This window comes from Schistocerca piceifrons, chromosome 2, assembly GCF_021461385.2.
Source record: "Schistocerca piceifrons isolate TAMUIC-IGC-003096 chromosome 2, iqSchPice1.1, whole genome shotgun sequence".
NCBI classification, from domain to species: domain Eukaryota; kingdom Metazoa; phylum Arthropoda; class Insecta; order Orthoptera; family Acrididae; genus Schistocerca; species Schistocerca piceifrons.
The window spans coordinates 695,470,331-695,542,419 of NC_060139.1; positions in this window are offsets into that span (position 1 = coordinate 695,470,331).

Below are 72,089 nucleotides of genomic sequence, written 5' to 3' on the forward strand. Positions count from 1 at the left end.
GAAGTATGACATTGAGAAGATGGATAAGCCTTTATTTTGGGTGAAATATCTCACGGTGTATGCCAGCACAGCAGAACAAGCACTGAAACTGTATTTACCATTTTCAAGCACTTGTTTGTGCGAAAGAGCATTTTCGAGGTAGTAGCGATAAAAAATAAGCTTAGAAGCAAACTCAGTATTGCTAATGATTTACGTTGCGCAGTTTCTACTATTCAGCCAAGAATTCAAAATCTTGTAAAAAATATGCAAACTCATGCTTCACGTGGATTTATTTGTTTGTTTCTTGCCATATGTGTGTGAAAATAATGTTTTTATAATAAATACGTCACATTATAAGAGAACTTGTTATTTTCCTCCTAACTATCCTTACATGTAGATAATACTGTAAAATTATAAAAAAAAATTTCGAAGAAACAATATAAAATAAACATAGTGAATCTGATTTAAATATAAATACTGCGTGTGATCCTTATGGATTCTGATGTTACGTGTGGTATGTTATTTCAACTAATAATAGTATTTCTTCTGGATGAAGACACAGCGAAAGTTTTTCCTAGATATGGCAAGCGAAGAGTAGTCCTAAACTCGTATACTGGTGAAGAAATGGTGTACAGCAAGGGAATGTAATCAAGGTAAGGAAATTGTTTTATTCATATTTTTTTAAGTTCTGTGTAGTCTGCAAAATTATTTCGTAAAACTTATTTTTATTTTTTGTCTGGTTCTGATATCTGGGCGTTTGTCGCCGTTCGGTAACTGTCGTCGTTGACATAAAAGTCAACCTATGCGCAATGACAATGGGGAGCGCTATAGGCGTACAAATCAGTGATGCTCGTTAACACCGTGACTGAGTGACTATTTTTGATAATGAGTGAAAGTAATAAGTTACACTCAAAATAATGGCCCACATTCACTAATCTGCCAAGGTCGCAAATATTTTTCCTTGTTTACCAAGGACTTTCTTTACTTTAGGAGTGGCTTATAATCACTAGACTAGACTGATGACGTAATAACTGCGAGTCGACACATTAACAGCCCACCACGTTACATGACGTCACCATCACAAATTTTTCAATAGTTTCTTGATAATTAATAAAAATCTCTATATTTTTTAGGGGGAAGTGGGGCACAGAAGTTTTCTTTTCGGCAGAAGGGGGCCGCGACAAACAAACGTTTGGGAACCTCTGATCTACAACGTTAGTGTAGTTATTAAAACAAGGTAGCAACAACACAGGACAGAACTTTCTGCGCTACTCGTCACTACTTTTATCATACACTGGTTTGCTCTTATCCACGGTCTGTGCTCAGCATACTTCATTCCACTGAACCGGTCCAAAAGCATCGATGTCAACAGGCAATATGATTATTGATATTATTTCACCTTGAATTTTTATCCCAAACCTGAACCATTCTCTTATTATGTAATTGCTACTTCCATGAAAAGATTGCACATTGGAGGAGAAGGAAAGCGTCGTTTATCTAACTCCATTTTCAGTCCAAGCACCTGTCTGTTGGTCTTGCATTCTTGTAGTTCACTCATAGTTTTTGTCTTCGCGTAGAACATACGTTGCCGGCCGAAGTGGCCGTGCGGTTAAAGGCGCTGCAGTCTAGAACCGCAAGACCGCTACGGTCGCAGGTTCGAATCCTGCCTCGGGCATGGATGTTTGTGATGTCCTTAGGTTAATTAGGTTTAACTAGTTCTAAGTTCTAGGGGACTAATGACCTCAGCAGTTGAGTCCCATAGTGCTCAGAGCCATTTGAACCAACCAGAACATACATTTACGAGGCCTGTTCAGAAAGTAAGCTCCGATTGATTGCCAAATTGAAACCACAGTGAACATCAGAAATGTTTTACTTGCAACAATTAGCTACACCTTTCAGCTACTTCTCTACGTAGTCGCCGTTCTGACTTAGACTTTTGTCATAGCGTTGTACCAACTTTTCAATAGCCTCATCATAGAAGGCAGCCGCCAGTGCTTTCCGCCAATTCTCCACGCTGGCCTACACCTCGTTGTCTGTGTCAAAATGTTGTCTTCAAAGACAGCGGTTCATGTGACCAGAGATGAAACTCAGGGGGAGACAATTGCGGACTGTATTGTGGGTAATCTAACATTTCCATTTGAAAACGATGCAGGAGCATCTTCATTGCCCCTGCAGAATGCGGCTGAGAATTGTCGTGAAGACGAAACAGCACGACAGTTATGTAATGTTAGCTGCATAGCTTCAGGCGAAATTTCTCACCAGGCCCTCGTACTTGGCGGCAGACACTATTTTCTAGACATCTTTACGCACTCACTGCGAGCTCAGAAATGAGAAGAGCGACGTGATGCTAACTGGGGTTATACTAGAGACACTACCCAACACATCTGTGCAAAGCTTTATCGGATTTTCATAGTTGTTTCCATTTCGCGACCGATCGGAGCTTACTTTCTGAACGCCCCTCGTATTTTTCTACTTAATGTCCTTGGGCGCTTATTTAAGCTCGACAAATTCTATAAAAGTTTTGTTTATGTAGTGTTGCGGTAGAGCTGCACCTCTTGCATCTTTACCTTTCCAAAAGCACACACTGAACGCTGCAGGAGTGTCATCAGCAGTATCGTGCTTCGCTCGATGGAGCTACAGGCGTGTCTTCCAGACACAGCATACGGTAAAATTAGTCATCAGCCAGAACTAAGCTACTCAAGGTCTTTTTTCATATAATATTTTGTGTGTTGCACCAATTACACATTTTTAACCGCCTGGACATTAAGGTCCACACACAAAATATCTTCTACAACTAGTCCTCGTAGTACACCCTTGTCTTCCTCTGACCAGATATGTGTAGGAGAAAAGGCTTCAAACTAAATACATAAGAAGTAGTGTCAGAAGTAAGAACAGCTGTAAGAGAGAAAAAGTTATGACTGAGCAGCAGTAACACATCGAAGGCTTTATCCCCATTGTGTTTAAAGTTTTTAAAACCTTACATGCCATTTGCTGTCTCCCGTGACCCTCATTCTCGACATTAGAAATAAATTTATCCCAGTGTTTTTGGTCCGAGACCCTCTGGGGTACCAGGAGCCGTGTGTGTTTTTCGAGAGTTGATAACCAGTTGCTGTGGCTGCACATTTCGGACATCGTAGCGCCTACTGGATAGGCATCCCATTTTACGTCCAACCATCACGGGATGTGGTCTATGTTGTCAAAACAAAGAGATACCGGCGACCACAACACAACACATCACGTGGTCTCCACCAACAGCCGCCAGGGACCGCTACCCGTTCGCGGAGCCTGCAAAACAGCTTCACCAGAGGTTGCAGCCAGCCTGGGAATTACTTTGCGACGCCAGGCACGTATTCGCAAATAGCTCCGGCACATACATCCGCCAATGGGCTTTATAAGGCGGCGCACTGACAGCAAAAATCAGTTCGACGCACCGCTCGTAAAGATACAGATTTCCTTTCGCGGTTATCTCCTTAGGCGATATGTTCCGATTATTTCAAGGCGCTGGAAAACTCTCCTTTCATGCTCTCCCGTTGGCTGCGTTATGTACACCCACTGTACGCCATGCAGGGGTCACGCTACTCATGCCTTCTTGGATGAGAGAAAGAAAACCATATTGAGGAAGAACATTGGGTAAATCATTACAAAGGATTATGGTATGATGATACAGCACAACACTCTAAAATCGAAATAATAGACGAGAAAGATCTGATGAAATACAGTCTGGCGAAATAGCATTTGGCTGAATATCACTTAACATAAAAGCGACAGGAAGAGATGGTATTATTACTGAATTGCTAAAACATGCCGGAATGACTTTATACTTACGACTGCTAAATCTCTTAAACGAATGCTGGGAAAAGAACGGTATTCCCAAAGACTGGAAGATTGCTAGAGTGATACCGCTTTCTTTAAAGAAAGTATTTAATAACCTAAGCAATAAATACAGAGGAATGAATTTGCCCGGCCAGGCATACAACGTATACGCTGGGATTTTAAACACACGAGTTACAAACGTAATGAAGGTAGTATTGCGTGAGGAACAAATGGGTTTTAGGAAAAAAGAATCCAAAGCTGATGCAGTTTTTATGTTACAGGAAACAATACAACAACACGTAGAGTATAACAGAGAAACGCCCTTTTATTTTCTTGATTTTTTGAAAAGGTATGATAATGTCAGTAGATAATGACGTGTCGTGGATATTCGATGAAGTTAATCAAAACGATAAGAAGTTTATAGGAGAACACCACTATCACCCTAGATCTCAACATAAAATGGCTAATGAGATACGTATTAACAAAGAAGTACGACATGGCAGCTCTCTCTCACCAACTTTGTTCAACATTTACATACACGAAATAACGAATATGCGGAAAACAGAACTTCAAAAAGGTACAGTATACACCTACACAAGAGAACTTATAAATAACTCATGATGTGCTGACTATGCAGTAATCCTAGCAGATAAGGAAACGGACCTTCATAAAGAGATTTATTTACCGAAAGTAATCAGTACGAAATTTGACATGGAGATATCAACAGAAAGAACTAAAACAACTACCTTCATGTGGACGGAACGTGCTAGAACCGAAATAGTGATAGATCATAAGATTTTACAGCAAGCAAACCACTTCAGTTGCCTGGATGTGATGTGACATATGGCTACAGAGAAGATATGGAAACTAGGTTTAGTAAATTCAGTCGTATATGTGGAATAGTTATTAGAATCCTTAAAAGCAAAAGTAGGAAAGGTACTTAAATTCTGGAATACTGTCACAGTCCCCACACAGCTCCATGGATACGAGACCTGGGTGATTGCCAAAAAGCGAGAAAGCCTTATTCACGCACAAGAAATGCTATTCCTGAGAAATGTTAAAGACTGCACAATAGAAGAAACGCTGAGAAATCAAGATATTAGAGAAGAACTAGTATTGGTTTTGATTTATGCGCCGGCCGCGGTGGTCTAGCGGTTCTAGGCGCTCAGTCCGGAAACGCGCGACTCCTACGGTCGTAGGTTCGAATCCTGCCTCGGGCATGGATGTGTGTGATGTCCTTAGGTTAGTTAGGTTTAAATAGTTCTAAGTTCTAGGGGACTGATGACCACATATGTTAAGTCCCATAGCGCTCAGAGCCATTTTTTTTATTTATGTTTTGATGGCAATCAGCCACGTTCACAGAAAACGTTTGTATCTTAGGAATTGCTCCAGTAACCTCACCGGCGGTTGTAAAAACCAGCAACGCAAAGACTGTGGTTACAGTCTGGTGTCTGATAATGCTTTCGTCTGTTTATTAAATTCTTTCTGTTGTTTATCAACACCTCTATTTACAATGTATGTTTATTTACTCAACGAGAGGATTAAGCAAGGTTCTCACATTGCTGGGATCATATGATGCATGTAAAATAAAACATTCCTATGGCTACACCATATGCGAGGCTGTATGTTATCACAGCAAAAGAACTCAGTTGACCTTCCCTAAATTCTCGCCCTGTTTCCCTCGCTAAAATTCACCAAAAGTTATATGACGCTGGTTGGGGGCAAAAAGTAGTAAAACTCCACATAAGCACGGAGCTTCTTCGGTTAAGAATAACTAGCTTACATAGGGTAGTAAAGTGACTATTTGCAAGGCACATTTATTGTCGGATGAACAAGAGCTAGGAAATTTAGGTGCTAGTGAGGTGCAGAGGCTAGTATTAGAAGGCTATTCCGGGTGTCATTCAAAGAAATTTACTTGAATTTTGGGCCACTTCTGTTTCCCCTTATTTCGGTTGACACGAAGAGAAGTCCTACCTGTGAAATAAATAGCAAATTTGCAGTCTGTCAGCGGTCATAACATACAAATGTCCCAATGAATGATTGTTGTCATTCACTTCCTGAAACAAACTAAATATGGAGAAAAAACATAGCATCCTGCGATTTAGAACTTCTCTTATAAGCTTATGATAATGACACATTGTAATAAAGAAATTGGGTTATATTCTTGTAATCACTGGGCGCTATGAATGTACCGTTGCTTGTATGATTACCTGAAATAACAGGTAAGGTACGTCAATTAACTCCAGAATTTATCGACTGCTCATCTACGGTGAGTTTTACGTTACACAAATATTTACTGCTTCCAACTCTCCTGATATTTAGTGTGATAAAGCTAAAAGGCTTTCCTGCAGAGCAGGAAGGGAATGGAGTGACTGCGCCAATGTATTATGTCAGTAATCAGCCCTGTTGACAAGGCCTGTCTTTTTGACGTCCATGTTAGCGGCGTGTTGTTACTCGTAACGATGATGGAAAGCCCGCGACCGGCTGAAAGAGTGGCCCGGATTGAGCCAATATTGACGCGGGGCAGGCAGACGATCATGTAGCGCACATCGCCGCTGTGGGCGGCCGGACTCGTTATTTCTGCCAGCGGAGCTACTCGCGGAATTTGCGACTCTTTCGTTAGTCAAATACTCGTTTATTCCAGTTCATTTTGCCGTACAACAGCCAGATGGCAGTATAATGAGTCACAATCATTATACGTGTCCAGCAAAGAGGAAGTTAATGGACGGGCATTCTACTGTACAAAAAAGTTCGAGTAAACGCAACAACTTTTGTTCTCTCTACAAAGCGGCATGTCACTAAATTAACTCGCTTCGCTCATTTTCTACAGCTTTAGACTACATCAATAAACTGCTCCATTAAAATTGTTTAATGTCTGTACATTCGAACATGGCTAGTAACACATTAGTCAATGGTAACTGCGGACAGTTTGTAGTGGCGTGGCAAGACAGCCAAGCCACTCAGAGGTAGCCGAAAGGCACGCGTTAAGCTCACGCAGATTGGCGTGGGGTCTGGAACATTACAAGGAAATGAGAACGTAGAAAACGGACGCAGTTGCTGTAATACTTAACTTTAATCCACCATTGGTGAACATTGGTCTGACGGTACAGGCATCACAATATATATAGCAAAGGTTTATGGCGCCTTGCTAGGTCGTAGCAAATGACGTAGCTGAAGGCTATGCCAACTATCGTCTCGGCAAATGAGAGCGTAATTGTCAGTAATCCATCTCTGGCAAAGTCGGCTGTAAGTCTCTCTAGACCTGCCGTGTGGCGGCGCTCGGTCTGCAATCACTGACAGTGGCGACACGCGGGTCCGACTTATACTAATGGACCGCGGCCGATTTAAAGGCTACCACTTAGCAAGTGTGGTGTCTGGCGGTGACACCACACAGTTAATGTAAAAAAGGAAGCTCTCGATATAATGTTGGCCTATATGCGCTGACAAGGGAACCTCCCCATCGCACCCCCCCCCCCCCCCCCCCCCTCAAATTTAGCTATAAGTTGGCACAGTGATAGGCCTTGGAAAACTGAACACACATCAATCGAGAAAACAGGAAGAAGTTGTGTGGAATTATGAAAAAAAATAAGCAAAATATACAAACTGAGTAGTCCATGCGCAAGATAGGCAACATCAAGGTTAATGGGAGCTCAGGAGCGCTGTGGTCGCGTGGTTAGCGTGAGCATCTGCGGAACGAGAGGTCCTTGGTTCAAATCTTCCCTCGAGTGGAAAGTTTAATTTTTTATTTTCAGACAGTTATTATCCGTCCGTTCGTCCGTCCGATGCGAGGTAACTGCGCCGTACGTATGGGGACGCTACACCTAAATGGAAAAATTTGAAAACGTTAAAAACATATGTTTTGACAGAGCACAGGGAAAACTGTGCGACTGTGAAACTGTTGCATTCATTTGTTGCAGTTTATGTGACAAACTCTTACGTTTTCATCACATTTTTGGGAGTGGTTATCACATCCACAAGAAAACCTAAATCAGGTAAGGTAGAAGAATCTTTTTACCCATTCGCGAAATGTACAAGTTAGGTGGGTCGACAACATATTCCTGTCATGTGACGCACATGCCGTCACCAGTGTCGTATAGAATATATCAGACGTGTTTTCCTATGGAGGAATCGGTTGACCTATGACCTTGCGATGGAATGTTTTCGGTTCTCATTGGAGAGCCACGTCCTTTCGCCTACTAATAGCACGGTTTTGCAGTGCGGTCGCAAAACACAGATACTAAACTTATTACAGTGAACAGAGACGTCAATGAACAAACGGACAGATCATAACTTTGCTAAAATAAAAGATTAAACTTTTCGCTCGAGGGGAAACTTGAACCAAGGACCTTTCGTTCATAGTTCCACACAACTTCTTCCTGTTTTCTCGATTGATCTGTGTTCAGTTTTTCAAGGCCTATCCACTGTGCCAACTTATAACTAAATCTGAGGGGGGTGCGATGGGGAGGTTCCCTTGTGAGTAGGTGTCGTCATCTATTAGACCTCACGTTTTCCTTATGTTGTGTTATCATTTTCAGCTTGTCACTCGTATCATTAGGAAAGCAAAATGAATTCCCAGGTATTATTTGTGGCACAAATGATGATACACTGAAGTAATGAGCCACCACACTGAATGATTACTTAAATTATCAGCAGCAATGCACAAAATAAACAACGCAGTACATATTTTGTAAATTCTGAAACTCAAATCTTGACTTTTCGTTCAAAGTGAAATGTATTAGCATTCATTGGACGCTTTTACACCTTGGTCAAATGACACTGGGAAATACACGTCACCTCGGTTCCGAGAGTTCCGGAACCTGTACAGAAAACCGGAAGAAAGATCAACATAAACATCATTTCCGCCCTCTTTATTGCCCATGAAAATAACACATTTCATGTTGTACCTCGATACAACGACACCTTCAGATGCGGTGGTCCAGATTGCTGCACACATCGGTACCTCTAATACCCAGCAGCACGTCCTCATGCATTACTGCATGTCTGTATTCGCCGTGGCATACTATCCACAAGTTCATCAAGGCACTGTTGGTCCAGACTTTCTCACTCCTCAACTGCGATTCAGCTTAGGTCCCTCAGAGTGGTTGGTGGGTCACGTCGTCTATAAACAGCCCTTTTCAATCTATCCCAGGCGTGTTCGATACAGTTCATGTCTGGAGAACATGCTAGCCACTCTCGTCGAGCGATGTCGTTATCCTGTAGGAAGCCATTCACAAGATGTGTGCGATGGGGCCGTAAATGGTCATCCACGAAGATGAATGCCTCACCAATATGCTGCCGATATGGTTGCACTAACGGTCGAAGGATGGCATTCACGTATCGTACAGCCGTTATGGCGCCTTCCATGACCACCAGTGGCGTACGCCGGCTACACATAATGCCACCCCTAAACAGCACGGAACCTCCACCTTGCTGCACTCGCTGGACTGTAAGGCGTTCAGCCTGACCGGGTTACCTCCAAACACATCTCCGACGATTGTCTGGTTGGAGACATATGCAACACACATCGGTGAAGTGAACGTGATGCCAATCCTGAGCGGTCCATTCGGCATGATGGGCCCATCTGTACCGCACTGCATGGTGTCGTGGTTGCAACGATAGACCTCGCCATGGACGATGAGTGTGATGTTGCACGTCATGCAGCCTATTGTGCGCAGTTTGAGTAGTAACACGACGTCCCTGTGGCTGCACGAAAAGCATTGTTCAACATCGTGGCGTTGCTGTCAGGGTTCCTCCGAGCATTAATCCGTAGGTAGCGGTCATCCACTGCAGCAGTAGCTCTTGGGCGGCCTGAACGAGGTATGTCATCGACAGTTCCTCTCTCCCTGTATCTCCTCCATGTCCGAACAACATCGCTTTGGTTCACTCAGCGACACCTGGACACTCCCCTCGTTGAGAGGCCGTCCTAGCACAAAGTAACAATGCGTACGCGATCGAACTGTGGTACTAACCGTCTAGGCATGGTTGAACTTCCTGGTGGAATGACTGGAACTGATCGTCTGTCGGACCCCCTGGACCTAGTATGCGCTTCTCATGCAAGCTTTTATACATCTTTGGGCGGCTTTGTGACATTCTGAACGATCAGAGGGACTGTGTCTTTGATACAATATCCACAGTCATCGTGTAACTCAACGTCTATCTTCAGGAGTTCGGGAGCTGTGATGGTTCAAAACTTTTTTTGATGTGTTTAGATGAGCGTCAAAAACATTTCCTCACTGGCCACTTTCTCACTGTCGCTTTTGAGCCTTTCGTATATGTAAGAATGGTTTAAAAGTCGAAACAGGCTTCTTGTGAACGTCAGCAGCATAAATGTTTAATTTCACAAAACGATGTTAGCTCTTGAGGAAATATTATTTAAAATATTCTTAGCACTTGTGGAACCCAACACAGACAAAAGAGAGCATGTACGGTAGTAGGTTTATTGCAACAGGCGCTGTTTGTAGCCATAATTTTTAGCATACAAAACAAAATTTCTGTCATGGAACCCCTTGATATCGAGGTCGCAAAAGGCCAATGATCTTTACAGAAACTGGGCCCCGCAGATTGTCTACCACACAACCGCAATATTGGCTGCTAATGGCAACAGGGGGCGGGACTGGAGGTATATACCGATGAGCAGAGCATGAGGCTATGGAGCGTAATTGAAGTGCTTAGTCGATGACTAACTCACAACAGTGCTAGTAGTGTTGATACAAAGTAGATCAGTGGCAACGACAAACCAAGCAGACATTCCATTATATCTACAACAACAGTTGCAGAAGTCGAAATTTCGCCAGAAAGGAACACAAAGAAGTTTGCCGAGTCAGAAAGAAGTGGCAGATAAAATATTAGCATTTCTAAAGGATGAGTCAGTGGAATGTGTGGTGTCGTATACGCTCGACTGTGCGGACAATACACAAGAGGAGTACAACGACGACAATACGTGGTTAACAAACGAAAGCGACATTGTAACAGGTGTCGAGTCGGTAGTTCATCATCCTTGTGGAACAGGGAGTTAAAAATCCCGCCTCCAGTGACACGTAGTACAGAACAATCTTTGTCCAAGGAGTCGGTGCTAAACATAATTACGTACTGGAAGATCATCCGCAGCAGGATTTCGAATGAGTCCGCAGCAATATGAACATTTAGTGGATCAGAAAAACTACGGATATTCAAGGGAGGGGAAGGCGCACATGTTACATAAACTGGTTTTTACGCATTTCAAGGATACTTCATACAATTTACAAGATAGTGACCCACTACGTTATGCACATCAAATTGCCGCGACGTGGATTACAATGATTTCAAGGGAACCACTGGATTGCTGCAAACTTCAGTCAATGCTGCAGTATTGGAAAACGCAAGATAATGAAATTTTAAACAAAGCGTGGATCTGAAGACGCAGAGCCAACTGCGGAATCGACCAGAAAATTTGTAGAGGACGAACTTATCCCATCACTCTGTAAGGAATTTGTTTTCAGTTACGACCAATAGGGAATTGAAGAGAGAATGCATATGAAAGCACTCCGGGAAATCAGAGGTACCAAGTGAATTGTATGAAGATCAACTAACACCAATGCCTTAACGTATTCGTATATAATTATGCCGACTGTTAACCCGGATGGTAAATTTTCTGGAAAGTTACTTATTGTGCTGCGCACAGTTGGATGTGCTCTGCTCCCTACGATTCTTCCTGAAATGTATGATGAAATAAAAGAAATTATTCAGATAGTGAAGGGAGACGAAAATTTAATAGTCATGGGTGACTGGAATTCGAGTGTAGGAAAAGGGAGAGAAGGAAACGTAGTAGGTGAATATGGATTGGGGCTAAGAAATGAAAGAGGAAGCCGCCTGGTAGAATTTTGCACAGAATACAACTTAATCATAGCTAACACTTGGTTTAAGAATCATGATAGAAGGTTGTATACATGGAAGAACCCTGGAGATACTAAAAGGTATCAGACAGATTATATAATGATAAGACAGAGATTTAGGAACCAGGTTTTAAATTGTAAGACATTTCCAGGGGCAGATGCGGTCTCTGACCACAATCTATTGGTTATGATCTGTAGATTAAAACTGAAGAAACTGCAAAAAGGTGGGAATTTAAGGAGATGGGATCTGGATAAACTGAAAGAACCAGAGGTTGTACAGAGTTTCAGGGAGAGCATAAGGGAACAATTGACAGGAATAAGGGAAAGAAATACAGTAGAAGAAGAATGGGTAGCTTTGAGGGATGAAGTAGTGAAGGCAGCAGAGGATCAAGTAGGTAAAAAGACGAGGGCTAGTAGAAATCCTTGGGTAACAGAAGAAATATTGAATTTAATTGATGAAAGGAGAAAATATAAAAATGCAGTAAATGAAGCAGGCAAAAAGGAATACAAACGTCTCAAAAATGAGATCGACAGGAAGTGCAAAATGGCTAAGCAGGGATGGCTAGAGGACAAATGTAAGGATGTAGAGGCTTATCTCACTAGGGGTAAGATAGATACTGCCTACAGGAAAATTAAAGATGATGTGTCGACAGAAGTATCGACACAGTGTGGTTTGAGGAGACCGAATTACACGCTATAAGCTCACGCAGGATGGCGTGAGGTCTGAAACAGGATACGTAATGAATGCTATAAAGAAAAGTACGTAGCTTCTGGAATACTTAACTTTAATCCATCCTTGGTACATCGCTATTGACGATACAAGTGAGACTCTATAGTTTCAGACAATATACTGCTAATGGCGCCTTGCTAGGTCGTAGCCATTGACTTAGCTGAAGGCTATTCTAACTATCTGCTCTGCAAATGAGCGAGGCTTCGTTAGTGTGCATTGCTAGCTACGTCGTCCATACAACTGGGGCGAGTGCTAGTAAGTCTCTCTAGACCTGCCGTGTGGTGGCGTTCGGTCTGCTATCACTGAAAGTGGCGACACGTGGGTCCGACGTGTACTAATGGACCGCGGCCGATTTAAAGCTACCACCTAGCAAGTGTGGTGTCTGGCGGTGACACCACAAAAGAGACCTTTGGAGATAAGAGAACCACTTGTATGAACATCAAGACCTCAGACGGAAACCCAGTTCTAAGCAAAGAAGGGAAAGCAGAAAGGTGGAAGGAGTATATAGAGGGTCTATACAAGGGCGATGTACTTGAGGACAATATTATGGAAATGGAAGAGGATGTAGATGAAGATGAAATGGGAGATACGATACTGCGTGAAGAGTTTGACAGAGCACTGAAAGACCTGAGTCGAAACAAGGCCCCCGGAGTTGACAACATTCCATTGGAACTACTGACGGCCTTGGGAGAGCCAGTCCTGACAAAACTCTATCATCTGGTGAGCAAGATGTATGAAACAGGCGAAATACCCTCGGACTTCAAGAAGAATATAATAATTCCAATCCCAAAGAAAGCAGGTGTTGACAGATGTGAGAATTACCGAACAATAAGTTTAATAAGCCACAGCTGCAAAATACTAACACGAATTCTTTACAGACGAATGGAAAAACTAGTAGAAGCCGACCTCGGGGAAGATCAGTTTGGATTCCGTAGAAATACTGGAACACGTGAGGCAATACTGACCTTACGACCTATCTTAGAAGAAAGATTAAGGAAAGGCAAACCTACGTTTCTAGCATTTGTAGACTTCGAGAAAGCTTTTAACAATGTTGACTGGAATACTCTCTTTCAAATTTTAAAGGTGGCAGGGGTAAAATACAGGTAGCGAAAGGCTATTTACAATTTGTACAGAAACCAGATGGCAGTTATAAGAGTCGAGGGACATGAAAGGGAAGCAGTGGTTGGGAAGGGAGTAAGACAGGGTTCTAGCCTTTCCCCGATGTTATTCAATCTGTATATTGAGCAAGCAGTAAAGGAAACAAAAGAAAAATTCGGAGTAGGTATTAAAATCCATGGAGAAGAAATAAAAACTTTGAGGTTCGCCGATGATATTGTAATTCTGTTAGAGACAGCAAAGGACTTCGAAGAGCAGTTGAACGGAATGGATGGTGTCTTGAAGGGAGGATATAAGATGTACATCAACAAAAGCAAAACGAGGATAATGGAATCTAGTCGAATTAAGTCGGGTGATGTTGAGGGTATTAGATTAGGAAATGAGACACTTAAAGTAGTAAAGGAGTTTTGCTATTTGGGGAGCAAAATAACTGATGATGGTCGAAGTAGAGAGGATATAAAATGTAGACTGGCAATGGCAAGGAAAGCGTTTCTGAATAAGAGAAATTTGTTAACATCGAGTATAGATTTAAGTGTCAGGAAGTCGTTTCTGAAAGTATTTGTATGGAGTGTAGCCATGTATGGAAGTGAAACATGGACGGTAAATAGTTTGGACAAGAAGAGAATAGAAGCTTTCGAAATGTGGTGCTACAGAAGAATGCTGAAGATTAGATGGGTAGCTCACATAACTAATGAGAAGGTACTGAATAGGATTAGGGAGAAGAGGAGTTTGTGGCACAACTTGACCAGAAGAAGGGATCGGTTGGTAGGACATGTTCTGAGGCATCAAGGGATCACCAATTTAGTATTGGAGGGCAGCGTGGAGGGTAAAAATCGTAGGGGGAGACCAAGAGATGAATACACTAAGCAGATTCAGAAGGACGTAGGTTGCAGTAGGTACTGGGAGATGAAGAAGCTTGCACAGGATAGAGTAGTATGGAGAGCTGCATCAAACCAGTCTCAGGACTGAAGACCACAACAACAACAACCAGCTGGAACCACTCGACAAAGTCAGCCTCTGGATGTCTGTTATTCCTGTGCCTATAAATCATATTATCGCACTATTTGCAGCTACGCTTTACAGGATAACCAGCTTCACGATAAGCTCCACTACAGACTACTTCCCATTCGGTTGCATGCTATCATATTCCACCAGTTCTCATCAGCGCGTTATGCCAAAATGATACTGTACACATTCTTTAAGACTGGGTACCTTCCTGATTTGGCCACGCTCTTGATGGTGCAAACCTTTGTGATCACTGTGACGCGCCATTTTTCAGTCGGTGTTCAGTGTTCAAGCTAATGGTTTGTTTTGAAAATTTCTTCAATTTCGACGATGTCCATTTTGTGAAGTGCAATATATACATTGCATAGCAGGTTGACTACTGCAATCCTGGACACTCAATTTCTGTCGCCCTCCCGATGCATATGGTGAGTCATTAGCAGGTAATATTTTTCCTATGATAATACCTTCAAATAAGACTTGTTAAAGAGTGAACTTGCAACGTCGCCCTCAAGGGGTTCCTTTTGAGAAGATTATACACAAACGGCCCAGTCACAATAATGCGACCACATATCAAAAGCCTGAACAAACACCTTTTGCAACGCATTCCGCTGCGAGACGTGTAAGAAGAGTGTCATTGAGGTGCTGGAAGGTACACTGGTGTCCAAAATTAAAGCAAGAAATCATTATTTCCCCGTCCTGTGTTTAACTCACGATATAATAATACAAACTATCAAAAGATGTCCGTACGATCGTGTTCTGCAAGGAAGATGGCATTCCAGCCAGTGGGCAACTACGCCAACAATGACGTCATGGCACCTGTCGAAAAGGGTATGGTTGTTAGAGTAGTCCTACATCCACAATCGCTGTGTACTTAGTCACAGACGGTGCAGTATGGCACAGAGAAGACGCCTACCATACTCTCTGCGGTGGTGTGACAAAGGAAGAACGGAAGGAGGACAGTTGCAGACCGTTGTTGATCTATGGCTTAATGTGGATCGTTCTGTTGTTTCTTGGATGTGGCGACAGGTTGCAGAGACCGAAACTGTATACCAAAGACCAGGCCAGGGCCGGCCACGTGCGGCATCAGACTGAGATGACCGTTAGTTGGCTGTAAATGCACGACGGCACCGCCTTAGTACTGCACAGCAACTGGCATCCGACCTCGCAGCATACACTGGACGTGTTGTATCGAGGCAAACAGTGTACAGAAGCCTTCGGCAGAGAGGCCTTTATCATCGGAGTACCGCTGTATGTGTACCTCTAACACGTTTTCACAGAAGACAACGTCTGGAGTGGAGTCGTCAACATACCTCCTGAACGGTTGAATATTGGGCCAATGTTCCTTTCACTTATGAGTCCCAGTTTGGTCTCGAGAGTGATTCCCGACGGATTCGTACTTGGAGGGAACGTGTATCACGATTTCGGGACCCAAACATTGTGGAAAGAGACAGATATCGAGGTGAATCCCTAACCGTGTGGGCATGGATTATGTTGACCACTCGAACACCTCTTTACGAAGTTGCACGGGTGAATCGGCACAGTTAAACTGCTATCAGGTATGTTGGGACCCCATGGGCGGTTGCTGCGAGGTGCTGTGGCTCATATTTCGTCTCGACGTACGATAATGCTCGACCTCATACAGCACAGATAGCTGATGTTTTCCAAGAAAACAGAAGGTGTTATACGCATGCCGTGGCCTGCTCGCTCTCCAGATTTGAACCCCATAGAGCATATTTGGGATGCACTAGGGAGACAGACTGCGTCGCGTCAGGATCCATCAACCACTCTCCAAGACTTGCGATCAGCTCTGCGGGAAGAATGGGCGTTATAGCTTCAACATGAGACTGATGACATTATTCACAGCATGTCAGTCATAGTCATATCTATGCTGCTGCCAGAGGTGGTCACGTCCCATATTAAATGGTTCAAATGGCTCTGAGCACTATGGGATTTAACATCTATGGTCATCAGTCCCCGAGAACATAGAACTACTTAAACCTAACTAACCTAAGGACATCACACAACACCCGGTCATCGCGAGGCAGAGAAAATCCCTGACCCCGCCAGGAATCGAACCCGGGAACCCGGGCGCGGGAAGCGAGAACGCTACTGCACGACCACGAGCTGCGGACTACGTCCCATATTGAGCACATTAACCAGTTGTCTGAATATGTGTAAGAATCCGTTAAGTTCGAAAAAAATAACATTTTTGTCTACCGATAAGCATGTTGCGGTTGTTTACGTTTTGTATTCTTTACATTGTTTCAACTTTACTGTCAATTATTTATACTGTTTTGTGTCAAAATAAGCTCATCCTTGCAAAATTTCCGTTTGTTGCTTTAATTTTTGACACCAGTGTATTTTTTGTTTCCTTATCAATAACTGAGAACATTCTGTGGGTGAACAGGCCCACCTCTCTTGTCCGTTTTTGTAATGGCATGATTAGAGATTCTGCCTCTTCATTTTTATAGTAATTAATTGGCAGAGTAATTTCTAGTTATGTATGTCCCAGTAGCAGCCAGGTACAAGAGTAGCGAGAGTATTGTCATTAATTCTGACCTTTGCGTATATTGGCAAGGGCGGCAGTACATTGAGCACCATTGGCGTATAGTAAACGTTGCATGCTTGTATCTGGACGAGAATATTCACGTCACACTAAGGTATATATGTTTACTGAAATGAGAATTATCAAGCAGCTGACACGGGCACCCTAAGTGTTGCAGTTAATCTTTTGATTTGTGTATTCTATTGGAAATTTGAGTGAGAAAGGCAGAGGAAGTTTCGTGCAAGTTCAATCTTTTAAATTATTGTGTTTTGCTATGTGAGGCACGCACGGACTTCTTATTAACTGTTTTACTTGAAAGGTTGCCCTAAATGGTAACCGTTTCTTGGCGTGTATATTGGCCCGGCTAATTTTAAAGAGGTGGTTACTACCAGAAAAGTTGGTACGGGCTCAGCTGTTCACATGCTTTAATTCATACGTTAAATGAAAATATTCCAGTAAGCACCTCTTTACTTAAGAATTCTGATTTTAAAGCTCATAAGAAACTGCATATTTATTAGGTTTATGCATAATTTAAGCACTATGGGACTTAACATCTGAGGTGATCAGTCCCCTAGACTTAGAACTACTTAAACCTAACTAACCTAAGGACATCACACACATCCATGCCCGAGGCAGGATTCGAACCTGCGACCGTAGCAGCAGCGCGGTTCCGGACTGAAGCGCCTAGAACCGCTCGGCCACAGCTTTAACAAACGCAACAGATAAACGTAACAGAGATTTCAGTCGTCAATAATATAATCTCCTCCACTATTTACAATACTGAGCGATGCCGGAATACTTTTCGATTCCGCGACTGTAGAAATCAAGTAGTTTTGAGGCGAAGGACTCGTCGAACCTGTTCAGAGCGGATTATCATCCGGAAAGAAAATTCCTTCAAACTTTTTCGACAGAGAGAGGAAAAGCTGAAAATCTAAGGGCGCGAGATCAGGTGAATAAGGCTGGTGCTGAATGACCTCCCAGCCCGACTTGCGTATACTTTTTTTGTCAGTTTGGCAGAAAGTGCTGTAGTATCACTTCGCACAGTCTTCCTGGTCGTTGTCCTTGGATTGAGTCTGCAAGACGTCTCCAATGTTGACAGTAAATGTCAGCTGCTATGGTTACACCTTGGGGAAGCAATTCGTAGTACATCACAACGTCGCTTTTCCAGTAGATGCAGAACATCATCATCTTTTTGGATGAGCGCAGGACTTACTAAGGGGACTTGCTGCTTTGTTTGGGTTCATCCATTCCTTTTTTTCCCATAAAGATACCGTATCTCGTCTCCAATAGCGATACAAGCAGAGACGCCCATGTGGCCTCCCGCTGATTTTTATGGTTTTGACTGGGAGCATGCGATACCCGTACACTCGATTTTTGAACCTTCCCCATTGCATGAAAATGTCGCACGATGTTGAAATGATTGCAGTTCGTCACTTTCTCCAGTTCTTAAGTACACTGGCAGGGGGCATTGCGGATTAATGCATTTAAACTATTTCCCTCTAATCCTATAGGTCTTCATAAACGTCGGGAGTCACTACGTCAAAACGATCGTCCTTAAAGCGAGCAAACCATTCTCTTGCCGTGCTCTGTCCTATGGTATTAGTCCTACATACGGCGTAAATGTTCCTGGCTGCCTCCGCTGCAGTCACCCTTCTTTTAAACTGGAACAGATTAATATGTCGGAAATGTTCTGATTTATGCACTTGTCACTCCATTTTCTAGCGTCCACTGCTCCATTCACTCTCTCCAAATGACAAAATAACAATACGTAAACTCAGATAGCTACAGTGAACTACAAATAGAAAAGACAAACCACAGCAACCGGAATACCAACATGAAAAAAGAAAACGTTACGAACTTACGCACCAACTCAATATTTTGTTTGGCTCCATTTTGGCTTGTGGCAGCCATTTGGATCGGCCTCTTGGCCGTACAAATTAAAGTTTCTGTAAGGCTATAAGATTGGTTAATTGGGAAGTTGGGAGTGATTGCTTCAACTTGGGCTAGTGTGTCCACAAGTGTTTAAATTCTTGTCACTCTAACGCTTAACTTTGCAAGTGCGTAGGCACAAACTGAAGTGTGGCATTACTTGGAGAATACCATCAGTAACCGAGGTTCCGGAGTTTAATAAAAATCTACGAGTATGTGTGCTTCGGCAGCAGCGCCTAGAGTTTAAATTCAACCACAGCTATGAGTAGTCGCCTTGGGTGTTAGTAAACTGTTTAGCTGTATTAAGTCTTTCATTATCGGATCGGCACCAGTTTCGTGGCACTAAAAGCCACATCGTCAACCGAGCGAGGTGGCGCAGTGGTTCGACACTGGACTCGCATTCGGGAGGACGACGGTTCAGTCCCGCGTCCGGCCGTCCTGATTTAGGTTTTCCGTGATTTCCCTAAATCATTCAAGGCAAATGCCGGGATGGTTCCTCTGAAAGGGCACGGCCGACTTCCTTCCCAATTCTTCCCTAATCCGATGAGACCGACGACCCCGCTGTCTGGTCTCCTTCCCCAAACAACCAAACCAACCACATCGTCAGATGAACATCTGACAATAATAAATCCTGACGTAATAACAACCCTGAGATATTCACTAGTATGGTAAATTATTTTAATTTTTTAAAAACTGTTAAAATTCTACGTGAGTATACTAACATTTTAAAATTCTCATGTAAAAGATTTTTTATGGTTTTTTTAAAATTCAAATCTTAAAATAATTTACCATACCGTTGTTTATCTCAGGGTTGGTATTCCTTTTGGATTTATTGTTAGATGATCACCTGAAGATCTGGCCTTCAGTGCCACGAAACTGGTAGCAATCAATAAGACTAAATAGAGCTGAAGCGGTTCATTAATACCCAAGATCACTTTGTACCGTATGTCGTAGGTGCCACCACTCTCACGTTCTGAATAATCATTCTGCTACTTTGGGATAACTGGATGGTATTTGCGCTTCAGTTCTTATGTGTCTTAGGTTTTATTTACTGGTTCTGAAACTATTTGTGGACTAAGAGTAATTATACCGTGACCTGTGGGCATTAATGACCGCAGTTGCTGAATATTGTTATTGTCTATTGTTTTCTAAAATGGTTCAAATGGCTCTGAGCACTATGGGACTTAGCTTCTGAGGTCATCAGTCCCCTAGAACTTAGAACTACTTAAACCTAACCAACCTAAGGACATCACACGCATCCATGCCCGAGGCAGGATTCGAACCTGCGACCGTAGCGGTCACGCGGTTCCGGACTGTAGCGCCTAGAACCGCACGGCCACACCGGCCGGCTAATGTTTTCTAAACGAGAATAAACTTCAGATTATGGTCTACACTGTATTAATTTTATTATTTTAAATTTAAGTAAAGAAATTATTTGGATGCTTCATTACAATATTGTGAAGTATTTATCGTGCCTCTTTACGGATCACTTTTGCTGTCAGTAAATATTTTTATTGTATAAATAAACTGACTGTTAATTGTGCACTTCGTTCATTGGGAACCAGTACATTACCGCTTCAAAGTTAGCTCCCTACCGTCTTAATAACTTTTAGTAGTTCTCTGGAGATGTGTCTACGCCCAGTAAAATAAAAAGTTACAGGGCTTGTGGAATGGAATGGAAGGTATCGTGTGCAAAGCATATGAACTGAGAGTAAACCAAAGAAAGAGTAAAGTAATGACGAGAAGCAGAAATGAGACAAGAGATTTACTAAAATTAGGGACACTCTGTAAAGGAAGTGAAATTAATTATTTCTGCTGTGGAAGCGAAGTAATGCATGACGGACGAAACAAGCATATGAGAAGCGTACTAACACAGGCTTGGACAACATTCCTCCTTAAGAGGCCTACTACTAGCAAACATATGCTTTAATTTGAGAAAGAGACTTATGACAACTTACAAGCTGCGACACGGTGGTCGATTAAATCAGTGGCCTAGGAAGTGCTTGTTTGTTTGTTTATAGGGCGCAAAAACAACTAGGGTCATACGCTCCCACTGTAGAACACGAAGAGAATGAGAGGAGTTAAAAACGAATACACGTTAATCCCAATCGACGGAAGAGAAGACAGATAAAAACAGGGACGTGGAGAAAGGTCTATAAAATGCGCCATACAGAAAATTAATGTCATAAACTAAAAATTAAATGGCCGTCTCCATATCGTTACAATGGATAAAAAGTGAAACGCGGTCGACAGCCAGCACGTCGTTCGCAAAAACGGCCGACAACTCAGACGACAAACACAAACGAGAACGTAAGTGGTTATAAAAAGGGCATTCCGTCAGGAAACGGTGGAACGTCAAAGGTTCAGGGCTATGAGTGCAAAGTGGTGGGGGAGCACAACTTAACAAATAGCGACAGCAAAAGAGACAGCGCCCGATACGCAGCCTAGCTAAAATGATCTCCTCACGGCGAGAGGGCGGAGAGGAGGTCGTCCAAGCCTCTGGGAGAGACTTAGTAACCCGGAGCTTGTTCCCATAAAGGGAGGTTCAAAGGTGATGCCAAAGAGTAACGCTACCTTCTGAGAGACAGCAACACAGAGATCATCGGAGGGAATGTAAGAACTAGTGGGGTGAGGTACGAGGACTGCAACCTTCGCAGCAGCGTCAGCGGCCTCGTTTCCTATCAGACCGACGTGACCAGGAACCCACATAAACATCACAGTGGCTCCATCAAGAGTGAGCAAGTGACAGCTTTCCTGGACCAGTTGCACTAAGGAATGGGTGCTGTACAGTAGAATATTTCTTTTATTTCCGTCAGTGTTCACAAAACTTTTGGTCCTTAGACTACCGGTTCCGGTCACCAATGACCATCTTCAGATCTACAGCAAAACATGGGAAATGAAATACCTTTCATAAAACAGTTGTGTTTGATGTCCGACTAAAAGTTCTGTGGAAATTGACGGAAATAAAAGAAATTTATACAGTGAGAATTTACATCTGGAGCATAACGTTGTGTGGAAGTGAATCATGGGCAAACCAGAAAATAAAATCCAAGCTTTTGAGACGCGGTGTTACGGGATAATGCTGAAAATTGAATGGGCTGACGTGATAAGAACTGAGACTAGGGACGGTATAAATAGAATACAGTAACTACAAGAAGCGACAGCCTGATAGGACGTCAGGGGAGAGCTTTCGTTGTACTAGATGGAGGTGTACAGGAAAAAACTGTAAGATTCGAATACATTCAGCAAATAATCTAGTCTGTTGGGTGAAATTGATAGTCTGAGATGAAGAGCTAGATATAAAACCAGTCAGAACGATGACCCAAGCAAAAGAAAGTCTTTAGTAGAAAAGAGGCTTGTCGGAGTAGGAGTAGACGTCACTGGAAATGTAGCGCGACGAAATCCAGGCCAGCCGCCGCCTGGCTAAAGACTGCCTCGGGGCTCGTCTACGTGAAGGGCTACTGCGAGCGCAGGCTGTTCCCGGAGAACGTGACCCGCGGCGCCGTTACGCGCACTGCAAACGGCAATTGCTTCACATGCAGTCACACCCGTGGACCAACGATACCTACAGAGTAAGGCCTAACAACTCCGGTGGACGTTACGCAATTCAGGTTGCATCGCTAGCGCTAACGTAGTCTCCAGCGAAATCATTCCCCCAACACTGCTTTAGCTAACGATATAAGGCACTCAATTTCGCTATGCTGATCCCTGTGATATGTATAAGAGAATTTTCTAAGAATTTTTTTTTTACCGCAAAAGAAAAGTCCGTGTTGTAATATATCCGTGTCATTACGATGGTAAAATGTAAACTGTGTCCTGTCGAGGAGTCAAGTGTTGTAAGTCTTACCTAGTCTCTTTATTTTTGAAAACGTATATTCCTCGGTTATCGATCTCGGACTCGCTGGCTTTGCTGAGAGGTCACACTTCGTTACGAAAACAAGCTGGCCATGTGTCTAATACGAATACGTGTCTCTTATACTTTTCAAATACTAAAGTTACTCCATTAAAGAATGAACAATGTAACTTTGAAATGATAATAAAACAAGTAAAATTACTATAGTTATTTGGTCCTTTTGCACGTAACACACTTCCCTAACAGTGCCTGTTCTCCTCCAGTCTCGTTTAAATTTATGTATGTTTCACAGTCACACTAAAGCGACCATTACTGCGTTGCGTTGCCACATTAATTAGATAATTAACGACCGACCGTGGAAGCCTTTTTCACTTACGTTTTACTATCAATACGTTTCTTGTGGTGTCACCGCCAGACACCACACTTGCTAGGTGGTAGCCTTTAAATCGGCCGCGGTCCGTTAGTATACGTCCGACCCGCGTGTAGGCACTATCAGTGATTGCAGGCCGAGCGCCGCCACACGGCTGGTCTAGAGAGACTCCCTAGCACTCGCCCCAGTTGAACAGCCGACTTTGCTAGCGATGGTTCACTGACAAAATACGCTCTGATTTGCCGAGACGATAGTTAGCATAGCGTTCAGCTACGTCTTTTGCTACGACCTAGCAAGGCGCCATTACCAGTTACTATTGATACTGTGAGTAATGTACCGTCCAGAGCGACGTTCACCATTAATGGATTAAAGTTAAGTATTCCACCAGCTACGTCCGTTTTTTCTAAAGTCTAATTTCCTTGTCCTGTTCCAGACCTCACGCCAGCCTGCGTGAGCTAAAACGCGTGCCTTTCGGCTTCCTCTAGTAACACGGTGTTGGCTCTCCTGCCAACCACAACATTGGCGACGAGGCAAAACCGCGTTCTTAACTAGACTGCCCTGATTTACTTGTGTAATGGCTTCGCCACCATCTCCAGATGTACTGTCCGAGTTTTATCGCTTACAGAATCAGCAGACACAGGCCTTACTGGATGCCCATGGACAGCTCGTCCAGGGTCAACGTGTGATGCAAAACGATGCGGCAGGCACCGCTCCACTGCTAACGCAGCCACAACACACAGTTGCACCAACTTTTCGACCTTTTGATGCTGCACTGGAAAGCTGGACGGAGTGGTCACGCCAATTTGAATTCCATCTCGCCGCCTACAGAATACAAGGTAACGATCGTCAGCCGTTTTTGTTGTCTTCGGTAGGCGTACAAATGTACCGTGTGATAGTCAAATTATTTCCCCGACACGACGTAGCAACTCTGTCCTACGACGAAATTTTGTCTGCATTAGATGCATATTTCAAAGAATCAGTCAATGTAGTTGCCAAACGGTATCCCTTCTTTCGTACAAAACGTATGGCAGGTCAGACTAATCGGGAGTCGGTTGCAACCTTGCAAGGCCTTACTAGGGATTGTGCTTTTGAGTGACAATGTGGACTCCCTTATTCAGATACTATGGTACGTGATGCAACTGCACAGAACGTTTCTGATGTTCGTATAAGGGATCAGATTTTGAAACTAGTCAATCCCTCCCTTCAACAAGTGATGGACACATTGGATCGGCAGGACACACTTGACTTTGCTCAGGAATCATTTGCAACTTCGCCACCCATGTGTCAGGTTAACCGGCCCGCCGGGCGAGCTGCACGAAACAGTTAACAGCCCTCGCGCCCGGCCGCGCTGCTGGCACCAGGCTCTCAGCCACGTGTACCGCGCCGGCAAGGAAATGCAGTGCTAAAATCATGCCCGCAGTGTGCTACTAGACATTCGCGTGAGAATTGCCCGTCATGCCAAGCTATTTGCTTTTACTGTAATAAAAAAGTACATGTTGAAAGTGTTTGCCAGAAAAAGCTCCGATCGGAACCTCAAAATCATTCCAGCCCCTTGCTTCACGCCGGAACTGGAATCGAACCAAGGATAGGCTCGCGAAACTTCGCCCATGGAAATTCATATAGTCCATTCCACTCCGCCCAGTGCCACTCTCTCTAACAGTGACTGTGTTCATCCCACAAATAGTGTGCGTCGACGTCGCCAGAACTCCCGTCAAGTCGCAAGTGATTTTGTACCAGTGTGAGTTCACGATGCACGTGACAGTCGCTCTTGTCGTCAGCAGGGCAATAAACTTTTTGTGGAGTTGCATATTAACGGCAAAGTGATACCATTCCAGCTCGATACCGGGCCTGCAGTTTCACTGATCAATCAAGACACTTACAAACTGCTGGGCACACTTCCGTTGTGTGCCGCAACTGTTAGGTTAACTAGCTATTCAGGTCAAGAGATCCCTGTGTTAGGACAGTGCAGCCTTCTTGCAACATACAAGGGACAAACAACACTTGTGTCATTTTACGTCCTTTGTTCTTCTTCTGCAGTGAACTTGTTTGGTTTCGATTTATTTCAGTTGTTTAACTTGTCTATAGTAAATCAGGTCCTATCAGTGAACCAGACTGTGCCTTCCGACAGTGTTTCTCGTCTATGTGAAGAATTTTCAGACATTTTTGCACCGGGCCTCGGTTGCGCTAAGACCTATAAAGCACATTTGGAACTGAAAGTAAACGCGCAACCGAAATTTTTCAGAGCGCGCAATGTTCCCCACGCATTGCGTGATGAGGTCGCAAAAACTTTACACGATTTGGAATCACAAGGTGTAATTGAACGTGTGCAGACTTCTCTCTGGGCATCACCCTTAGTAATTTTGCCAAAACCTTCGGAAAAATTGAGACTTTGTGTGGACTTCAAGGCAACAATGAATCCACAACTAGTGATTGCAACTTTTCCTTTACCCCTCCCGGAAGATCTTTTTGACAAACTGTGCCCGGGTAAATATTTTTCGAAGTTGGACCTAGCAGATGCGTACTTGCAAATACCGGTGGACGAAGAATCCCAGCGCGTTTTGGTGGTTAACACGCATCTTGGTTTGTATCGATTCAAACGACTGCCATTCAGGTGTGTATCAGCCCCTGCATTGTTTCAGCAATATCTACAAACTGTTTGTGCGTCGGTCCCTACTGCAGCAAACTATCTGGACGATATTGTGATCTCCAGAAAGACAGAAGAAGAACATTTAGCCAATCTCAGAACATTATTTCAGGTCTTACGACAACATGGTCTTCGCTTGCGGAAGGACAAATGTGTGTTTTTTGCTCGTGACTTGCAATATCTGGAACATGTACTCAATGCCCAAGGCATACATCCCAGTCCCTAGCACCTCCGTGCCATACAAGACTTGCCTTCGCCTCTGAATTTGAAGCAGCTACAGAGTGTGCTGGGAAAAATAAATTACTATAACAGATATGTGCCACATGCCTCTTCCATTTCAGCACCGCTTCATCGTTTACGCCGTAAAGATGTTACGCTCGTCTGGACGACGGAATGCGAACGCGCCTTTGCCAGTTGAAATCGACGTTGCTTTCCAATACTTGCCTTACGCCATTCGATCCCCAGAAGCCCCTTTTATTGATGGTGGATGCATCGGATTTCGGGATCGGTGCTGTGCTTGCGCACAAAGATGGTTCGCACGTTCGTCCTATTGCCATTGCGTCCAAATTGCTCTCGTCTGCGCAAAGAAATTATTCACAGATCGAGAAGCAAGCATTGGCTCTCGTATTTGGTGTTACTAAGTTTCATGATTTCTTGTATGGTCGTCACTTTACCATCATCATAGACCACAAACCTTTGACATCGCTTTTTCATCCGAACAAGCCTGTACCTCCACGTACAGCGCAGAAATTCATTCGCTGGTCTATTTTCCTCTCGCAGTACCGCTACGATATCTTGTATCGGTCCACTGCTAAGCACGGAAACGCCGATGCATTGTCCCGTTTGCCTGTTGCTGAGGACAGAGCATTCGATTCTTCCGAACTTGCTTGCATGTTCATTGATGTGGAAAACGATGACGTGGTCGAATCGTTTCCGATTGATTTTCGTCGTGTAGCTACAGCCACAGCTGCTGACCCTGTCCTTGCTACCGTTCTGCGTTTTGTTGCTATGCAATGGTCCTTGTCAAAGTCACGGATCGGGGATCCGTTGGTTTGCCGATTTTTTGCTCACAAGGAGACTTTTTGTATGACGTGGTGTTTTGCTGTTGCGTTCAGGTAATGATCAGTCCAGGGTCGTGGTACCACGTTCGTTACAGTCCTCTGTCTTACAGCTTCTCAACCAAGGACATTGGGGTATAGTGAGAACGAAACAACTTGCTCGTCAGTACTGTACTTGGTTCGGAATCGATGCCGCGATTACGAATATGTGCTCATCTTGCATGGTGTGTGCCGAACAACAATCAGTACCACCGCGGAAATTCTTTGCATGGCCAAAACTTCCTCTTGGCAACGCTTACACATCGATTTTGCTGGTCGATTTTGGAATGCTCGATGGCTGGTTGTGGTAGATTCATTCAGTAATTTTCCTTTTGTTGTCCGGATGTCTTCCACGACCTCATCTGCCACCATCCAAGCGTTATCTGCTATCTTTTTCATTGAAGGTCTTCCACAGACAATTGTTTCCGACAATGGCCCACAATTCATGTCCGCAGAATTTCAGTCATTCTGCAAGGCTAATGGTATTCAACATCTGACGTCCGCGCCGTTTTCGCCACAGTCAAACGGTGCCGCTGAACGATTGGTCAGGACTTTCAAGTCACAGATGTTGAAATTGAAAGAGTCGCATTCTCGGGAGGACGCGTTATTGCTCTTTTTGTCCTCGTATCGCTCTCAGCCCCGAGATGGTCGCTCGCCGGCTGAGTTGCTCCACGGTCCCCCTCATCGAACCTTGATGTCTTTGCTACATCCGCCGCATCAGGTTCCTGTGCAGCGACAGACACCTGCTTTTGCCCCAGGCGACGTTATCTACTACCGCCACTATCGAGGTTCATGGCGTTGGCTCGCTGGGCGCATTCTTCGTTGCCTCGGCCGCGCTATGTGTCTGGTTTTGGGGGCCTCTCGTGAGGTGCGTCGGCATCTCAACCAGCTGCTCCTCTGTCGTCGCACGGGATCTGCCGCTCCCCGTCTGCTTTCAGTGATGGTGCCGTCCGGTCAGCGCCCTGGGGACCCATATACTGGGTCGCCTCGGCCCCAGGTGTTACCGACGCTGCCTTCCATTTTGCCCCATGGCGACGCGCCGCCGCCGCCGCCGCCGCCGCCGCCTGTTCTCCCGCCGGCGACGCCCGCAGTGGACGCGTCGCTGCAACCGCCGGGCGCCTCCCTGGGTCACGCGCCGCCGATCGCTTCCCGTGACCAGCTGTCCTCCGACATGGAACTCTTGCCCGCTCCGGACCGTATGGCGTCTTCGCCCGTCGGGTGCCCCGGCCCGATGGAGGTCTACCCTTCGGCCCCTCCTGTCTCTCTGCGGGCGCATACACCGCATGTTGGCGTGCACCCTGGAGCAGGTTTTCAGGCGTTTCCTAGCTCCCCTCGGTCCGAATGGCAGGGTGCGGGTGGCACAGCCTCGCCTGTTGTTAGGCTCCCCACTTCGTCGCATACGTCACCATGGGGTCCTCCCCACGGCGGGCGGAAGCCTTATGCCACAACCGTGCGCCGATTTGCGGGGGAGGAATGTGGTGTCACCGCCAGACACCACACTTGCTAGGAGGTAGGCTTTAAATCAGCCGCGGTCCGTTAGTATACGTCGGACCCGCGTATCGCCACTATCAGTGATTGCAGACCGAGCGCCGCCACACGGCTGGTCTAGAGAGACTTCCTAGCACTCGCCCCAGTTGTACAACCGACTTTGCTAGCGATGGTTCACTGACAAAATACGCTCTCATTTGCCGAGACGATAGTTAGCATAGCCTTCAGCTACGTCATTTGCTACGACCTAGCAAGGCGCCATTACCAGTTACTATTGATACTGTGAATAATGTACCGTCCAGAGCGACGTTCACCATTAATGGATTAAAGTTAAGTATTCCACCAGCTACGTCTGTTTTTTCTAAAGCCTAATTTCCTTGTCCTGTTCCAGACCTCACGCCAGCCTGCGTGAGCTAAAACGCGTGCCTTTCGGCTTCCTCTAGCAACACGGTGTCGGCTCTCCTGCCAACCACAACATTTCTTCACGACAGTTATGCATTCTCAAACCGACACTGTATCAAGCATAAATCTCATAAGTAATACCAAGCGTCTTTCCCCGAAATAACTAAATTACTGAAATATTTTTCTTGTACACACCGACGTAACACTTTTTGACTATTTATTCCACTTTCTATTGATTTATACTCATTACTTATCAGGGACGAGGCAGCGCGCGACCTTTCTGTGCCAAAGCTCAACACAGACTCTTCTGCACACGCCAAGCCTGGACATGACCACTAACTCTGGGGCATTGTTGTCATTATATGCAAGACAACGTTCCCTCAAAGAAAACGCACGCTCGGCTCCAAGTTCCATAACCCAGCGATGAGTAAGGAGGCCAATATCGATACATTATGACATCAAATACGGCAGTAATCTTTACAAAGCTATTTTTTCCTTACTTTTGATCCTTCAGATATATTGAGCCTGACGTAAAATTGTGAGAGTCATTGCTCCGAAACTTTTATTCGTACTTATTTATTTCACCTTCCTAACGTTTACGTAACGTCAGAGAGACCTACAAACAAGGCAAAATATACTTCTCGTACTCGCAAATAATTATAAATATTTAACGTCAAACTTAGAGCAAGCAAAAGCTTTCAATTTGAAACTTAACATTGTATATCTACGAAGAAAAGTTAAACATAAACAGGACACAAAGACTGTGTGGTTGAAACTGCACATCTTTGCCTGGCTGTGAAATCAAAACCTGCTGCTGGGTAACATCAATACATAGCTGTTCCGCTCCGTGCCCTGGTGAGATGCTTTGTACCTCCTCGGCACGCTATCCGCAAGTGGTTGATACGTAGCTGTCCAAACTTGTCCTACGCTTGGACGGCTGTCTCTTGAGGGCATCCAGGGCAGGTTCTCTACGCTCAGTAGGGTTCGCACCTGCAAATGCTGCAAGCCTTTACATTCGAGTGATTCCTTACAAGACGAGCCAATCGCCGAAACGTTTAAATGTTGACCCAGCCAGGTGAAAGCTGGATATTGTGTTGAAAGATGTTGTTTCGACGCTGCGCCGCCCTAGAGTTAACCCCGATATAATTGTCAGGCTCCCGACATCGATATCTGCTGTCAGTCTAAAACATAACTGATTGTGAGCCAAGTCCCTGTAGAACACAGGGGATAGCACGCCTGAGACTTACGTTGCACCTGGCCCACTCCAAAAATCTTCTACGACTATCATCAAAAGTCAGACAAATCTCTTACGTCGACGGAGACTAGATGACGCCAGTGGTGCAAGTTCCATTTCAGATATTTCTTTATCCAACTCCGCGCGCCACAGTACAGTGGGTGTTTTGTAGTATCGTTCGCTATCGTGGCATAGAGGTCTGACTGATAGAGTGATATTTTTTGCGTACTGTCTGGGTAGAGACGGCCTTCACAAATCTTACCGCGCAGTTTTGGTACATGTTCCTCGGGGCACCTATCAGCCGAAATTTGTAGTTACCGGTCCACAGCCTCTGGTGTTGGCCACGGGCGACCAACATGAGGCAAACCTTGGATGTTTAAAGCCTCACAACAGCAGTTCAACAGTCATGGATCTATGGCGTACGCTATTTATGCTAGCAACTTTCCTTTTAGAGAACTGTTATTGTTGCAAAGAGGCGATGCACACAGATTCTAAGTTTGAATGATCCTTCGAGGCTTGTTCGGAAACTTAACAGTGTAAAGAAACTGTATAACAGCTCTTTGATCTGCACCGAAAAGAAGTACTTTTAGTTCTATTAGACTAGTAGCTCTAAGAACCTATACGTGCAAGTTTTATTGGTCGAAAGAGATTCCGGTAAAAAAAATGAGGGTGGTACAAGACCTTTTCTGAATATTACTATCGCATTAGCTGATGGTAAGATTCTTTATTTAGACACCAGTCACCGTAGACGGGCCAAGACCAGGTTACTGAATACCAAGTGAAATAACACGTACGTAACATTACTAGGTTCAACTGTCACGAATCTGTTAACAGTTATAAACGTTAACGACAACACACCTACGTAATAAGATCTCACGTAGTTCCATAAAATTATTTACAGCTTCATGTTAGGCGAAATATACAATCATTACCGTCAAATGATAAAATCATGAATTAGACACTAAAATTAAAGTACGCCTTCACACAGTGATGTGACGCATTACAAAAATCACGTATCATAAAAACTTAAATAGTTCACATTTGTACAGAGTTACCTTTTATCGTATGGTAAATTGTGTTATATCGTCAACTCATAAAAAACTGTGCTAGGCATTCACATGACAAGTGTAATCGGCGTTAACGCTGTAAACAAATTCATACCACACAGAGCCGACTGTACGGCCCATCACTCTTTACTAGCAGAACCAATGTTGGTCATAGAGGCGTATATATATCGATAATACCTTACAAGTAACAAGCTGCAACTATAAGTGCGCGTGACAGTCACAACAGATGTTCTATACTTTGCAAAAAATTGTTAAAATGGCTCTGAGCACTATGGGACTTAACATCTGAGGTCATCAGTCCCCTAGAACTTAGAACTACTTAAACCTAACTAACCTAAGAGCATCACACACATCCATGCCCGAGGCAGGATTCGAACCTGCGATCGTAGCAGTCGCGCGTTTCCAGACTGAAGCGCCTAGAACCACTCGTCCACCGTGGCCGGCTACGCGTTGCATCTAATAGCAAATTACTCCATGTTATACGTGACAGAAACGAAAATGCACAGTAGTAACGGCATACGCGTACTCATGGGCGCTAACTAAACTAAAGTCCGTCCAGGCAGGCGTCGGAAGGCCCTTCGGTATCGACTAGCCGCCGTGTCATCCTCAGCCCTTAGGCGTAACTGGATGCGGATACGGAGGGCGTGTGGTCAGCGCACCGCTCTCCCGGGCGTTGCCAGTTTTCCTAACCTGAGCCGCTTATTCTCAGTTGAGTAGCTCCTCAATTGGCGTCACAAGGGCTGAGCGCACCCCGCCTGCCAACAGTGCTCGGGAGACTCTGACGGTGAACCATCCAAGTGCTAGCCAAGCCGGATAGCGCTGAACTTCGGTAATATGACGGGAACCGGCGATGCCACTGCAGCAAGACCGTTGGCATAGACAGACACTAGTGTGCAAAAATTTATAGTAACGTTTACATGTGCTTTGCTTCCATCATACAGTAACTTCTATACATAAACGTATGCCTAGACAAAATGTTTAAAAGTATTACACTAGAACACATGTAACACGTTGAGTTTTATAGACTAATAGTTATCCGTACATAAAACTATAGCATAACAAACTAAAGCTGTTTAGTAGTTACCACCATATCTAATCTAGCTACCCCCGAGCATGAACTCCACTCCTGGAAATTGAAATAAGAACACCGTGAATTCATTGTCCCAGGAAGGGGAAACTTTATTGACACATTCCTGGGGTCAGATACATCACATGATCACACTGACAGAACCACAGGCACATAGACACAGGCAACAGAGCATGCACAATGTCGGCACTAGTCCAGTGTATATCCACCTTTCGCAGCAATGCAGGCTGCTATTCTCCCATGGAGACGATCGTAGAGATGCTGGATGTAGTCCTGTGGAACGGCTTGCCATGCCATTTCCACCTGGCGCCTCAGTTGGACCAGCGTTCGTGCTGGACGTGCAGACCGCGTGAGACGACGCTTCATCCAGTCCCAAACATGCTCAATGGGGGACAGATCCGGAGATCTTGCTGGCCAGGGTAGTTGACTTACACCTTCTAGAGCACGTTGGGTGGCACGGGATACATGCGGACATGCATTGTCCTGTTGGAACAGCAAGTTCCCTTGCCGGTCTAGGAATGGTAGAACGATGGGTTCGATGACGGTTTGGATGTACCGTGCACTATTCAGTGTCCCCTCGACGATCACCAGTGGTGTACGGCCAGTGTAGGAGATCGCTCCCCACACCATGATGCCGGGTGTTGGCCCTGTGTGCCTCGGTCGTATGTAGTCCTGATTGTGGCGCTCACCTGCACGGCGCCAAACACGCATACGACCATCATTGGCACCAAGGCAGAAGCGTCTCTCATCGCTGAAGACGACACGTCTCCATTCGTCCCTCCATTCACGCCTGTCGCGACACCACTGGAGGCGGGCTGCACGATGTTGGGGCGTGAGCGGAAGACGGCCTAACGGTGTGCGGGACCGTAGCCCAGCTTCATGGAGACGGTTGCGAATGGTCCTCGCCGATACCCCAGGAACAACAGTGTCCCTAATTTGCTGGGAAGTGGCGGTGCGGTCCCCTACGGCACTGCGTAGGATCCTACGGTCTTGGCGTGCATCCGTGCGTCGCTGCGGTCTGGTTCCAGGTCGACGGGCACGTGCACCTTCCGCCGACCACTGGCGACAACATCGATGTACTGTGGAGACCTCACGCCCCACGTGTTGAGCAATTCGGCGGTACGTCCACCCGGCCTCCCGCATGCCCACTATACGCCCTCGCTCAAAGTCCGTCAACTGCACATACGTTCACGTCCACGCTGTCGCGGCATGCTACCAGTGTTAAAGACTGCGATGGAGCTCCGTATGCCACGGCAAACTGGCTGACACTGACGGCGGCGGTGCACAAATGCTGCGCAGCTAGCGCCATTCGACGGCCAACACCGCGGTTCCTGGTGTGTCCGCTGTGCCGTGCGTGTGATCATTGCTTGTACAGCCCTCTCGCAGTGTCCGGAGCAAGTATGGTGGGTCTGATACACCGGTGTCAATGTGTTCTTTTTTCCATTTCCAGGAGTGTATATGAAGAGATATATGAATTGCATCAGCTACGCGAGACTGGCGTAAGTTGGTCCACTTTTTCTCCATTTATCAGCTTTTATTTTAAATGTTTCCATTGCTTCCGCACCTTTACAGCTAAGTAATGACGGCTTCTCACTGGTCATCTATTCATAGAAAAAATTTAATACATCCCTACTACCTGCGCCTACTTACCCCACCCACGGGGCAAGTTGCCCCAGCGGTTTGATCACGTTGTCCGATATGAGTTCCACATTTAGTTACGACGTTGGTTATTTAATTTAAAGGCCGGCCAGAGTGGCCGAGCGGTTCTAGGCGCCACAGTATGAAACTGCGCGACCGCTACGGTCACAGTTTCGAATCCTGCCTCGGGCATGGATGTGCGTGATGTCCTTAGGTTAGCTAGGTTTAAGTAGTTGTAAGTTCTAGGGGACTGATGACCTCAGACGTTAGGTCCCATAGTGCTCAGAGCTATTTAATTGAAAATATATATAGACTTTAATACTCACCATTTATTTTAACACAATTTTTTACAGCTTTATAACAAAAACTGCAGCCATAAATTGTGTTACCAGTATTATAATAACAGTTTGACAGAAGAGTATATGATAGATTTTTATTAGTGTTCACCTCAGTGCCAGATGGGAGCTCCACAGTTAAATCGTTCATTAAAAAAAGGCCTTTCTCGTCATTTGTAGTACATTCAGATGTGCCCGCCTTTAGAAACTTAATCATTGCACCATTCATCACATGGATCTCTGTGAGAAAATGGTTTATACATTTAATGCACAAACAATCCTTATCTTTTTCATGTTCAAGAACCGTCGTAGCAGTGCTCACTTTTTTTCTGTGTTTTATTTGAGGAGTTTTAGCATGTGACTTAAGTTCACTACGACCATTTTTTTTTTGTAGAAAATGAGATTTTACGCAGAAAATACCGTTTTAGGAAGTTATAAACCACTGAATTTGTCGCAGTACCTCACTAAACCTTTTCTAGTAATGTTAAACTGATCATTTTCCTAATTGATTTTCCATATGGCTTTTCTTCTACCACCACTAATATCATCGCTGCTCCAGAAACATTGCCTCCTTCTGTTTCCTTTACGTAATTTCGAATCAGCCTAAAAAACAAAAACAAAACCGGAAAAACGACTATGAGTGAAAAAATGACTAAATTCGAAGATATAGGCAGATTTACTATTTGAAAATATATCTCCTACAATGTCCCACAAATAAGAGTTTAAAATTGATATTACAATGGTTTTCGTTCAGTACTTGAACAGAAGTTATGGGTTGTAGAAAGAAAAAAGAAGATTAAACATCGCATAAATGCTACCGGTTTAAAATGAGTGAGGGCACAACTTGCTTACGTAAAAATTGAATTGATTGTGATACAGACTTCGACTACGTTGGACATAGTAATGTGAATAGCTGTATTTACAACAAGAGAGCGGGACTGCTTGGGCACGTGGGCTAACGTGACTATATTTAAGTTGGTTTTTGTGCTCCATCGTCATATTGCAATTATTTTAGTTCGTTTACGAAAAAGATTTTAAATAATTATCGCCTGATCCAGTATTAAAATAATTCATGATCTATGGACTTTTATCGTTGTTTAGTAAGACTATTGATTTGAAGTAGACAACAAATAAAAATCTGAGCAAGCAAAACGTTTTGTCAACAGCAAGAAAACATAAAATGTGTGCCCTTCCTCGCTTGACAAGTTAATCGCAGTTGCGTGTTTGTGGAAATGCGACAATACTGCTTCCACTAACATCGCCGGCCACGGTGGTCTAGCGGTTCTAGGCGTGCAGTCCGGAACCGCGCGACTGCTACGGTCGCAGGTTCGAACCCTGCCTCGGGCATGGATGTGTGTGATGTCCTTAGGTTAGTTAGGTTTAAGTAGTTCTAAGTTCTAGGGGACTGATGACCACAGATGTTAAGTCCCATAGTGCTCAGAGCCATTTGAACCAATCCACTAACATCCATGGTCTGTGGTGTAGTATAATGCCAGTTTAATGAAATAACAACTGGCTATCTACATCTACATCTACATCTATACTCCGCGAGCCACCTTACGGTGTGTGGCGGAGGGTACTTATTGTACCACTATCTGATCCCCCCTTCCCTGTTCCATTCACGAATTGTGCGTGGGAAGAACGACTGCTTGTAAGTCTCCGTATTTGCTCTAATTTCTCGGATCTTTTCGTTGTGATCATTACGCGAGATATATGTGGGCGGTAGTAATATGTTGCCCATCTCTTCCCGGAATGTGCTCTCTCGTAATTTCGATAATAAACCTCTCCGTATTGCGTAACGCCTTTCTTGAAGTGTCCGCCACTGGAGCTTGTTCAGCATCTCCGTAACGCTCTCGCGCTGACTAAATGTCCCCATGACGAATCGCGCTGCTTTTCGCTGGATCATGTCTATCTCTTCTATTAATCCAACCTGGTAAGGGTCCCATACTGATGAGCAATACTCAAGAATCGGACGAACAAGCGTTTTGTAAGCTACTTCTTTCGTCGATGAGTCACATTTTCTTAGAATTCTTCCTATGAATCTCAACCTGGCGCCTGCTTTTCCCACTATTTGTTTTATGTGATCATTCCACTTCAGATCGCTCCGGATAGTAACTCCTAAGTATTTTACGGTCGTTACCGCTTCCAATGATTTACCACCTATGGCATAATCGTACTGGAATGGATTTCTGCCCCTATGTATGCGCATTATATTACATTTATCTACGTTTAGGGAAAGCTGCCAGCTGTCGCACCATGCATTAATCCTCTGCAGGTCCTCCTGGAGTACGTACGAGTCTTCTGATGTTGTTACTTTCTTGTAGACAACCGTGTCATCTGCAAATAGCCTCACGGAGCTACCGATGTCAACTAAGTCATTTATGTATATTGTAAACAATAAAGGTCCTATCACGCTTCCCTGCGGTACTCCCGAAATTACCTCTACATCTGCAGATTTTGAACCGTTAAGAATGACATGTTGTGTTCTTTCTTCTAGGAAATCCTGAATCCAATCACAAACCTGGTCCGATATTCTGTAAGCTCGTATTTTTTTCACTAAACGTAAGTGCGGAACCGTATCAAATGCCTTCCTGAAGTCCAGGAATACGGCATCAATCTGCTCGCCAGTGTCTACGGCACTGTGAATTTCTTGGGCAAATAGGGCGAGCTGAGTTTCACATGATCTCTGTTTGCGGAATCCATGTTGGTTATGATGAAGGAGATTTGTATTATCTAAGAACGTCATAATACGAGAACACAAAACATGTTCCATTATTCTACAACAGATTGACGTAAGCGAAATAGGCCTATAATTAATCGCATCTGATTTATGACCCTTCTTGAAAATGGGAACGACCTGCGCTTTCTTCCAGTCGCTAGGTACTTTACGTTCTTCCAGCGATCTACGATAAATTGCTGATAGAAAGGGGGCAAGTTATTTAGCATAATCACTGTAGAATCTTAAGGGTATCTCGTCTGATCCGGATGCTTTTCCGCTACTAAGTGATAGCAGTTGTTTTTCAATTCCGATATCGTTTATTTCAATATTTTCCATTTTGGCGTCCGTGCGACGGCTGAAGTCAGGGACCGTGTTACGATTTTCCGCAGTGAAACAGTTTCGGAACACTGAATTCAGTATTTCTGCCTTTCTTCGGTCGTCCTCTGTTTCGGTGCCATCGTGGTCAACGAGTGACTGAATAGGGGATTTAGATCCGCTTACCGATTTTACATATGACCAAAACTTTTTAGGGTTCTTGTTTAGATTGTTTGCCAATGTTTTATGTTCGAATTCGTTGAATGCTTCTCTCATTGGTCTCTTTACGCTCTTTTTCGCTTCGTTCAGCTTTTCCTTATCAGCTATGATTCGATTACTCTTAAACCTATGATGAAGCTTTCTTTGTTTCCGTAGTACCTTTCGTAGATGATTGTTATACCACGGTGGATCTTTCCCCTCGCTTTGGACCTTAGTCGGTACGAACTTATCTAAGGCGTACTGGACGATGTTTCTGAATTTTTTCCATTTTTGTTCCACATCCTCTTCCTCAGAAATGAACGTTTGATGGTGGTCACTCAGATATTCTGCGATTTGTGCCCTATCACTCTTGTTAAGCAAATATATTTTCCTTCCTTTCTTGGCATTTCTTATTACACTTGTAGTCATTGATGCAACCACTGACTTATGATCACTGATACCCTCTTCTACATTCACGGAGTCGAAAAGTTCCGGTCTATTTGTTGATATGAGGTCTAAAACGTTAGCTTCACGAGTTGGTTCTCTAACTATCTGCTCGAAGTAATTCTCGGACAAGGCAGTCAGGATAATGTCACAAGAGTCTCTGTCCCTGGCTCCAGTTCTGATTGTGTGACTATCCCATTCTATACCTGGTAGATTGAAGTCTCCCCCTATTACAATAGTATGATCACGAAACTTCTTCACGACGTTCTGCAGGTTCTCTCTGAGGTGCTCAACTACTACGGTTGCTGATGCAGGTGGTCTATAGAAGCATCCGACTATCATATCTGACCCACCTTTGATACTTAACTTAACCCAGATTATTTCACATTCGCATTCGCTAATAACTTCACTGGATATTATTGAATTCTTTACTGCTATAAATACTCCTCCACCATTGGCGTTTATCCTATCCTTGCGGTATATATTCCATTCTGTGTCTAGGATTTCGTTACTGTTCACTTCCGGTTTTAACCAACTTTCCGTTCCTAATACTATATGCGCACTATTTCCTTCAATAAGAGATACTAATTCAGGAACCTTGCCCTGGATACTCCTGCAGTTTACCAATATTACATTAACTTTTCCTGTTTTTGGTCTCTGAGGACGGACGTTCTTTATCAACGATGATAATGTCCTCTCTGGTAAGCCGTCAGGTATTTTATCGTTTCGCCCAAGGGGGGGTCCCTCTAACCTAAAAAACCCCCGTGTGCACGCCACACGTACTCTGCTACCCTAGTAGCTGCTTCCGGTGTGTAGTGCACGCCTGACCTGTCTAGGGGGGCCCTACAGTTCTCCACCCAATAACGGAGGTCGATGAATTTCCAACCATTATAGTCGCAGAGTCGTCTGAGCCTCTGGTTTAGACCCTCCACACGGCTCCAAACCAGAGGACCGCGATCGACTCTGGGCACTATGCTGCAGATATTAAGCATAGCTTGCACTCCGCGTGCGATGCTGGTTGTCTTCACCAAATCAGCCAGCCGCCGGAAGGAACCAAGGATGGCCTCAGAACCCAAGCGGCAGGCGTCATTCGTTCCGACATGTGCTACTATCTGCAGCCGGTCACACCCAGTGCGTTCAATAGCTGCCGGAAGGGCCTCCTCCACATTACGGACGAGACCCCCCGGCAAGCACACCGAGTGCACACTGGCATTCTTCCCCGACCTACCCGCTATTTTCCTGAGGGGCTCCATAACCCGCCAAACGTTGGAGCTCCCTATAACTAATAGGCCCGCCCTCTGTGACTGTCGGGACCTTGCCGGAGAATCGGCCACTGGCCCAACAGGCGAGGCATCCTGTGGTGGCTCGGAAACGATGTCATCACCACTAGGAAGCACCCCGTACCTGTTGGAAAGGGGTAAGGCAGCTGCCACGCGGCCAGATCCCACCTTCGCCTTTCGGCCAGGCACGCGCGAGCCCACCACTGTCCGCCATTCACCCTGGAGTGATGGCTGACCGGTAAGATGCTCACTGCCGGAAGACGCAGCGACATCAGGGGTTCCATGTGATTCCAAGGCCACCGAAGTAGGCATAGGTCTCACCACAGTTGCCCCAACGCCACTACGAGCCGACGCCTGCGCCTCGAGCTCGATGAGCCTAACAGACAAAGCCTCCACCTGCCCCCGAAGAGTGGCCAATTCTCCTTGCGTCCGCTCACAACAACCACAGTCCCTACACATGACTATGTTTACCCTACTCTATACGGTGACAAATTCCCAAGATAATCTTCTGATGACCTACTCTGATAATCAAGAAACACTCACTGAAATACGAGACGCGAAAACTACGCTAGGTTTTCCCAGAAAAACTATTTAAAAGCTAAGCGCAGCAAATAAGTACAAAAACGCTTTATACAAACAGTACTCGCTGCTGCTGGTGCTCTCGCTCTGGCTGTCACAAGACAGTATCCTTATGGCCACTGTGCCTCGTGCTCCACTACACTAGTTCCTTTTCACCAGCTCATGTTAGGTATTTGTAAATGACGTCTACAGCGATGAGCGGAAGCAGGGTGGCCCGAGAGAAATAAGGTGGAGACGGGTTGCGCTTAGAAGTCTTTGTCTTTGAGGCGGACAGCCTGGGCTGAGATAATCCGCCTGCTTCAGCGAAATTTGCGTCTCCCGGCTCAGAGCGATCCGCAGAGTAAATTAACGTCTCCGGTGGGGCTGCGTGCCGGCGACAGATACACAAAGACGGCTGCAGCATTTGTCGAGAGGGCCACGCTCCGCCGGTCTCCGAAATACCTCCATCCGGTAAGCCCCTATTGTGAGAGTAATTATGCCCGCTAGCAGGCGACGCACGCCAATATTTAGCTGCCTCCGACAAATAATACTCGGCGAAGATTACCGCCGTGCTGCGCATCCGTGGCAAATTGGATTAACCTGGAAAACAAAGATGGAGGCGGTTTCAGAACTGCCATAATGAAATTAATGAGCACAGTAGACAAGACACGCTCTATTGTGTCTTTAGCTCAGCGTCCAGATCCTTTACCATCTGGCTGCATCTTACAGGATAGAACTAAATTATGAATGTCATCTGAAAACAGTTACTTCCTTATGCCATTTCAGTATGTTTCGGTAGGTCGTCCGCAGCTCGTGGTCGTGCGGCAGCGTTCTCGCTTCCCGCGCCCGGTTTCCCGGGTTCGATTCCCGGCGGGGTCAGGGATTTCCTCTGCCTCGTGATGACTGGGTGTTGTGTGATGTCCTTAGGTTAGTTAAGTTTAAATAGTTCTAAGTTCTAGGGGCCTGATGACCATAGATGTTAAGTCCCATAGTGCTCAGAGCCATTTGAAGCATCGGTAGGTCGCATATATTTAAATGAATTTCACTGGCCAACAACATTTTACTTCTTTCTTTAACTGGCATGAAAACAGCTAATATTTGTGGTTCCGGGTGGGCTGACAGTGAAAATGTTAATTAAAATACAAGATTGGTTCTCGTTTTGAAGTTTTGATATCTTTCCGTTATTGTCTGACAATCTTATTCATAAATACGTCGGAGAGAGCTCACTGAGGGCACAACCGCTTTGCCTCGTGTTTGTAGTTTTCTCCTGGTGATTCCCTGATTAGTTTCCAGCAGGAATCGGCTATCATCGATGCACGCCACTTTTCCTGATATCTCACTGCCATGTCCGAAATTTTCTGGTGGAAGCGTTCACCATGCTCGTCGGTTACAGCACCACGGTTGTCGGGAAAGAAGTCCAAGGACATGTTTCACCCATGTCTATTGTAGCAGTGCTGAAGATTTGCCACATGATCCTTACATTTAACGGGCATCGTATTTTCTGAAAAGTAGTTGACACTTGAACAGAGGCGCCGCAGGTTAACTTTTCGTCACCTGTAGTGTTCAAAAGCTCATCTTTGTACAGTTTGCGTATCTGGGGACCCACAAAAACCACGTCCTTTATTTTCCCCTGACTAGGACGTGGAAATTTCTCGCATGTGGCGGTTACGGAACGCAGTCACATTTACCGGCTTATCAAGACAAATCCGCTGTTGTGATCATCTTCACCTTTCGACAGTTCCAGGTCTCTCACTTGGTCATTAAGTTCTCACTGTGTTGGTTTGTCAGTCTCTATACACTCGCTGTCACACAAAATATCAGGATCTTTCGAAGGATCGGGTTCTGAACGTGATGTTGCAGCACTGATTTCACTATCGCCCTCGTCACCATCACAATCACGTGGGTCAGGAACGAGAAGCGCTCTCCATGAGGCACTGGTCGTTAGGATGTATCAAGGAAGAATTTTTCTTCTTGGAAGTACCATGTATAAACGGATTAATGGAGTTGTCATGTAATAGTAACAATCACTCACATAGGTTGATGGTTCTTGCCAGATTACTGGTATTGCAAAGCCCAAGGAAGATCTTTTATGATTCAACCACTAAGGAAGATTTGAGACACAAGATACGCAACATACAGGACTTTTTCTGGTACCAGATTTCGAGGACGAAGTACAGTCTGTTCGCCTTCCTAGTACATGTCATTATTAGCCTCCTTTGCGATTTCAGTCTAGACTCTTCGCAAATGTAGCAAAATTTATCAGCACTGTTTCCACATTTGCGAGTTGCACTGAATCACAGGAATTACAATGACCACACGCGCCAACTACACCTCAGTAACTCGTTCTTCCAGCATGAGAACAGAGTATAGTTTGAAGGAACTGAAACTAGGCTTAAATGAAACTTGTTCCGCTCCTCCCTTCCTCTTCCCCTTCGTCTTGCTGCTACGAGCCCGGGCTGAAAATAGCGACAAAATACTCACAGCGGGATTTCGAAGCATTTTACAGCAAAGGATTAATAATGAATGCCAATTAATTATAATATATGCACCCCCCTTTCGCCTAGAAACGAGAGTTAATTCGAGGTTTTCGTTGTTGTTTTTGTTATCAGCTTGGTCGATATAGTTAACGTACGTTTATTTCATCACACTTACATTTTCACCCTTGTCTAGTGTTATTGTTAATAGGCTTCAGTAATTTCACTGCAAAAAATAAAAAAAAGCGCACACGAAAGAGAGTTTACAATATCTACCACACCGAGGCAACTGATGTTTCAGCGACGGATAGTAGTCAAATGTTTCAAAATAAGCAGTAGTGCACGCAGCAGGCAGCAAGCAGCAACACTGTTGCTCATGTTCTGGATACAGACATGTTGCTTACTTCATTCAAGTTTTTTCAGGTAATTAGATACAGCTGCAAAATGTTTATAGAAACTTATTTTTATTTACCATTGGCTATATATAAATTCTGTTGGTTTAAAAATACATATTTCTCATGAAAGACTCTATCGTGTATCAAATGTAACTATAACAAAACTTGGAAAGTAACATAACCGTATTTTGATAACACCTTGAAAAACTCGGGTAAGTTGCATTAACACTCGTGACAGTTACCAGGCGCCTGTGAACTGTTGTCTGAATTTTGTTTTAGGCCAGCAGACAGTTTCTCTCCTAGAAGCCCTGAATATACTCTGTCCTCCTATCCGCTCTACCACTGCCTTTAAGGATGGAATTTCTCTTGCTATCTAAATGTTAACACCTTTGCTTTTAATTACAACAAAACTTTTTTATTTCTGTATGCGTTGAATACGTCCTTGCGACTACCATTTCCTGTTTGATTTCCTCACATTGTTTCGTGCAGGCATTTCGCTTCAGCTTCACTACAAAAATATTGATTTCATTCCTACGTGACATACGTTGCTGTAAACTTTTCTTCCCCACATATTCTTATGGTCTTTTCTTTCACTGATCAGTTTAATGATTTTTTTCCGTTACCCAAGGTCTCTTCGCAGTTACCTTCCTTGTACCTATGTTTGTCCAATTTATTTGATATTCCGTTTTTGCTGCGTCCATTCCTCTCCAACGAATCTGCTTACTGTTATCTTTACTATCGTAGTATCTACTGCCTCAGATAAAATCATTCTTCAGTACCTCAGTACTTTCTACATTTATTCTCCCTGACGATTCACTTAACTTTCAGGCAAGTGATGTGTTGTCCGTGTGTACTCAATCTGTGTGCGAATCACGATGCTTTGTGTTCCATTCCGTCATGATTATTAGATTTTCACTTTCTTGTATAATGAGCTTACTTAAACAACTTGGCAAAAAGGCCTTAAGTTTATTCCCTTGCAAGGAACGTCATCACTAGAAGACGTATTTTACCTTGTTTCGATTTCTTTAATGGAGAATTAAAATCCGATATTTGTAGCCTCCATGAGCGAAGGCTAGATATTAAAATATTGAAATTAAAATTTGTTAGGATTACACAAAATATAGGCAACAGCTGAAAAATTTCCGCAGAGGTACTTGCGTGCAAGAAAGCAAAGAAGATTAAAAATATTAAGAATGCCTGGACTATACCATAGAGACTTTAGACAGGAAATGTAATACCGTATGCTCATAATTCGTATTTTGTCTCAAGTGTATGACAGGAAATTAGTGGCCTTTGCTTAATATAATGTGATAGACCGTATATGGAAGTAACTTTAAAGAATGGATATATCACCGACATACATAATGCTTTCTTTATGAAAGACTGAGTTCGTCACAGACATTGACATGAATATAGCGATTCTTACAAGCACTGAACTGGATGCGAAAATTTTAATCCATGATTAAACGCTCATTTTCATCGTCCAGGACATGCCGCAGCTGCACATGTGGAATATAAACATTAGTAATGTCTTCCTCAAATCACACAATTATGAAAAACAAAAAGTGATAGATTCATGGAAAGAAAGAGAAATGGGCGATGTTTTCAAAAAGCAGAACATTGACTTCGGTATAAAGGTGTTAAAAAAGCCGCGCTTAAATTGGTCAATCAGTGCTACTAATTTTACACATTTTTAATGTCCTATCATCCTGTCCGTTCTCCTTGTCAGAGTTTTCCATTTTAATTTCTTTCCTCGCCGATTCTCAGAAGAACTTCCTCTTCGTTACTTTAGCAGTCCACCCAATTTTCAACATCCCTCTGTAGCACCACATTTCAAAATCTTAGATTCTCTTTTTCTCGCTTTTCCCACAGACCATGTTTCACTACCATACAATGCTGTGCTCCAAACTTACATTCTCAATAATTTATTAAACAAATTAAGACCAATGTTTGATACTATTAAACTTCTCTTGCCCAGGAATGTCCCTTTTTCTAGGGCTAGTCTGTTTTTCTGTGTCCTCCTTGCTCAGTCCGTCATGGGTTATTTTGCTCCCTAGGTATCAAAATTTCTTAACTTCATCTACTTCGTGATCATCAATTACGATGTTGAGTTTCTCGCTGTTCCTATTTCAGCTGCTTTTTATTATTTTCGTCTTTCTTCGACTTACTTTCAATCCATATTGTGTACTCATTAGACCATTCCATTCAACAGGTCCTAAAATTCTTCTTCACTTTCGCTAAGGATAGCAGTGCCATCAGCGAATCTTATTGTTGATATCCTTTCACCAAGAATTTTCATCTCATTCTTCAACTTTTGTTTCACTTCTGTCATAGCTTTTTCTACTATTAGACTGAACAGTAGGAGCGAAAGACTACATCCCTGTCTTACACCCGTCTTTCCCTACAGCTTACTCCTATTTTCCTCAGGATTTCGAACACCTCGCACCATTTTACATTGTCGAACGCTTTCTGCGGGCTCGATAAATCCTATGAACACGTTTGATTTTCTTTCAGTTTTGCTTCCATTATCAACCGGAAACTCAGAATTGCCTCTCTGGTGCTTTTACATTTACTGAAGCCAAACTGATCGTCATCCAATAGATTCTCGATTTTCTTTTCCATTCTTCCGTATATTATGCCTTTTCAGCAACTTGCATGCCTGAGCTCTTAAACTGATTGTGCGATAATCCTCGCACTTTTCGGCTCTTGCTATCTTGCTAATTGAGTAAATGATGTTTTTCCGAAAGTCTGGTGTTATATTTCCAATTTCACTATCGTGAAAAATCGTTTTGTTGCCACTTCCTCCAATGATTTTAGAGAGTTCAATGGAATGTTATCTATTCCTTCTGCCTTACTTGATTTTAAATCTCCCAAAGCTGTTCTAAATTCTTATTCCAACACTGGATCCAATATCTCTTATATATCGTCTCCTGTTTCTTCATCTATCATGTCATCAGGTAAGACCTCCCCTTCATAGAGGCCACTCAACGTACTTTTTCCACCTAACTGCTGTCTCCTCTCCATTTAACAGTTGAATTTCCGTTGCACTCTTAATTTTACCGCTCTTGCTTTTAATTTCACCGAAAGATGTTTTGACTTTTCAATAAGCTCAGTCTGTCCTTCCAACAATCATTCCTTTTTCGATTTCTTTCTATTTTTCCCGCTGCCATTTCGCCTTGGGTTCCCTAGACTTCCTATTTCTTTCATTCCTAAGCGAATTGTTTTTCCATATTCCTGAATTCATCTGGCCACCGTTGTACTTCCTTCTGTCATCAATGAGCTGAAGTGTTTCTTTTGTCATCCATGCTTTCTTCGGAGTGACTTTCCTTATACCTCATTTTTCTCTCCAACTTCTGTGACTGCCATTTTATCGGCTTTTACTTTCTGTCAATTCTTATAATAAATCTAAGACTGAACTGTTCACAGTAATTAATTGTCCTTATACCTACCTATTCATAACGAATCCTAATCCCATTATACTGTTTTCTGCTGATGTTGATATTACTGTGTGCTCGTCAGACCAGAACCCTTTTCTGCTTTCCGTTTCAATTCTCTGCCGCCCAGTAAATGGAGATAAGGCCTTAGCATTTTCCTTTTCAGATTTCCTACTTTTCCTATCATTTCAAACTTCTGACATGCCACGCCCAGACTCGTAGAACATTATCTTTTCTTTGATTGTTGAACCTATTTCCGATGGTCACATCCTACTTGGTCGTCTCCTCTCGGAGATCCGAATGGGGATTAGTCCAGAATCTTTTGTCAATGAAGACATCATCATGAAAATATTTCAGTTACAGAACACATGTCCTGTGGATACAGATTATGTGTCTTTAATGCAGTGGTATGCATTGCCATCTTGCATTCTTCGTCCTTTTAGGGGCAGTTTCCCACCCACAGGTCAAGAGTGTGCCATGAATCTTTGTCCGGTCCTCCTCCAAATTTGACAAGGTAATTGGCAGAATGAGGGTGACTTCTTATGCCGGAAGTTTTCGGCCGCCATTACTGATGATCTGTATCTGAGAATTAACCAGTGGCGGTGTTTGAACCCGATACCGTTTTGAATACTAATCAAAGACTCTACCCCTGGACCACGGGTGCACATTTTGATAAAACTTGTCACGTTTAAGGACCGAATGTACGGTATGAAAATAGTTGACCACAGGTACTACTCCATATAAAGGCGAAGCCTTGTTCTTTGGATGAACCTCGGATATATTCACACTGTTTATGTCATAGCGGTGGCGGAACTTGGGACAAAAGAAATTTTTTGCATACAGAGGACGCAATTTTCACAAATAATAATAATGTAAATGTATCGAATAAACATTACGTAAGGGACTCAGTGCAGTGTCAGTGAAGCGTAGACGCCAATCGTCAGAGCTCCACGTAGCAGCAACAGTGAATGCAGTAATTCCAGACATGCTCATAGAAGCATGTTAAGAGCTTGACAGCAGTCTGGGTGTTTGCTATGCAACCGGTGAAGGGCAAATTGAAGCGTAATAAGTACCGCATATCTTTGTAAAGTCTGATTGTTCTAAAGAATGAAGTTTTGCAGTTGATCGTTAACTATTAACGAGCTAATATATCAGCATATTAACGATTATCGTCTGCCAGAAAGTATTTCTAATTTCATCATCTGTCGTTGGCACACGCTCTTTTTCAATTTTTGTGCTGTATTTGTAACAATGGAAAAATAGCATTCACGTAGCTATCACCATCTGATTGCGAATTGTTTTATTAGACTCTCTTTGAACTGTCACCAATTCCTCTCTGCCCGTAAAAAGAGCGTCTTCAATGGAGCGATAGGAGAAGTTTAAAAGGTGTAGGATCTTTCTTTGTTTTATAACATCTGTGAATATGACAACGAATTGCGTCTTTCAGGAAATCGTTCAATGGTGTCACGTGCTTCTTATCGGTATAATTTTTTTCAAGTTCCTGCATCTAACAAGTTGACCTTAAGAACTTCTCCTCACCGATTTGAATCTTATTGACAGTGTGTGTAGGGTACGACTAGGACTTCATCAAATGTAAACAGGGAGGCAAAACTCATGACCGTTTCCAAGACAACCAAGTATGAAAATTTTAGGCCTGCTTGTATACTTCGCATGGCGGCTGGTGGCATTTAAGGAGTCTGCAGCCGAGCGAATAAGTGCCTAGTTTCATGATCACCAGTCGCTCTCTGGACCGAATCTCCGTACGGTTTTTTCCAGTCCCCATAATTCTAACAATAGGTATTCGTGGTGCACAACGAAACTGTGAGATGAACGAGAACTACTTACGAGTGTAAACCAATAGACACAATGAAGAAACTATCTGCATGTAAAAATTCGGCATTGATTACTTGCGTTATATGTCGCAATAATTAAATTATTGTTTTCCATGTTTCTATGATCACTATCATCCTGATTCGTGCAGCACTTCACAGGTTACACATTATGATTTCCAAAAAATAAGACAGAATCATATAAATAAAATTGCCATACTGATTTGACTGAAAGTTCTTGTGTATCCGATTTTTATATCCACTCTCCTAACGAAAAAGGAAATACTTTTTTTCGAGATAAATTAGTAAAATAACTAGTGAAACATTAAATATTGACAATTTATACAGTCAATTCTGTTGTTGGAATTACATGAGAATGAACCAAAAGATGTAGCGGCACGGGGATTCGATCCAGAGATATTGCGCTTGTAAACCTACACGCTCACTTGCTTGGCTGCGGAATCCTTTATAAGAGCGATCGATCATACGAAGTATGTAGGCACGCCAAAAATTTTCAGACTTGATATTCTCGAACACGGTTGAGAGTTGCACCTTCTTGTTTCTATATATTGAAGCCCTAGTCGTGCCCTGCATATCCTGTCAGTATAAATCAAACAGGTGAGGAGAGGTTCGTACGGTCTCGCTGTAAGAAGTCCAGTCTCGTCACAGTCAACACTGAGCTGTTCTTTCCTGTCGCCATAACAGCGTTTTTGCTGGTTAGCGAAGCTGTCACAATCCCCTCTACGGCCTGAGCTATAGAAAATAAAGTCTCTTCCTTCTTCTTTTTATTCTCGAAGCACTCCCATACCAAACACACATCTTCGCTGCCCAGGCTGTGTACACGCTTCCGCTCCGCCATTCCACCGCTCCACTTCCAGTGCTGTACTCGCACTACTCGTCACACTAGACGTTGAGATGAAGTCGCAGCGAATAATTGCTGAAAATATCAAAAATAAAATTAAGTACTTACTAGATTTCGATTTAAACTAAGCTAAACGACGATCCCAGTTACACTATAACGTTTAAAACATGCGCTCGTTTTTTTCACAGCACTGCAACATGGGTCTTTCTGGCTACTCAGGCACCGTCCGACAACGATTGGCTTCCTGTCGCTAGGCAACGAACGACGCTACTGAACTCTCAGTACCAAAAACTCGTCGCTCAGACTGTAGCTCAAGATTTTATAATGGAGCAAAGCGGCGTGAAAACTGTATTATATCGGTGAGTACTGTAGCCATAAACAGTCGTAGAAATTAGTCTGTAAATAAAAATAAAGTTTTCGTTGCTCATTTTCTAAGGGAAAAACGTAATAGCAAAAAGTTTGGGGTCAATTAAAAGCTGTTACTATTTGTTACCTTTGGTTGTCTGAGTAATTGTAGTAAGTTAGACTGTTTATTCCAAACATGTCACGATTTACGTGAATGTGAACAGCAGGAACCAAAGAGCACAGCTTAAATTGCTGGAAGTGAATCAAGTAGCAATCCTATTTACAGTCTTGGGTCTGGTAAACATTTGGCTGTTTTTCCTGAATGTGGCACGATTTCCGTGGGCTAGGTTAGACAGCAGTCTGAGAGCACAACTTACATTGCTGCAAGTGACGTGATCCGTAATTACATTTGTAATATTGTTTCTTACACATATTTGGCTGCTTTTTCCGAGTTTGGTACGATTTCTGGGGCAGACATTACGTACAAACTTTATAGGACATCTACATAGGTAAATTCTAGTTTTCCATACCACTTTCCGCTTTTTTCTTTTGTTTTCGTGATTTTCAGGTAAGTGTCTATTGTTATTTCCTTTAGGATTTATTTTGTTAGTATCCGTCTCTGCACTTCAACTATATAGGTCAAATCTAGTCGCCGATTCCAAGGTTTATTTATCGCGTGTCTACAGTGGCCGGCCGTTGTGACCGAGCGGTTCTAGGCGCTTCAGTCTGGAACCGCGAGTCCTCTACGGTCGCAGGTTCGAATCCTGCCTCGGGCATGAATGTGTGTGATGTCTTTAAGTTAGTTAGGTTTAAGTAGTTCTAAGTTCTAGGGGACTGATGACCTCAGATGTTAAGTCCCATAGTGCTCAGAGCCATTTGAACTATTTCTTTTTTGTGTACAGTGGTACAGAGAGTGATACCATACAGTTCAATCTTTAATAAAATAGCAACCCACACCTAAAGAAAATGACGTTTAGGAATGGAATGTGAAGCCGCGCGGGGTAGCCGCGGGGTTTAGGGCGCATTGTCAGGGGATGCGCGGCTCCCTCCTTCGGAGGTTCGAGTCCTCCCTCGGGCATGGGTGTGTGTGTGTTGTCCTTAGTGTAAGTTAGTTTAAGTTAGATTAAGTAGAGTGCAAGCTTAGGGACCGATGACCTCAGCAGTTTGGTCCCATGAACTTACCACAAATTAAATCAATGGAACGTGGAATCGACAATTAACAGCGACACCATATGAAAATTCTTAAATAATGCACTGTACACATCTACTGAATCAACATTAGTAGAAAGAAAAACCAACAACAGAAATCCTGTGATAAATCAAAGCCACACCTACTGGAAAATCGGTAAAAATTGTTAACTTTGGAATCGACAGCTAAAATTGACCTAAATAGCTCATTTCGGTAATTTCCACGAATGTTTGCCTACCGAAACCGCGGGCCTCTAACGACTGATATAGAACGTGCGATTTTTAATCGATCACATGTCTGCTGTAGCTGGAATTATGAGCAGTAGTCACTAAAGCAACGACAAAAGAACGTTGACTAAAATACTTTCAATTACAAAGGAACGACTTACCTCACTCGTTATCGACGATGTAGTCATCAAAAAGTCCATTTAATGTTAATGCCATGGGAAGCATTCCGTTTTTGCCGTAACCTGAGTAGACTCTGCCTGTGTGATGTATGTAAAGTGCCACATGCATCAACTTCTCCTTGCAACCGCAAGTTATGGAAACACAAATAGACGCCCTTCTCAATTAATGGAAGATTTCACTGATTTCTACAGCCGCTCGATGTTCTGCATGTGCTCACTGGGGTCATCAAAAGACACTTACTCTACACAATGGTTCATGAACTCGTGGATAAATCCTTCTGCTTTTAATGTCTTGTAAGACTGAAAGTCGTCTGTAATCACTTTGCTACCTGGATAATATAAAGTGCTTAATCAAACCGACTAAAGTCATCGTGTCTCTGGAGATCACTCGCACCACACATCTCTTCCGAGACTCTCGTTCTATGCCATTGAATACACAAGTGTGTTCGATTTCATTCTTTAAAAGTCATTCTCTGAGGTTTTTTCTTATTGTTATGAGCGAACCATTCACTTCAACAACTTTATTTGGTCCACAGGCCGGTTCGCTATCGTTCGCAACTATTACGTAACAGACTTCCGAAATAGTCGCACACGGTATTGGCAAATAAGTCAGTTTCGGCGATTCCACGTTCCTTTGTTATGTCGTTTTCTTAGGTGTGGGTTGTTAAATCGTTAAGGATTTAACTGTATGATATCGCTCCCTGTAGTACTGCAAAAACCGATTAACAACAAACCTTGGAATTTACAACTAGAACTGACCTATAACGTAAGCATTTCTGGTAACCGATCAAAGATCTCTAATTTTCCGCAGTGGTTCAGAAACCAAAACTAACTACAGGATTCCTATAACAAAGAACTTTACCCACTTACTGCGAAAACGCTGAAAATAATGAACCTTGTAAATAGCGGCATATGTGGGCTGGCAAATAATGGAAATTGATTAATAATTGCTGCTTGAATAATTGAAAGAAACTGATTGGAAAGAATAGGTGAAAGAAATTGGGAGGTAATTTATAAATATGTACACATATCCTGGGTGAACTTTAACTGATACCTAATCAACAGACCTTCAATATCAATACATTTAATATCAATATTCATAGTTTGAGTTACGTACTGCTTCACATTAATTCCACTGTGCGTGGTCCTGATTATAGCAATGCCGATGCAGGACCGCTCCTACGCTTCTCGCGCAAGTTCTTCTTGTCTGCTCCGAACCTCCTGATGCAGGATCTTGGCGGCGGGTGAAATGATGAAGAAACAGCTGTGGTCGACGTGAATGTACGAGTAAACTTTGCTTTCCAAATAACTTTTTATAACACTTTTTAATGTAAGGTTGAAATACACACTTTGAAACAATACTGGTATGACGGATCTAATCAACGCCCACGCTGTCACTTATAGAAACAAACAGGTGAAGATACAGGAATTGAAGAAGGTATGTCTTCTTCTTTTTTTCATGCAGATGTATCAAAACATTATCCTTGCAACAAAACAACTCGTTAATGTCTATTTGTCGCGGTCCATAAGTCATTCAGTTTACATATAGCTTAAATGTATAAAGAGAAAAAATGATTATATATAATTGGAATCGATAACTAGAATTGAGCTAAATAGCTCATTTCTATCAACCTTTACCAAGATTTGTTATCTTTTTGTGATTTTTTGTTAATTGCCTAATGTTTTTTATTTTACGATTTTGTACTGCTTCCTCCTTGTAGATTCTAGTTTACCGCTCCCCCCCCCCCCCCCCCTTGCTTCCTAAACCCACTTTCATGCGGTAGACCCCTTAGATTCAATATTTACTACTAAGAATTACTGCTGTTCCACAATTTTACGAGTGTACGACGCGTGGTATTGTAGTAGCCTTTAAAGGTAGTCTGCGGTTCTTTCACCTGCATAAACTATTGATAATTTATTTCCTTTTTTCTGTTGCTATTTTCTTTTTCGTTGTCTCGGTTTCTTTGTGATATAATTCGTGACCACGTAATTAATCGCATGAACTATGGTTGTGGTTTATCGTTTGTTTGCGTATTGTCTTTTTTGTGATATACTCGTTTGTTTACGTGTAAGTCTCGTTAGCATCCTTATCTCGCGTCTTTGGCTTAGGTATGACGTCATTGGTCAAAGCCGAAAGGTGGTATCAGACTGAAGAATCTATCTGAAATGTGAAACATATGTGGCAGGAACAAACGAAAAAGTTAGGAAATTAAGTGGTTAGCGTTATACACCGAAAAAGGAAATGGGTCTTAAAGGCGAGATAAGATCACATGGATACTTGGGTGAAATATCTTACAGATAACACTTTCCTTGAGACCGTTAGGTGGAGAATTGTGGAAACGTAGTTCCCTGGTTAGCCGCTCAGCTTCCACATGGAGGCTGTACATATCAACGCGATGCTGGCGGCACGTACTGCTGCTGCTGTTCGCTGATGCGACTCGTGAACTTGCCTGCCAGCAGCGCCATCACATTAGCACGCCCTATCTCGCGCCCCGCCACTTGTCGACGGCAGTCATAGAGGCAGTGGGAAGCAACTGTACTCTGTTCCAGACCTTACTGCCGATCCGCATCTCCGAATAGCGGTCTGCGGTCAGCGTTCTCGCGGACAGTCTGTTTGCATGCGCGTTTATGTACCACTGATCTGAAGCGCTCGATGCAGCGGCTAAAAAGGCAGTTTGGCTAAGCTGGTAATATTTTCACAAAACCGAAGGGATTTTAATTAAGTGGGGGCGAATGTTGGTAAACGTAGTCCTTGGAATACATTTATTCAGACCGGAAGAGTATGTCTAAACTACACTTGTCCATCCTCTTATAGAGTATTACTGTACAGTTTTCGATCCTTACCAGATAGGTTTGACGGAGGACGTGGAGAAAATTCAAATAAGGGCAGCCCCTTTTCTGTTATCACGAAATCTATGGCAGTCTACCGTAAATGTTAACCGACTTGGGTTGGAAATCATTCAGGGGCTTTTTGCGGCCAGGTCTTCTACTGAAATTTCAGTCACGAGCTTTCGCCTCTACATAACAAAATATAAGGAGTGTCCGAATGAAATGTTGCGAAACATCTAATAACCAATCCGACTGAAATTTGCCTATGCCGCTTGGGGATTACATAGTGAGGCATGTAGGGACATGAATGCAACGTCGTCACCTCCCAGTAAAACATCCAAAACTGTGGCCTCAGCAATAAAGATGATGCTCACCTTCTTTTTCGACGTCCGATGTCCGATACTCATCGAATTCCTCCAGCACAAAGAAACCATTAACAGTTACCTGTACCGTGAGACTCTCTGCAGCCTACGCAAGTCCACCGAGAGGTAACCGCCTGGGCTGCTCAGGAACGGGGTGATTCTGCTCCATGATGACGCGCTTCCTCAGGTTTCCAGGATCACACAAAATGTAACGGTCAAGTTCAAGTGGGGGCAGCTTGAGCATCCACTGTACAGCCTGGATATGTCGCCCTGCGACGTGCATGTGTTTGGTCCGTTAAGACAACATATGGAAGGGTAGCGCTTCATCCCGTACGACGAACTGAAGGAGACAGTGGAGAACTGTGTCCCGTCACAGCTACAGGAATTCTGGGAGCAAGGAATGGAGCTCGTCAAACAGTGCGGTAGTTTTGTTCAGCCCTCTGGTGATTTCTTTTGAGTAAAGGCTTCAAATATATCCACAATGTTGTTTCCTTTCAAACATCCCTCTTACTTTCTTGACTCCTACCTACAAAGGAAGAAATGACGATTTGACAAAATAAACTAAATCATAGCATGCATGGAAAAACCTGTGTTCTATTTTCTCATCTGTTATTCGAGATTAGAACGGTAGACACATAGTCTAAGTGATTTTATGCACCGTGTATCAAACGTTTAAGTAAGAAGTGCAGTTTAATCAAGTAAATGTTGATCAAGATACAACGCGTAGTTGTTTGTTAGCAGCAGTCTGACGTGCCATGATTGGAAATGGCTAAAGACGAATGTGTGACAGTATTTTTATTATAAATGTAGAATTCAATCCTGAGGCGGAATTACAGAGGGAAAAGTTAAGGCAGTCATAGGTAAAACAACTTCTTCGAATGAAAGGATTGCTTTGATGTTCAGCAGTACTGTTCTTTTAAAAAATGTTATTTTCGTAACGGAAGAAGAACAATGGAATCTCGGTGTAGCAAATGGTTTACACTCCAGTAACTATTTGTCTTCACGGTATACCCCCATTTGGCTCACTTGACTGAATCTGTAATTAATACTTTCCAACAGTCTTGAACACTACTATGGCATGACTTTTGTGTCTAACCGTTTTATAGGTTCCGACATTCATCTAGAGTCACTTTTGCGATATACAATAGACACTCATAACTTTTTCATCTGATGTCAACAAATGACCCATGTTCTAAAATCGTGATGGCTATTATAGTACAGTTCAGTACTGTGCCTGTACTTTTGGTTACCAACTAACGTAAGTGGGAAATCAAGAAAGAAACAGGAGGAGAGAAATAATTCTGCTTACATGGAAACAACATACCACAAGTGCGAAGACAGAGAGACATCATTATCAAGAACTGCACAATTTTAAGAAGTTCTTATTAATGTAAGAGCTCTACTGACATCAGTTTCGAGATCGTAAGTGGACATCTCTCACCCAGATAGGTTTCAATAAAGCGTTTTAAGGAAATGTAAACGCGATAGCAAGAATTTCAAGATTAAGAAAACCAGTATTAACTATGTTAAACATGAAATTTGCCAGTTTTAGTATGACTTGGAATGGCACTAAGAGAAAGGAAATCTATTGCCAGGCTGTACTAGAAGAAGAGAAAAGTTTGTTGAACATGGTCTAAGATAACTAGGAATCCTTAAAATCGGAGATTTTAAGAAAACGTAGGAGGAAGTATATTTAGTGAGTGAGAGAGGTGAATATGAATATCTTAGTATAAAGACGTATCGAAATACAGTGAGTCCAGAAGTGAGTTTAGTATAAAAACCTGCGACTAGTATCCTCCAGACAACTATGAAAATTTAGACTTAGCTCTTTGTCAGTATATTTAAACAAACTGTACTTCTTTCTCTGTAAAGATTTGCAGTATGCAGTTGATGATAACCCAGTGGGCTCGAACAGGAACCTACATGTTACAGAACAAAGTACGAAGAAGTTCAGCTTACGCAAAGCATTATGGAACAAGTACAACAGTGTATGTTTTGGATGTGCCAGGCATGTTGGAATGATGAACACTGCTACTGACGTTGTTTGTTCATGTTTAGTGTAAGTTCCGATCAAAGTTCTTACTTCATGTTTTGTGTGTGTGTGTGTGTGTGTGTGTGTGTGTGTGTGTGTGTGTGTTTCATCGACGGGACGACTGATTGATGCTTCTTTTTCGTAAAGGCATTATTGAAACTTGTATGCCAGCTGTTCTGTGTGTGTATGTGTATGTGTGTGTGTGTGTGTGTGTGTGTGTGTGTGTGTGTGTGTGTGTGTGTAAATAAAAAATTACAGTAGTAACTACGGAAAATGCATTGTTCTATGAATCACTGCGAGGCAGTTGTGCATACACCGTCAAGTGGTTCAGAGTGTTGCCGTGAAATATCACGACATAATCTCACGATAAGCCCTCATTCCCACGTGCAGCAATATTGTGGTCGACTAATACATGGAAGGAAGCCACGAAATAAAGAGTAGAAGGAACCTGTTTAGGTCCAAAGAAGTCGGCTTTGAAGGTGGAGTGTGTAGCGTTCGCTGCTGTTTGGGAATTGTGAGTCAGTGATAAAGAAGCACCTGATGGAAAAACTACACGAGACAGTAGAAAAAAATAGTGAACGTGATCCCCACAATAAAGCAGAATACACGGAATGTAAACATGATGGAGAAACTCAGTACAGCGTTTGGAAAAATCAAGAGAACAGATAAATTTAAGCACCATGGTGAATGGATCTAACCGAAAGGACTGGATAGAGAAGCAAACAGAGGACGAGCGAGGAGGACAGAACTGGTATACAGACTAGTAGAGAATAAATATAAGCGAAGGAGTATCTTCTACGATGCGAAGTTTAGGCACGGCGCTACAGTTGTTAAGCCAGGAGCATTTTACATTTCAGAGTGGCTAATAGCGAATAAGAAAGCCATAATGGGAGAACTAGAGAAGAATAAAAGTAAAAAATAAAGGAAGAGTCTCGGAGCACAAAGAAAGGCTATCCGTGGAATAAGGGCAAAAGTGAAGACGTGTATGAGCAATTGGAGAAGACTGCAGACACCAAACATGAGAGGAGGCTAAATGAAGTCTTACGGGCAACTCTTCAGAGTGAGTGGATGCAGACAAAAAAGAAAATCTTTAAAAACGTCACCAAACTCAAGGCGACGACAAAATACGTTGAGAAAATAATACAGGACATAGAGGGCGTTGGGATCAATCATAGATCTGGCACAAAGAGGTATTTCGAATGAAGATTGACTAATTCAAGAGATTCCAGGAAAAGGGGAGTACAAGGACCTAGGTCGTATGGACTGAGGAACCTCAGCGAAAGAATGAAAATGTTTCGGAAGGAAAAGAAAAGACTAACTAGCGAACCAATTGTTTCCTGTAGTCCACAGAAGGCGAAATGAAAGAAAACGAAAATAACATGAATTGTCAAATATATTTGAAAAAGTAGTGCAGATGTTAAAGTAGATGTACTGTACTGTTAATTTTCGTATTATTTGCTGCAATGCTCATTCAGAGAAATGGCCGAATCCGCTGCACTATTGGATATTTCCTACAGTCTGTAGCGGTTTAAGCTGCTTTGCTGATTCGGTCTCCTATCCTAATGTTGTCCTCAGGACATACCTACATGCATATGGATATGACTCTGAATGACTAAGCACATAATACGGACCGTAGTAAACGTTGGGTGCTCCTCTCCCCTCTCTTTGTCTATCTCCTCCTCTTCCCTTTCCCTATCCATTTAGTCCTCCCCATCTGCCCGTTCATCTCCTCCTCTCTGATCTCTCTCTCTCTCTCTCTCTCTCTCTCTCTCTCTCTCTTTCCCTCCTCCTCTTTCCTTTCTCTGTCCATCTCCTCCTCTACCCTCTCTCTGTCCATTTACCCATTTACTCTTCCCCTATCTCTGTCCATCTTCTGCTCCTCCTGTCTGTGCCAATCTTCTCCTTCCCCCTCGCTGTCCGTCTCCTCGTCCTCGTTCTCTCTCCACATTATCAGTCACCCTAATACGAGGCTGGTGGTTCTTACTCTCTCAGTATTTCTCTCCAGATTGTACTTCATTTACGTGCGGGTTTAGGAGGAGCTTTTTGCCTGTGAGTTTGCTCGAACTAACATAATGAAATACATTTAATACATATTTAATTTAACGTGTATTTGCACACGTACTTCTCCTGTATGTCTAGCGAATTTCGCCATGCAGTTTAATTTTCACGCATCTCAGGCTTTATGACGTCATGTCTCCTGAACTATGGGTCATAAAACGATACATCTTTCTAGGTACATTCAGTGATATAAGTGGATGTTGTCTGCGAAAAGTGTTGCGAATAGAATAAATAGCAACTAAATAATAAAATCAAACGTCTTGCATGATGAGGTAGCTTTTCGCACGTCCATTGCTTATGATGTCGTATCTCCTGAACTAACTCTCGTAGAATGAGGTAATTTTTATGGCGTATTTAGTGGTATATGTGAATACTTCAACCGGAATATGTCACGAACACATTGAGTAGTAAAGAAGTACTAATTTAAAACATGATGCTTCATGCTGACAATTTTGCTGGATGGAAAACGAAAATATAGTAAGCAACAAACGTTTCCCCTTTCATCATTTTGTGGAGGTCGTTGACGAGAAAAAGTTTTTTAAAGGTTTGATATCATGCGCACAATCTGTTGCAAGCCTCTAAGTGCTTTCATACTCAGACACTGAACAGCTAAAATATGAATATTCTTGCATCGTGGGCTACACTTGTTTTCTGCCCCCACAGCTGACACAGTTGATAGGTGTATGGTTCTTAGCCACACTGTAACACTTTCCTGACAGTAAATGATAAATGTAACAAGTTTGGTTGAAATCGGTCCAATGGTTCAGGAGGAGATGTGGAACACACACACACACACAGGTCTATTTTTTTTAACTTGTATCGATTTCCTCCAGTTGTTTCGGAAAGTCTTACACTTAAGTAAACAAAACATTAAGTTGGAAAGAAAACATTATAAATAGCGTAATGCATCGTGGTTGACGAGGACAGGTCTGGAAGAGCGAGGTGCATCCCGCATCGCTGGCTGGCGTGCCCTGCGGTAGTGGGCGTGGCCCAGAGCGCGGGGCCAGGCCGTTATCTGGCGGACAGGCGCCCACAACTCGGGCCGCTGACGTTTATAGCACCGCCGCCGCCGGCACACTTTGCCGCGCTCACTTATCTGCCTTTAAAATGCGCAGGTGCGCCACCCAGATTCCCAGCGCGGATCTTTCCGAGAAATGCGATTCTTTCGCCGCAGAAGAGACTACGCAAATCCACCACTTTGGCGGCTGTGACTGCATAACGCAAAGGAGTTGGTAAGAATATCGTCGCTGTGTCTTACGGAACTATACACTGTTATGATGCATTATATGCTTTTAAGTAATTTGTATGCGGAAGATTATTTGCGTTAGTTGCAGTTCATGTGGGAAAAAGAAGTACCAGGTTTAACGTCCAATCCATAACGAAGTCATTAGAGACAGGATGGCAAAGGAGAGCAGCTTTACCTTTCAAAGGAATGGTGCCGCCATTCGAGTGAACAGATTTAAGGTGATTGAGGAAAATATAAATTTAGAAAGCCAGTCATCCATAATACCAGTCCAATGTTTGTTTTACTGTGCCACCTCCCTTGGTTTGTTTCGTACGATAAGACATCATAAAATGTCTTCTCACTCCATTTATCATACGCAACTAATAAGACTTTATTTCCCGACTTACATATAGACATACTTGTATTTGAACTCCTAATTATCTATTTATTTATTTATTATACATAAGTTGCAATTTATTCACTGGTACAATTAAAAAAGACAGATCACACTGTCGTCAGAATACCTTCCTTAATAACCGAGAAAGAACTGAAAATGTATAGAAAAACACAAGGAATACCTTGAAATACTATATCTGAAGTAGAAGCCCTACAATAAATGTTACATCGAGTGAATATGCTGACCAGAAATTAGCTAATTATCTTCTTTATTTCCAGTCTTCTGTGACCTGTTACTTGAAAGCGGGTTAATAAATTTGAGGAATAAAGTGACAGAAAAAAACCAAAGTCACGTACAGTATAGTCGGAAAGGGGCTCAACCTAACTAATTAACAGAACTGCTAAATAATCTAAATATGACAAGCAGTTTTGGTAAACAATACGAAATGGAGAACTGCACATCTGATTTGGATTGGATTGGATTGTTTGGGGGAAGAGACCAAACAGCGAGGTCATCGGTCTCATCGGATTAGGGAAGGATGGGGAAGGAAGTCGGCCGTGCCCTGTCAAAGGAACCATCCCAGCGTTTGCCTGGAGCGATTTAGGGAAATCACGGAAAACCTAAATCAGATCTCATTTGAAATGTGTGAAGCTATAGTTAATGAAAACACTGGACGGCCCAAAACAAGCACAGAGTAGGGATAAGTCAGGTACAAAAAAAATTAAGAAAAATCGATGCAGCGTAATGGAGGGAAAAATAAATACATAGCAATAATATTACGAAGGCAGACTTGACATTCAAAGTAATACAAGTTTATAAGATAAAAATATCCGCTACAAAAGCGAAACTTCAGCGTAACAGCATTGTTCCATAAATCATTAACATCAGGAGGATCAATTTTACATGCATTAAACGTCGATTAAAAATCGGGAAGAAACATTGATTAAGCGGACGAAAGGCAGCTGAACAGCAGCAGACATCTAAATTAGGAAGCTAGGAATAAAAACTTGCTTCAGTCTGGAACCGCGTGACCGCTACGGTCGCAGGTTCGAATCCTGCCTCGGGCATGGATGTGTGTGATGTCCTTAGGTTAGTTAGGTTTAAGTAGTTCTAAGTTCTAGGGGACTGATGACCTTAGATGTTAGGTCCCATAGTGCTCAGAAAAAAAAATAAAAATAAAAATAAAAACTTGAAGATGCAGTAATAAGAAACATACTCCTATCAATAATGGTAATGTCGTAGACGCTTTAGTTGGTTGTCCTCTCGCATTGGCCTGCGTGAAACAACCGTAGGGCCTTGGTTAGATGCCGGTTCTCTGAAACAGATCTCAGTATATTGTTCAAATACTTATCAGAAGTTATCGTTTGGTGCAAAAAGAATAATTCGTGTTTCTCTAATTGCACATCACATCTTGTTTTCACCTCCTTCATCGACCGTCCTGAGAGTTCGTGCACCCCAATAAATGTAGCTATACTTCATTAGAAGAGAAGAGGAATTGGTGATCAGCCTCTCCATGAAGCACAGGCTGTAACAGCTAGTTGCAGTATGGGTAGCTGGTCAGCATGTGCACAACTGTTACGCTGCAAAGCTTCAGTTTGAGTTTGTGCACTGCTCTGTGGGCAGGTGCTGAGACACTAGCCTGAATAGCTAAATGGCACAAAACTTTTCACTCGCTCTTTTCCAAGGTCGCTCACAGCTCGATAAGTACAACTGTATTGTTGGTTAAAATCCACCTGCCACCTTTTCCGAAGAATGGCCACTTGATCGTGCGGTGATGGCAGCTTGCCCTCGCACAACACAAGAGTCAAAGATTACGTCGTTCGTCAAACATCATGTGCAGTAATTTCCGAAAACAGTCGTCATATCTTTCTTCTTTAAAAAGGCACTTTAACGGTTCATTAAAAACAATCGTTGTCCTTTTTTTTTCGTTTTCATTGTTTCAGAGCATTCTGGTAGCCATGCCGGAGAGTCACGATTTACCTTAACCGAATAGGGGACAACCTTTGTCAAAACCGCTTCCGACAACTTCTTTTTCATTTGACAAAGGCTGTTTTTGTGTGGATGTTGGCGACAATACAACCTAATTTTTGCTGGTTCTTGCTAGCAACTCATGGCGTCTTTCAGACTGGTCCTTTCCAGCACTAAGCTTCAGTGCCTAGGGCTCTGTAATGAATTCCAAACCAGTGCTCAATGGCCTAAAATACAGAAGTAAAAAGAGGAACATGTAACAAAACAAGCAGTTGATGGACGAGGAACAAGTAGAACACGTTGGTAGGTGATGCCTCTTAACGTATTTATGGCTACATGTAAACAATGTCTCTATTCTTTCTATTATTTTTCCATCTGCTCTTCGTGACAGGTACGTATGTAGGTGGCTACCGGCTCCACGTGATAGATTGCGATGCTTTAAATTGGAAACAGCTGAAATAATAATAATGTTTCATATTCTATAAAAAGAGTAAAAAATGCACACTACTCCTATTTGTCTTGTCTTATCACATTTGATAACACGAATCAACGAAGGCTGTGCAAAATAATACCATACGTGAAGAGGGAGTAAGGAGAGGTGGTTCAAGTTCACCGTCCGGTAGCCATTTTGCACACAGTAGCTCTTGTTATAAAGTCACATTGACTGATGTTGCCGGGGTAACAGAGGCAGCTGTGAGTAAAGACGTATTCATAGGTTCGCAGACAATCTCTCTAGGTCGAATATGCAATGCAGAACTACGTCTCATCAGTTCTGCAGTCGAAAGCACAGTAATGTGGCCAGTATATTTTCTTGGCCATTGAAAGTTCTTACTCAACATCAAATATCCTTATTTAGTGAAAGAGTTTCTCATTAAATGTTCCATAGTAACTCTCCTATAAGATATTTTCCTGAAACTCTGATTGAACAAAATGCATCAAGTTTTTCTGGACGAGTTTTAATTGAAGGTGCTCAATACTTTCAATGTATCATTTTTAAATCCTCAATCGGACATTTGTTCTACCTGTGACGCATTTGAAATGCAGATACTTACTGTTACTACTAGTCACGAAGACAGACTGATAGCGTGAAAAAAAGTTCACTAAATAAAAGTGAAGCCTTTCATGAAACAGTAGGGCTCTTCAACCAGAATGCTCGACGGATATTACAGATAGATTTATCTTTTTTTAAAATCGCAAATCTTGCCGTACCTTAGTTAGAATAATGTTTTATGCGAGACGGCTATGGTATTAACATTATAGCGTTCACGCCCTTTCTAACGAACTTGTCGACATGTTACAATGGAAAGCCGTTTCCTTCCTGTCATAAGCACGTGGAAATGTGCAATAGGTCTCCCTGTTCAAACGAACAAAAGTTTTTCTGCACCCGTCGTAATATTTGTCATGTACGAAAAGCAAAGCACTGTCAGCGATGGCACCCTCAGTACCCTGATTCGAGAATATTTTTCTGCTGTAACTACTCCCATCAAAATGGTTGCAGTTCGACTGCCTTGTAATTAAAACCCAGCGTAGCTAACTGTGACACGTACCATTCAGTTTTTAAACACAGTGGCTAAGTCTTCCCACACAGGTTTGATCCCAATCAAGTCACAGAAGAGTATTGGCAAAGCAGCCCATGGAAAGTCTTCTGCCTGTACGGCCATGGACACTGAGAGGCCGCGGGGTCCGGCCTTGGTGGTCTGGTTCGAATCATGTTGGTTCATTCTGGTCTCTCTCAAATCACATCCCATTCTGTATGTCACCTGACGACATTATGATTACGAGACGCTGAAATATACCGTCACCCAAGGCCACACAATCGTTGCATCTGGACCACAGCAGTAGTCACCTAGTTCATTTCTGGTAAGTGTAATATGGACCTGTAAATCACTTATTTCCTGATTCCATTCTTAAACAATTCCGTATGGAGTATCACAGAACTAACAACTAATTTCGAAAAATTTACGAAATCCAAGTTAATATTTTTATTCGTTTGGCCTAGAGGAAGCTCTCGACGATATTGGAGTATGTTGACCAATGTCCGAAGAAAAATGGCACTGATGTGCGTAATTAAAACCGAGTAATGAAAATCATCTTCGGAATCAAACTAGTAAGTGTGAAATATCTAGAAACACGAGTTATGGCAATTACCAGACACAGTTTGAGCTTATAGCTACTGTCGTCAGACTTATGTTAAAGATACTAAGAAAAGAGTAAAAGCAAATTTCCGCAAGGGCCAAAGGTGCATGGGGGAAATATGTCAGTGATAAGATCCTGATTTGACACAGCTCTTCTAGAAGAATTCAAGGCAGACTTTAAGTGTTGAATGTAAGGTAAAGGGCGTTTAGTAACGAAGCAATTTTCAGGATAAACAAAATAGAGTATGACCAATGCTGATAAGCTAAAGCAAAACTTGTGATATCAAAATTATTAGGTACATAGAACATTAAAAACACGTTTTGTACAGGTTTATGCCCCACATTTTTCAGCTACTTCAAAACAAAGGAAGATACGGCTGCCAAAACACTGCAGGTAGTTCACTATTATCTTCGATGCATCCACTCAATAACAGCTTGCTGAGGGTGCCATTGTCGCCTTACGAGAACCATTGTCTTGATAACGTCCAACAAAAGATGACAGTACTACTAAAGGCACTTGTGGATAAAACAATTCATATTATAACTTTTCAGCTATCACGTCTTCTATTTCCCAAGTACATGGGTTAATCGAATCGCGTATCTGGGGCTCAAAACAATACTTGACTATCAAACGACAGTATACAGAAAGAGTGCATGGGCGCTGGTGAACGCTTTCTTCTTCGAAACATCTGTGAATTTTTGTCTATTATACTGATAGAGAAGACATTTCTCAATCAATGTCTGGGACATGAGAAGTCTGGTAAAGGAAACATGAATTTTAAATGTGATATAATTAAATTTTCTTAGAGGCATCTGAGTCTCATCTTTATCTACGACAATGATGAAAGGTGAAGAAAATAATTAAATTTTGTGTCATGACCAGGAAGTGAAAACAGGTCTCCTTGCTTACTAAAAAATGGTTTAAATGGCTCTGAGCACTATGGGACTCAACATCTGTGGTCATAAGTCTCCTAGAACGTAGAACTACTTAAACCTAACCAACCTAAGGACATCACACACATCCATGCCCGAGGCAGGACTCGAACCTGCGACCGTAGCAGTCGCGCGGTTCCTGACTGAGCGCCTAGAACCGCTAGACCACCGCGGCCGGCCCCTTGCTTACTAAACAAGTATGCTATCCATTACACCACCACAGCATTATAGCTAACACAGCTGCAGGGACCACCTTAGTTCATTGGCCCTCCCTAACACAAACTTCATTTCATTTTTTTCAGCTTGTTTTCCCCTTCTTAGATCATTGCTATTGCCCAGTCTCTCTGGTATTGAAATAGTATCCCACCATTGCAGATTATGGGGAAATTCTGCCTTTACCTCAGGCATAGGTGAGCTATAGACCTGTTATAAATAAATTTTCCTTGAGACATTTGAGTATCACCTTCATCTCCAATAATGATGGAAGCTGAGGAAATGAATTAAAATCTGTGCCATGTCTGGGACCTTAACGCGGGTCTTCTTGCTTAGTAAGCAGGTGTGCTAGTCATTACGCCACTGCAGCAGTATAGCTAACACTGTTGCACAGACTACCCTATCCCAGTGCCCTCCCCAATAGAAAACGTCCAACTCTGGGGTGCTATTCCAATACCGGAGAGCCTCGTCAATAGTGACGACCTAAGTAGGGGAAAATAAGCTGAAGTCGTGAACTGAAGTTTGCGTTAGGAAAGGCACTGGATTAGGGTAGCCATGCAGCTGTGTCAGTTATACTGCTGCGTTGGTGTAATGTCTAGCACACCGGCTAAGTAAAATATGAGACCTGGGTTCATGTCCAGGCCATGAAAAAAATTTTAAATCCCTTCAGCTTCCATCATTAGCGTAACTTTTAAATAGTGGTACAACAGATAAATGTTAAAAATTAAGTGTATTGGAAGCATAAAATGAGGAACTAAGAGGTAAGCTAGTCTGTAGAAAACTCTTGAAATGCTACTGGAATATTTTGGTGAGGCACATTGCAAATGGTAGGGGATGAGAACAGTTGCAGGGCTAGATGAAGATTAGAATATGTGAAACATATTTAACAAGGTTTTAGATGTATAAGATTTAAACAAAAATTAAAAGATTAAAGACAGAGGCAAAACAGTTGGAAGACCGCTGAATTAAAAAACAAAATATTCATAGCAATTAGATATACACTGCCTGACAAAAAAGTTAAGCAGCCTGGAGACATGGACAGATGGCAATGTAACTTCGAATACCATCTCAAGGTGTGTAAACGATTAGATATGAAATTTTTTGTGAGAGGTAGAACAGGCACCAGAGTGCATGTTTGGTGTTTGTGTTTACTGTTGGTACTAGGCGTGCTTGGGTGCATAATGGGGCGTCAGATGTTCTGACTGTGAAAGGCACGGATATGCCGCGTGCTCGAGAGAGACAGCATTATGAGCACCTGACAAAATGAAAAGTACGTTATTGTGAATCCCCATTTGGCCGGCAGGTTAAATCATAAAATATCAATATTTGTGTGGCATTAGGATATAACAGACCTCCGAACAGAATCAGTGCGTGCATCCCAGCCAGAGACGATGCGATGCATACTGAAAAGTTAGCTCATTCTGCCAAGTTCTTTGTTGTTTTACTCTATTTTGTAGGCATCGGATGCTTCGCATTTTTTTTATATCAGGCTTGTATTTCGGTGAAGTATGAATATATCAACAAGTTGTTTCTTATCACAGGTCTTCCCATTAAATTATTGCTATGTAATAATCTGGATGTTTGTCTTAAAGTGACATATACCTCCTGCGGTAGGTAGAGACTAAAAAGTCATGTGGTGCGCAACACAATGCTGAAAACGTCCGCGTTGAGAGCTAAAAATAAGAAAACACCAGCGGTATAATTACGCCGTTGCAATTTCAGTTTTAGTACCCTCTGTCACGCAAGTTATTTTCTCTGCTCGAGAAGAATGAAGGAATGACATTATACATCTGTAATGGACCCTCGAGTTGTTGTGGTACAATTGCGCAATTAAGAACAAAGAAAGGAACGCCACTCGGGGAATTCTCATCTCAGTAATGGTCCTTCGGGAGACACCTGCTGTGTTCTTGTCCTTATTTCAAAGTGTTTCTAGTACGCAAACCACTGTCCCGCTTGACAGAACAGGAAACACGTCGGAGTAGATTGGAAACGGAGGGGAAAAAGGGGACTAACGAACTTCTATAATATTGTCTGCTGCCTTCTTACATAAAGGCTCTTGGTACGGTGAATCGCAACTACTAACAGTTTTATGATTAATTCCATCGTATGATTTCATATGTTTTGTCTTGCAAATGAATCGTGCATGAAATGACATTCGTGAATGATGGGTTGGACCAAAAGATTGTCGTTGTTTAATATAGTTTTTAAGTGCATGGTATGTACCTGTTTCCCAGTGGATGGAATTTTAAGAGCATTTAGTCAATGAATAACTAAAGTTAGTCTTACAGCTGTGTGATATTATATTGAATTCTATGCTCTTTTCACAAATCCGACCACTTGATCTATTCCGATTCTATTTCTTGAGATGAAACTTCTTTGTAATGTAGACCCCAAAATTTTACGTAATATATGTTGGTCCCGATGTAACGCATGGAACTTTCGGGCAATACATACGACTCTTTGAAATTGCCGATCTTTTACCCGAATTTACTGTATCAAGTTTCTTCATGAGCGGAAGTTTTCGTAATTCGTTACACTTTTGCTGGTTATACGTAGCTTTAGTAACATGTATTGGAAGTGAGAAAACCCCTCCCCCCTCCCCCTCCCCACACTCCCCCCCCCCCCCCAAGACATGTTACGGTCTATCTGCCAGGAACTAATGAATCCAGTCGCAAATCTGATCTGATACTCAGTAAGCTCGTATTTTTCCACTAAATGTAAGTGCAGGACTGGGTCAAATTTTCTCCTGAAATCAAGAAACACGGCATCAATCCCAGAGCTGTGGATCTCACGTAGGAACAGAGCAAGCTGAGTTTCGTAAGATCACTGTTTGCAGAGCCCATTTTGATTTCCATACTGGAGATTTTAGTTCTCCAGAAAGGTCACACTTCTTGAGCATAAAACATGTCCCATAATTTAACAATGGATTGGCATAGGACTATAATTACGAGCGTATTTCCTGCGGGATTCCTTAAAAGGCAATGACCTGTACCTTTTTCCAGTCGATAGGTAACTTTCATTGCTCCAGCAAACTAAGATAAACTACTGCTAGAAGAGCAGCAAGTTCTTTCACATAATTTTTGTAGAATCTCGCAGGTATCTCATCTGGTCCTGTTGCCTTTCCACTATTAAGTAGCTTTTCTGTTATACGATCGGTTATCTCAGTATCTGCCATTTCGCCGTCCGTACGGCAATTGAAAGGAGAGATCGTATTACGATTTCAGGCGGTGCAACAATTTCGGATGACCGAATTCAGTACGTCGGCCTCGGCATTCTCTTACTTATATTCGGTTTTGGTGCGAGTTTGGTCACTGAGTGACTGAATAGATGATTTCGCCCGCTTACTTATTATACGTAACACCGAAACCTCATAAAAATCTTTGTAGGATCGGTTGACAAAACTTTACTTTCCAAGTCATTGAACGCTTCTCTCATTGATCTCCTGACACACATTCTCACTTCGTTGAGTTTTTGTTTGTCTGCTATGTTTTTGACTTCCCCAGAATCTGTGATGAAGCTCTCTTTGTTTACGTAATAGTTTTCCAACATCGCTATTATACAGCAATGGCTTTGTCCCATTGTGCTGCACATCTGCGTCCTCAGAACTGTTTTTGACTGCTCAGATCCTCTCTTATTTTTATCCTGTCACTCTCGCTACGCAAAAATACACTGAAGTGACAGAAGGTATGGGGTACCGATATGGTAGCGTCGAGTACACAAGGTATAAACGGGCAGTGCATCAGCGGAGCTGTCATCTATACTCAGCTGATTCAAGTGAAAGGTTATCCGACGTGACTATAGCCGCAAGACAGGAGTTAACAAACGTTGAACGCCGAATCGTAATTGGAGTTAGACGCATGGGACTCTCCATTTCAGAAATCGTTAGGGAATCCGATATCGCGAGATCCACAGAATACCAAATTTCAGGCATTACCCCTCACCATAGACAACGTGGTGGCAGACAGCCTTCACTTATCGACCGAAAGGGTTCATTTCGTAGAGTTGTCAGTGATAACAGGCAAGCAACACTGCGAACTATGATTTGAGAAACAAAGTGGGACGTACGACGAACATATCCCTTAAGACAATGCGGTGAAATCGCGTTAGTGGGCTTTGGCAGCCGACGACCGACACGTGTACCTTTTGTAACAGCACGACACCGCCTGCAGCGCCTCTCCTGCACTCGTGACTATGTCGGCTGGACGCTACATGACTGGAAAACCGTGGCCTGGACAGATGGGTCCCGATTTCAGTTGGTAAGAGCTGATGGTAGAGTTCGAGTGTGACGTTGACCCACGAAACTATGTAGCCAATTTGTCAACAAGCCACTGTGCAAGCTGGTGGTGGCTCCATAATGGTGTGGGCTGTGTTCACGTGGAATGGATGTTGTCCTCTGGTCAAACTGAGCCGATCGTTCACTTTGTATGATTTTGTTCAGCTACTTGGCGACCATCTGGAGCCATTCACGGACATCATGTTACCGAAAAACGATGCGCGATAATTTTTTGCGATTGTTTTGAAGAACGTTCTAGGTAGACAATTCGAGCGAATGACTTGGCCACACAGGTCGCCCGATATGAAACCCATCGAACATTTATGGTAAGTAATGAAGATGTCAGTTGCTACACAAAATCCTGCACCGGAAACAGTGCTTCATTTCGGACAGCTGTAGAGGCGGCATAGCTCAGTATTTCTGTTTGAGACTTCCACCTACTTGTTAAATCCATAGGCCTATAGTTTCCCCCGCGTCAATTGTGCGGCATTAATGCAAACGAGAATGATTTGTGCTTTTTTTCCTATAATTAGGAATGCTTCACTTCTCTCAAAATCTATGGTACACTGCTACTAGAAGGCCGCACGGAGTGGCCGTGCGGTTTGAGGTGCCATGTCACGGATTGCGCGGCCGCTCCCGCTGGAGGTTCGAGTCCTCCCTCGGGCATGGATGTATGTTGTTCTTAGCGTAAATTAGTTTAAGTGGTGTGTAAGTCTAGGGACCGATGACCTCAGCAGTTTGGTCCCTTAGGAATTCACACACATTTGAAGATTTGAGCTACTAGAAGCGCAGCAAGTCCTTTCGCATACTCTGTGTAGAATCGATATGGTGTCCCACCAGGTACAATGACCTTTCCCCTGTTGAGCGGTTTCAGTTTTTTTACGTCCCTTGCTCACATTTCGATATCTGTCACTCTGTCGTTCGCGTGACGATTTAAAGGGGACACTAAATTGCGGTCTTTCTCTGTGAACAGTTTTGCAAAAAGACGTCTAATATCGCGGCCTTTCCTGTGTCATCTCCCGTTCCAAAGCCATTATTGTCCCAGAATATCTGCACGGATGACTTTTATCCATTTCCTGATTTAATCTGTGTCACTTTCATTCGTTTCGTGGGCTGTTGTGTACTGATTCGTTCCGTATTTGAGCTCATTCCCCTAGAGCGATGCCTCTGAAATGAATACAGTGCCTATAAATATTATCCGGCGTTCATTTGTCCACAGTCACGGTTAAACGAAGTTCTGTTCCATTCATATACCTGTGTTGAAGTACACGTCCTAAGAAGACATGGATGGCATCCGTCAAGAGTACAATGTAGTACATTTGAAATCCTCTCACGCACCCTGGGAAAATTCTCTTGTGCTCGTCCACCTGTTGTTCCTGAACCCTAGTTCTCCCCCCGTTCTCGAATTATTCCTGAACCTCTTTCCTGCTTGGTGTTTGCTCTTTTCCCCATTATCACTGACCTTGTTCCAATGTATACATTTTCCAAATTAATTCCATTCACTAAAGTGAATTGATGAGGGTGTTGAAATGAAACTATCCGAAATATTGAAAACCAAAGCTAATTAAAAATATCGAGACTAATGAGGACCTGTGCCTGACAGGGAGCTGAATCCAGAAAGCATTTCGACAACGTTTGTGCAACTCGTGGCTCGTCAATAACATGGCCTTTCAGGTTCCAGCCCTGTTGATAGTGTCGGTGGTAGAACGCATTTTGGATGGTTGTCAATGCATTCTGAACACACCGGTGATTTCTGAACGTTTATAGGAATCGACGAGGGGATGTGCCTTCACAGGCGCAGTGACCAAGTGGAACAGTTGTTGTGTTTGTTGTCCAATGGATATCTGTAGTTTGGATCCTCGGGGACTATGTTACAAGGTATTCACGCACTCAGTCGTAATAGTCGTATCCGGGAAACCGTTGGTTATTCCTTTTCAGGAACTTGGAGTGTTTGTTGTCCAATGGATATCTGTAGTTTGGATCCTCGGGGACTATGTTACAAGGTATTCACGCACTCAGTCGTAATAGTCGTATCCGGGAAACCGTTGGTTATTCCTTTTCAGGAACTTGGAGACATGAGCTGTTAAGCTGATTGTGAGATAGTTCTCACACTTTCAGCCTCTTGCTGTTCTAGTAACTGAGCGAAGGATTTGTTCCCCTAAAGTCTGATGGTATGCCACCGGTTTCATACATTCTACACACCATTGTGAATCACTGTTTTCTTGACACTTTCTCCAATGATTTAAGAAAGCTCAATGAAATGTCATCCACCCCTTCTGCCTTACTTGATTTTAAGTCTACCAAATCTGTTCTAAATTTTTATTCTAATACTGGATCCCCTATCTTTCTATCATCCCTTGTTATTCTGATATAACGTCATCAGATAAGACTTCCCCTTCATAGAGGCCACTCAACGTACTATTCCCACCTATATGCTCTCTCCTCTGCATTTCACAGTGGAATTTCCACTGCGCTCTTAATGCTACCGCCCTTGCTTTGACTTTTCTACAAGATCAGTTAGTTCTTCCGACAATCACTTCTTTTTAGATTTCTTTACATTTTTCCTGCCGTTTCGTCTTGGGTTTCCTCCACTTCATATTTATTTTATTCCTAAACGACTTGTATTTCTGTATTTTTGCATTTGTCTGACCGCTGTTGTACTTCCTTTTTTCATTGATCAACTGAAGTATATCTGCTGTTACCCACGGTGTCTTTGCAGTTACCTTCCTTGTACTTACGTTTTCCTCTCCAATCTCTGTGACTGCTCTTTTTAGAGATGTCCATTTCTCTTCAACTGAAATGCCTACTGAATAGCGTTATTCCTTACCGCATAATGTATACCCTTAACTAACTTCGAGCGTACCTCTTCATTCCTTAGTACTTATGTATCGCACTTCTTTGCACATGGATTCTTCCTGACTGTCTCTTAAACTTTGGCCTACTCTTCATCACTACCAAAGTGTGATGTGACTCTATATTTGGTCCTCGATAGACCTTATAATACAGTATCTGA